We start from the raw sequence: 67500 nt of genomic DNA, 5'->3' as shown, positions 1-67500 counted from the left end.
CTGTTGTTTGACCAGGTCTCCCATGAGCAGTCTGCCGCTGCTCTTCGACCAGAGGGAGGTGGGGGTGGAGCACCTGCGTTCGCGCCTGGATAACGTGCCCCCGGCCAGCTCCCACATCGAGCTGCTCCTGGAGAAACACGGCAACGGGGAGATGGGAGTCAACAGTGAGTTCCACTCTGCCCAGTCAGCAGTACAGGGTTGGACCAAAAGTTCTGAAGTTTTGTAAAAATGGGGACTGCTTCAGAAGTCTTTATTCGTCAGTTTTCTCAATCGCAGTCGCACACACACATGTACAAATACATTCTGGCACATCATCTACTTCCCACTCTATCTCTCTCTCCCTCTCTCTCTCCACCCCCCTCTCCATCTCTCTCTCCATCACTCTCTCTCCCTCATTCCTCCAACCCCTCTTTATCTCTCTCCATCACTCTCTCTTCCTCACTCTCTCCACCCCCCTCTCTCTCTCTATCTCTCTCTCCCTCTCTCTCTCCACCCCCCTCTCCATCTCTCTCTCCATCACTCTCTCTCCCTCATTCCTCCAACCCCCTCTTTATCTCTCTCCATCACTCTCTCTTCCTCACTCTCTCCACCCCCCTCTCTCTCTCTATCTCTCTCTCAATCTCTCTCTCCACCCTCCTCTCTATCTCTCTCTCCATCACTCTCTCTCTCTCCAGTCCCCTCTCTCCCTCTCTATCTCTCTCTCCATCTCTCTCTCCACCCTCCTCTCTATCTCTCTCTCCATCACTCTCTCTCCCTCACTCTCTCCCTATCTATCTCTCTCCCTGTATTCACCCTTCTCTCTCTCTCTTCCTCCCTCCATCTTGTAGTCGTGGATACGCTCCAGTCTCTGCACTCCCTGCAGCAGGAGAACCAGCGGCTGCAGGACCAGATCCTCAGCCTCACGGCCAAGAAGGAGCGCCTGCAGCTGCTCAACGTGGAGTTGGCCGTGCCCTTCGTCCCGCCGGGCGCCCATCCGACCTTCGCCCTCGCCCACTCCCACATCCACGGACACGTTCACCTCCCGACCCTCCAGGCCGCCGCTGCCAGCGCTGCCACCAACCCCGCCGCCACCGCCCAGATCAACGCAAACGCCCATAGCGGCGCCACGGCGACCGTCCCTGCTGGCTTCCTGTCCTGCGCTCACGGTCAGCACCCCAAACCACACCAGCACCCCGGAGCAGGGCGCTCCGCACAGCACAAGTAGGCCCCCCTCCCCCCAGCGGCGAGGGTCGTGTCATATCGTGTCTCCGTGTGTGGGGTGTGTGTCCCTGCAGGAGGGTTTTAACTGCTTTTGTTTTGTTGTTGTTGTTGTTGATGTTGTTGGCGTTGTGGTTGGTTGCTGGGGTAAATAAGAAAAGTGGGGGAAAGGAGACGGTTTGTCACAGGTCTAAGATGTTCTTCCTAAAGGAGTTCAGGCTGATTGATACGTGTCATTCAGCAATGGAACAGCTGTGAAAATTGCATTTTCTTTTTGCATTCAGAGATATGGAAGGACTTTATACTCACAAATCTGCATTCAGTGTTGAATCTTTGTTGATCTCACATTTCAAATCTCAGATATTTTTGACATTGGCCGTGGCTCACATGATTTGGGTCTCTTTCTCGTTCTCAGGATAGTCTCAACCAGTAAAGTCAAATTTAAATTAAAGTCACTCTGAAAAGTCATGTGTCGGCCGAGAAAACAGGAGGAGCACTGATAATGTAATATAAATAGAGCGATGACTTCCTCTACAGCTTCCTGTCGCAGGGTTTTAGATTCCGATGCTGAGGGTGTTGGGGGGGTGGGGGCTGGGGGGGGGCGGGGGTGCAGTAAGACAGTTTTATGCATTCAGGTGTAGGTAATAGGAGACGTGTCAGCATAGAACTCTTACACCCGGAAGGAGTTTTAATCAGTAATGTATTATATCAACGGACTAGAGTCAACAGAAAAGCATCATGTGAGTTTGTGGAAGATCGACCAGTCAAATCGTCAAGGGAACCTCTGCTGTAAACTAAGCAGTGCATCATGGGATTGCAAGGCCTAATAATGTTCAGAGTAAATAGCCATCTCAGCTGTACTTAAGATGTGACCAATGCAGACACACACACACACACACACACACACACACACACACACACACACACACGCACACACACACACACACATGTACACACACACGCACACACACACACACACACATCTACACACACACAAGGCCTAATAATGTTCACTGTAAATGGTCATCTGAGCTGTATTTAAGATGTGACCAATGCAGAGTCAAATTGAGTTTCAGATGCATGTCACTCTCAGAATGCTGTAAGCCTTTGTCACAGCCCTGCGTTAGATGTGCCACCAAGCTGCTACCTTATACACCATTTTGATCACACACACAGACACGCACACACACACATACACGCACACACGCACACACACACACACACACACACACACACACACACAGAGACAGGCACACAGACACACACACACACACACACACACACACACAGAGACAGGCACACAGACATGCACACACACACAAAGCCTTTCAGCTGGAATGCTACCATCTCTCCATTTGTCTGACTAGCTGAGTCTCAGCTAAGTGTCCTGTAGCTTTTCCACTTTCATGTCCAAAAAGTAAACTAAAATAATGTATTGGTAATGTTGCCAGTGTAAGTGGAGAAGTGGCCTTCCTAATAGGAATGTCACATTGGTATTGTTGTTACACAGTTTGTATGAGACCCAGTCGTTCGAATGTAAGATCCCTGATAGACTGCTTGTACTGTAGTTCCATAGGTGTGCGGTCTGTAATGTTTTCCAATGTACAGTAACTGTATGGTATGTTATGTATGTGTGTTTGCTTGCACACGTTGCTGTGGCGCTTGAAAGGGAGATGAAAGAGAGGTTATGTGTGTTTGTATGTGTGGGCGTGTATTGGGGGAGAGGGTGGGTGCATGAGAGTGAGAGGACGCATGAGCGTGTGCTTGAGAGTCCATGAAAGACTTCTGTGTGTGTGCGCATGTGTATATTTCATCTGTGTGTGTTTGTGTGTGTGTGAGAGAGAAAGTGTTTAGGTGTGCCTGTGTGGTTGAGCATGCCCCCCGCCCCCAACCCAAACCCCCCCCCACCCCACCCCCCACCCCACTCTAAGTGCCCTTGTCTGTGCCTCCCTCCCAGACCCCCTGAGCTGCAGTAAGAGCCCCCTCACCAAGAGCAGTTTCCCCAGCGACAACTCCTTCATCACCTCCCCTGAGGTGAGAACACATCCCTCCTCCCCTATACACTTGTACACCTAGATCCGTGTGTGATGTTCCTCAGAATTGCCCTATACCTCCTTTCCTCCATATGTACTCCCTGACTGTAGGTCTTTGGGCCGGGCACGCTGTGCCCTCCTCTCCTCCCTCTGTTGCATTTAAGGCATTGAGTCAAACCATAGTAGAGGCAACAGATGAAAACCTCTGACAGTGAGGGAATTACTATGCGTTTTGGTGTACAGAGCTACAGCGCCCCCTAGCGTCTGTTCTGTCTTCCATTCTATCTGAAGGGTACAGTGCATGTTCAAGGCAGCGTGCACGATGTGATGTAGTCTGTAATGAAATGTTTATAAAATATCATTAGAGCTAGCCTTTGTACCTTTCTGTGACAACTGTGGTTTGTGGTTTATTGTCTTTTAATCCTCGAGCTTGCTCATAGCAGTGCCCTAAGTTGAACTTCTTCCTATTTAACCTCATTCACTTACCAGGGTGTTTCTCCCCTATGCTTTCGTCTCTCTCTCTCTCAGGACCTCCACTCAGGCAGTCCTTCCCGCAGTAGCTCCTCCTTCTCCTTCCAGGGCACCCCGCCCCCTCAGCAGAGCCCCGCCTCCTTCAGCCAGTCCCTGCTGAATGGACTGGGGCGGGGCTTGAGCGAAAGCCTGGCAGGGATTGGTGGAGGCGGGCTGATGGACGGCCTGGCCGGAGGCCCACATCTGGCAGGGGTGAACGGGTTGCTGGGGGCCCTGAATGGGGTGATGGGCTCGGCCCAGGTGCCCCAAGGCCACCTGCCAGCACTGCAGCCCCAGCCCCCACCCCTCAACCCGCAGGCTCTGGCCCAGGGGCTGCAGATGCCCAAGAGCCTCAGCCCGTGAGTAGCACCTGGGTGTACAGTACTAGCATAGAATAGCATAACATAGTAGCATAGTGTAGAAGGTGTTTGTGTGTGGGTCTATATATTTATTACATTTTTTGTGTATTTATTATGATATATACGAAATATTTTGCTGACTGCATACCTGAGTAAATATACTGGTGGTAAATAAATGGTAAAATGTTTGCGATATTTGTGAAATTGTGATAGTTAATAATGTGTTAGAGGTCAAATATTGGAATGATTTTGTTGTGTTTCGTGGCTGCAGGTCCTCCCTCCTCTCTGACCACCAGAAACAGCTTTTGCTTCAGAAACAGCAGCAGCAGCAGCTCCAAGAGATCCTCGTCTTGAAACAATTCACTCCGGTAAAAGATACTATCTCTCTTTTGTCCTTGTTGTCTGTCTCTTTCTCTCTACCATCATAGCCGTCTCACATAAAGTACTTGTTTAGGCAACAGCAATGATTCTTGATATGTCAAATCTATCTGTGTGTGTGTGTGTGTGTGTGTGTGTGTGTCTGTCTGTCCACTGGTGTATGTCTGTGTGTATATGTACTTGCCTGTTTACCCCCCAGGAGCAGCAGGTGGTGGTGTACCAGATTCTCCAGCAGCAGCAGCAGCAGCAGCGGCAGCGTGACCTCCAGCGCCTGTCCCTGGGGGGCTCCGTACCCTCTTCCGCCCCCCTCCTTAGCCCGTCCCCTGGCCTGCTGCCCCAGGCCAACGCCTCCCCCATGCAGGCCAGCCAGGGGAGCGCGCTCTTCGGCCTGCAGGAGAACTCCCTCCACAAGCCAGGCGTACGTAGCCACATCCTCCCCTCTCACAGCTTTAGCTGTAGATAGGCACCTATGACTAGTCGTTAGCTCATGGTGCTATCAAATGCTAAAGGCCGTAGGTCCACTTTTAGTCTTTAGGGTAGCCGGCGCTCCAGTTTAAGCTGTAGATAGACACCTATAACTAGCTGTTAGCTTGTGGTGCTGTCAAATGCTAAAGGCCACTTTCCTGGTTGTAAAAATAGCTGCTGATGAAACAGCACTGAGACTGAATCAGGAAGAGTTAGGATCATGAAAGATCAGACCATCAGACTTAATTAAGAGAACGTAACTGAAACGACTGTGATGGCAAAATAGCTTGTTCTTCCAACTTTCAGAAGGCATAGCAGATGTAGCATTTTATTAGGGCCCGAGCTGCTGAAGGCAGCGAAGCCCTATTGTTTTTTATTTTTATTTTTCTGCTCTCCGTGATGTGTGTGATGTTAATCTTGCCCTACTGGCTTGTTCTTGCTGTAAAGACTGGATTTCATATTCAGCTATCCTAACAAATAGCTTGGAGATCCATGGCTTTACGCAGCAGCAGCCATAACAAAATCCCAAGAGAATATCTCAGCTGGCCTCAGAAGGTATAGTGAAATAAACAGCAAAAAAAAGAAAATCACTGTGCAGTACATCACACACAGCTACATTCCGACCTTCCTTTAAATTTCCTCTACACTATAGTTTCCACGAATGAAACCAGCTGACTCTGAATCAGGTCCGCCACCAGTCCGCTTCCGTGCGGGACTGATGCTTCCATTGAGCCAATTGGGGCCAGACTCACAGGCTCAGTTTCCACACCGGTGGAAAAGGATGGCGTCAGTGTGTGTCCGTAAAGAACCTGCCAGGTGTACATACAGAACCTTTTGTTTGTGCTCCTCATTTAGAGACCCAGGGGAGACCCTTAGATATGCTTCTGGTGACCCAAGTCAAAGGGGAAGGCAAACAGCACCTGCCTCAGTTCTGCAGTCACCTGGGAACTTGTCTTGGGAATGGGGACGGTGTTGTTCAGTCTAAGGCTAGTTAGTTACACGTGGGGTGAGAGAATCCATTATCCTTGGAGCCTCATAAATCATCAGAGAGTAGTGGGTGATGAAAGACTTACAGTATGTAAGGACCCCGGCCTCTGTATGTTTTCTACTCCTTAGGTGTGGTAGAGTTTGTTTGCTACTCAATAAAGGTGTGGTCGAGCAGCTGTGCATCTCACAAGCTTTGTCGTTTCTTTCAGTCGGTGAGAGACAAGGGAGGGGACAAGAACGGATGACATCACTTCCTAACCTAGCTGACGATGTCCGCCCAATGGGAACACGTCCGTCCCATCACCCGTCCCACCCGGTCTCGCCTCACTTCCTTCCTTCTGCCTGGAATAGTCGACTGCTTCTTCCTCTCTCTTCTTCCCGTTCTTCACTCGTCTTTTTCCTCAGTGAATGTATTATGGCACTGACTTCAGGGGTCAGATCTGAAGATAGAGTTGTAGTTAGTTCTATCATTTTCTTTATTATCTGCATTTTTTATAGGCAAAAACACATAGGCAGCTTTTTTTCAGGAGAACAGTGATGGTCTGATCTATATATCTCAGTTTGCACTAATTTGTCTATTTGTCGGTTTGTTTAATATTATTATTGTTGTTGTTATTATTATTACTATTATTATCTTTTTTGAACTAGAGACTCTGGTCATTGATACTGGTGGTGATCCAGCTCAGCTTGTAGTGGACTCTGATTTTCCGAGACCCCAGAGCTCTCGCCCTGTCTTCCAGCCTCACCAAAGCCCCCTGTGGAAGAAGCCTGGACTGTTTAGCGCTTGGCTCTTCGTCTGTTAGTCGTGGTTGTTTGTCGTAGTAGAAAATATTGTGCTTGAGAATGAGAATGATGACTGTGAAGCAGACGCCACTTCCTTCTCCAATCCAGTCTGAGACTGTCTTCCTCCAGGAACCTCATCTCTCTCTCGACTCCACTTCAACCCTTGCGCACACTGGCAGTGGCTTCGTCCTGTGCGATGGTCAGAGTGAGAGAACATTTGAGGATTTGTTTCAAAATATGAAACGTGACAGTGACCGCATCCTGTCACCTTGACACTGTTATGGATTTATCATATGTTATCCAATACTGTGTCAAAAATATGTTTTTTTCTTTCATGTAAACTTGCTAAAGCATACATGTTAGCATGGGCCCCTTACACAACAAACACAAAAACTCCCGGCCTCCCTCAATAGCCTAAAAACAATGCATAAACACATAGATTTTCTCTCGGTTTAAGGTGAAGTCCATGATTCGGCTTCGGTTTTGCAAATGTTGATATTTGCACTCATAAACTGGGATTGTTTATGGTTCGGTCCGAACCACTTCGTTTATTTCCCATGGACAGAGCCTGGACTGTGTACGGACATTGAAAAGACAGCTAGTGGGCTGTGAGAAGCAATTTGCAGAATTGTACAAAAAGTGGATGGGATTAATATCGAGGACCGCACCTTTAATGGTTCTTCTTCAAAAACCAAGCCCCTATTGAGATTCAAATGAAGTACATATTAAAACCTGTGTAAATACAAAAAATAAGCCCCGAGCAAAGTCTCGTTAAAGATCACCCCTATGTACAGCAGTGTATATTGTGCTAATATTCAGCTTTTAGCCAATAAGGAGTACCTTATCCGATAAGGTGTGGTACTAATTAGGAGACTAGGGATTAGGTAGTGATTTATAATAAATGTTTTGCACACTTTTATGAGGTGTTAAATGTTTCTTTTACTGCTATGATTATTCAGTGGTCATTTCATTAGGATGTTGTTTTAAATTGACTGACTGACTATAGTTGTCTTTGAGCAGCTTAGTTGATGCCTTAATGTTTGTGATAAATTCACGTAAAAGTCCAAAGTAATTCATCCTTTTCTTTTCGTTTTGTTTTGCTCATTTGTGTATCGGGTACACTGATAGCAATTTACAGCTTGTAGAGGCTGTGGAATTAAGAGATTTGAGCCTGTCCCATTTCTATGAGACATACATATAGTAGAGAGAAATAAAAGAATGATATTCATATGATTGTACTTGCTAGTGACCTTTTCAACCAAAGTCTTGCGAGTACTTTTGACTTGACACTTTCTATTGTTTTATATATATATATATATTTGCAGCATGCTCCCTTAAAAAAAAGAGACACTTCCAACACTTTTAATTTGAATGTTATTTTGTTTGATGTTCATTGTCGACATTGTGTGTTTGGTCTGGTCCCCCACACACACATACACATAAGCTAGCCACACACATTATATGTGTGACACACAGACATGTATAAAGGCACACTCACACAGGACAGGGTAAATCTATTGTCTAGAAATGAAGTGCTATCTGGTTCCCATTCAGACTTAGTCCTTGTCAGAATGCCGTTCTCTGTTGCCCTGGTGACAAAGGGAATGCTTAAAATAGACAAGAAAATTGGCCTCCTTTCACTCTCAGTAATTTCCAGCAGCATAGTGCTTGAATCACCTCACCAGGTGCTGCGTCTTACTGTTTCACTAATAAATATGTTGTAATCTTATCACATTTCCTGTACAGCTAATTATAGTTTTAGAACATCCAGAAGACCATTTCAAGTTTGTTTTCTGTTACTTTTTGACTGGACACAAAAGATTGATGTGAGTACTCAACCAAGTAGGAAGAGCTATGTGCAATTTACCCACCATCACAAATATGGTGTCATGTGATGGTCCACAGTGCTAGACCCCCTCTAATGTGTGATGTCTTCCTCTACAGTTGGTCTTTCTGAGTCGGCCATTGTTTTTGAAGCAGATGTTTTTGGAAATTGAATCCAAACTTTCCCCATGGTTGCACTAAAAGGGTGTTGATGAGCCGCATTTCTTTTTCATTTTATTTCATTTTTTTGTTCTAGAAGAGAACAGCTATAAGCAATGTGACCGTTGCTGTTCAAGGAGCCCTCTTATGTTCTCCCCCCCCCAAGTGATGGCTCACTTTCTCTCTCTCCCTCTCTCTCTCGCTGTTGCCTTAAAACCTAGCCTAGTGAGAGTAATACTTTGTGTACCTTCATCCAGGCTAGTTTACAGTCCCTTCCGAATGCAGAAATTTAACATATTACCTGATTTTTTCTTTCCTATTCATTCTGTCTTAATGAACACCCACATTACTTCGACTTCTCACTGTTCCCATTGGATGACGGTTGGAGACTGTGAGGTTTTTAATAAGGGATGGGTAAATATCAGAAAACGAAGTCCTATATACCTTCCATAGTTAACTGTTTTTGTTAGTGATGATATTAAGTGCTGACTACGTAAAAACAAAGCATGTTGGGGAAACTGTTTAATGGTTTATGGAATGTTTTGATAAGTACCCACGAGTAAAGAGAATGAAGTAAAACTGGAGGGAAATAAGAGTCCCTCCCATGTTGCACTGGGGCTTCATGGCCCAAAGGATTTTTTGTTATTTGTTTGTTTGTTTGTTTCTCTCTTCTGTTTTTTTATGAGTACAGATTGTAAACAGAAATACACTTTGCAAGCTTTTAGGTTTTGGTAACTAAGATAATACATGTAATGTATGCTGTTTTATGTACCCCTTTGTATTACACATATTTAAAATAGCTGTCTAAATTAAGAAATGAATCCATGTTGGGTCATGATTAGCATTAAATGCTGATAACCATGCCACGATCATGATTAGACTATGCATATGTAACATGTGCATCGATTTCATTTAAAGAAGGCTGAAAAAGGCAAAAAAGGCACTTCATCTAAAGATCTAGGATCTGTTACGTCACTTTTCCTTCTTTAAGGAAATTATTCAAGATGAGTTTGCCAATATTTAGATTTTAAGGATTCCTGTAAAGTATTTTGATATTTTTATGTACAATGAAAACCATTTAGATGACTGAAATTTTACTGTCAATAAATGTATTTTACTGACCTGCCTAGTGTCATTTGTTAAAATGTATTCACTTATTGACATTTTTGCCTAAACTTGGCAGAGAATAGCCCATAGACTTGGTGTTTTAGAAATGTTTGAGGTTTTACTGGTTGTCACTATGTGATAAGTAACCAATAGAATCAATAGCAGATTGAATGAATAGGGTCTGGCCTACTACTGCCATCCTTAATGCTTCCTCATATATCTTTCAGCCTAGGTACCGACTGGACCATACTTTACGAAAGGAAAGGAGGAATGAGATCCCACATTTCCTTGCAGCAATCAATCCCTCTGGGATTCACCAATTTAGCCTACCACAATTGGAATGGAATTGACAGAATTTGGAATTGGTATCGGAATTTCTGCATTGTTAGTGATTGATTCTATTAATGTCATATCACAACAATTCCCATAGCAAATTCAGTTACCTTTAGCTGCAACTATCGCAAAAAAAACGTTGCAAGATCCTGGTAAAATCACAATTTTAAGGAGTTCCAGGAGAACCGCCCACCCCCTTCAAAATCACTACAATTTCAACAGCAATTTTGGAAAATTCGCCTAGCAAATTCGGTTGCTTTTGGCCGCAACAATCACATCAAACCCTCACAAGATCCTGGAGGGACTAGTAAATAACATCCAATGACCTGACTGTGAACTCGATGTGAACTCTTCGGATAGCTCCCACGTTGCAAAAATCTTAGTTAACCGTCTGAACAACATCAAAGTTAGATGACCTGTGTATGTACTAGGGCAAGTGCTCCGTCCAGGGTGAACCTCCCTGGGGCCCCCTGGCGCCGTGCCTCCATGATGCGGCTTAGTCATGGTAGGCTGCATGTTTAGTCAGTAACTTTGTGACCATATTAATTGATTTAAGGTAAAAGTAAAGTATTCTGCACACATTTTGTCCAAAGGAATCAAACCTGAATTGACTGTTTGTTAGGCAACAACTTTGACAAAGTATCCGTACGGGGCGCGGACTGCTAATGTAGCAGTAGTGTCAATCTTATCGCCACATAATTTGTTTCAGCAAGAATAAGGTGTGAGCAAAACATCGGCAGTAGAAAAACGAGGCAAATAATATGGTGAATTCTGATGTAGTTATCAGTCTTTTGTCACTAACTTTGGTCTTGTCTCGTAAAAATAAAGATGCTACCAATATGCTAAAACAGAAAAAAGACACATGGTGTTGCTTGCCTCAAACAGCATGTGTGACTCTAGAGTGCTATTCATGGTCACAGACAACTCTTAACTTACCCTGCGGTTCCTTTTAACATTACAGCCTAAGTTTAAAACCTTGTTAATTTAGTTCTTGTTTAATTGTTTACACCTTCATGGTTCCTCTGGTAACTTCAAGTCACAACACTATGAATAAACTCTGGGTAATTCCCTCAGGCAAGGAAGGATCTTTGACGGCTGTGGTTCGAGGATGCTACGTCATCAAATCCCGCCGTAGGACTATTCCCAAATCTAGGATCCTTCAAATCCTACCAAGGACCAGAGAATTTTCAGTGTGAGTATCATCTGCATTCATAAAGCACCCACAAACCTATGTTCACATACCAGAGACTTTCTGAAAAAAATTAAGGCGGGACCTTTTCAATGAAGAACACCTGCACACTCGCTGGACTGTTCCATTGTTTGTTTGCCGATTGCTAGGAGGGAGTCTTGCCTAGACTCTAAAGGACCCTACCTGGAACTAGTACTAGGAAGGATCTGTCCTACCAAGGAAGCATCCTTGACTTTGAGAAACACCCAAAGTCTGCAGAAATGCAGACTAACGGAAAGTGTGCATAAAAGGCTCACAAGAGTGTTATGTCCTCTCCTTACCACTTTTCTTTGGCCTTCTTTGATGAAGGACAGATGTGAAGGAGAATTCATAAGGACAACAACCAAGGTGCTAATAGAATCCAAATGCACTTACACTTGGCTATGTCATTGTGCGATGGCGGATTAAATTGACAGATCTTTAAATGTTGCTTTAAATGTTTATCTCCTCTCTCTAAAATAATGTTTTAGTATAGTTAAGGAGATCAGAAAGAAGACACTGAAGTACCTCTCCATGACATTTAGGGAATTCGACCAGCTCTTACAATGGCTGGCACTGTATTTCACTCAGTTAGGAACCTTTCTAAACAAAAAAGACTGTCCGACCGCAGTCTGGGCAGGCAATTTCTAATAGGGCTGTGGTCGGAGTTCAGGTATGTGGGTATACGTTCTTTATTATTATTATTCTTTCTTTCTTTTTCTTTTTTTATTGATGCATAGTGTCAATACAGAGACACAGAGAACAGCATACATTATGTTGGTACAGCAGTACATTAAAACATACACAGAGAAACAACAATGACAACACAGGGGGAAAAAATAGAAAAAATACTCACAGAACAAAGAGGAAATCATTAATTATCTTTTAATAACAGTGTTAGCGACACATACAAGTCTATCATTTATGGGTATTAGACCTATACAACTTACTAGAGACGTCATCCCTCCATCCCGTCCAACTCTTTGACAGTGTAGTGACTCAGTGACCATAGACATATATGTCTATCGTAGTGACCTATTTTTAACCCGGATGCAGACATAGTTAGTATCCGGACCAAATGGCCACAATATGGCATAGGCTGTTAGTTATCGTTAGTTGATAAACAAATCTGTTTTTGGCTTCAAGTGTTAGCTTTTTTAGTGGCGTGTTTATAACGAACAATTTTTAAATTTGGGTTTAAGAATCACCTGTCGGCAACATGGGAGGCGGGGATCTTGTAAGTAACGTCAGCGTATTATTTATTTTATGTGGTATGTTTGTTGTAGCCTGCTTACTGTTAGCAACGTAATCCCAACGTTATAGCTACCACCCGAATAAAGGTACAGTATAACTTTAAACTGAATGTCGTTATTAAATGGTTAACCTAATTGAAATCGAAAGAACAAGTTAGTGCGGCAACTGTTATAGATGTATGATAGATGGCTAATAACGTAGCAAAGTGGCTAATCAGATTAGCTAGTTAGCTGCCTCTATTTTTAAGTTGACATGATGGCATCGAGGAAATCTATGCTGCTGAATATCTACTATAGATGGTTTCCAAATAACACACATAACGTGTAACGTATTAAACCTCAAACTTATCTGTAGTCAAAAAGAAAACGCAGCAATGGTGTAAAATGTAAAGCACTAGAGGAAAGGGTCGGTGTTTGTTGACATGTACATATTGAGCATAGCGTATTCTCTCAAGTACATTGATGAATTTCTGTACTACTTTTCTGACGCCGTACAACTAATGCCCCTCTTAGAATTTGAAGAAGAGTTGGCATCCGCAAACATTAAAAAACATCGAGCGTGTTTGGAAAGCTGAACAGAAGTTTGAGCAAGAACGGAAGAAGATCGAAGAACTCCAGAAGGAGCTAAAAGATGAACGAGCTCGTGAAGAGCTTACAAAATTCGCTCAACAAGCTGGTGCTGTCAAGTAAGTAGTCATAAATCTCAATATCTCCATGATGGTTGTTCTTTTTTTCTATTCTATTATTGTATTTATTTGTTGATGCTTTTATCAATCACAGAGCATCACCCTGCTTAACACTGCATTTCTCTGTACTAGGAAAAAAGATGACCGTTTGGACTGGATGTACCAGGGACCAGGGGGTCAGATCTCACGTGACGAGTACCTGCTCGGCCGCCCTGTTGATAAGCAGATCCTTGAGCAGTACGAGGAGCCAGAGACTGGCCCCTGTGCCCAGACTGGCCTGCTACCGGGGTCCATTTTTAACCCCAACACCCCAGCATCCAACCTGGACATGGCTGCGAAGATCAGGGAGGATCCCCTGTTTGAAATTCGGTTAGTAGAATTCTACATTTAAAGTCCTCTGGAGCTTTATTACAGTGTTTCTGGCCTTGCAAAAGTTCAGTTGAATTCATACTGTGATCAGGCCACTTGTTTTGTTTCTGGAACTGGGATGTGAAGATGTGGCCTTGAGAATAATACGTTCTGTCAAGATCATCAGAGAAAATTAACTATGCATCATGTCGTAGCCTGTACCAAACTGTCTAATGGTTAGCTGCAGTGGTAGTGAGTGACGTTGTTGTTGTCCACCTCCATATTTTTAAGTGATTGTAGATGACTTGCTTTTTTCACTTCCAAGATGAGATACTGATGATGATGCACTATCATGTCTTTCAGCAAGCGAGAGGAGGAGAAGAAGCGATCAGTTCTCTCAAATCCAGTGAAAATGAAGAAAATCAAAGAAATGGTAGGTCGAGCAAAGCATGGGTTTTTGTATGGTGATCATTTATTTTGTGTGCTTTTGTTCTCAAGTGTGTGTGTGTGTGTGTGTGTGTGTGTGTGTGTGTGGTATAATTATTCATAACCCAAATGTGAGCTCTAGTGTTGGTCTGTGACGTGCAACAGTTATGGTGTAGTACTGCAAAGCTTCTGTCACAAACTGAATATATATACAGTGGTGGCCAAAATTATTAGAACACTAGACATATTTAAGAGTTTTCAGTTGTTTTTGTTGAATTGGCCATTAAAATACCCTAAAAACTAATGAAATATCTACAAAGTCATCATTATGCTCTATAAACCATAGAATAGAGCCATCATAATGAGATTTAGGTCATTTTCCGTACAAAAACAAGCTAGGCCTATTTCACTGTCAATTTCACACAATCATGTTCCTGCACAGAAGAAGCCAAATTACTTGTGTAATCATTGTCAGGTGTTATTGTGGTTAAATGGATGGTGATGCAAGAGTCTTAGGACACAGCTCGGCGATTTTTTTGAATGTACAAGGCCTATCCTGCTCATTAAGTGATTGGTAACATCAGGGTTTTGTCACTGAGGCCACACCACCAAATGGTATAGATCCAAAGCCTCTAGAAGCAGTCTTGAAGCACATGATGCTCTTTGAACATGGCTAAGGTGAAGAAGGAGCTAACAAATGAGCAACGGGTTCGAATAAAGGCTTTTTTTTATGCTGGCTGGAGTTACTGCCGCATAGCCAAGGACTTGAGATGCAGTCCAAGCACTGTAAAGTACACTTTAGACCACCATGGCACCAGAACCGAAAGGGGAGAGGTTTCAAAAAGAAACTCTCAGACACACAAGTGGAGCATCTCAAAATTCTCAGTCTTCAGGACCGAAGAAAGACTTTACAAGAACTGTGTGACGAGATTAACATCACAATGACTAATGGTGCAACAGTGTCTTCAAGAACTGTCCTTCGGAAACTGGGAGAAGAAGGACTTTTTGGCAGAATAGCAGCAAAGAAACATTACTGAAAGAGAACAATTGAGTGTAACGCCTGAAATTTGCAAAAGAACACAAGAAATGGACAAAGAAAGATTGGTTTAAGTGTTGTGTACTGATGAGTCCAGGTTTTAATAGTTTGGCAACAAGCAAAGCATGTATGTTCCACGAAGTGAGGGGGAGAGATATAAAAATTAGTGTCTCTTGCCAACAGTTAAACAAGGAGGGGGTAGTATTATAGTGTGGGGTGCAATTTAAGCCTCAGGAACAGGTGACTTTGGCTAAATTGATGGCATCATGGATACAAAAGTATACCACAACATTCTGGTGAGGCACAGAGTTCCTTCTTGGAGACATCTTATTGAGCCTGGATTTATTTTCCAAGAGGACAATGACCCTAAACATTATTTTAACTATTGCCGGATCTACTGGCGACAAGGAATCTGCTGGAACATTGATAATGATGGACCGGCCCTATCAAAGTCGGGACTTCAAACCCATCAAGCAAATTCGGAGCAAGTTGGAAAATAAACTCGACAGATCTATTGTAAATTCCAAGGAAAGCCTTTGGCTTGAGTTGCAGAAGGCATGGGATAACATTTGTGTTGAAGTTCTCAAGAAATATATTGACTCTATGCCAGAGAGATGTGCTGCTGTAATTGCTGCAAAAGGTGGACGTACCACTTATTAAAGTTAAAAGTGGTTAAAAACAGTAGGACTCACTTCATCTGATATGTTTTTGTGCTCAGAACAGCCATCTGCATGTTTCATGAACATTATGAAATTAAATCATGTTTTGGAGGCAAAAAAAAGGTAATTATTCTCAGATCTGTCAGGTGTTCTAATAATTTTGGCCACCACTGTATATATATATATATATATATATATATGTATATGTATATATTAACCAATAAATTCAATATTTACCAAATATATATCAGCATGAGTTCAGGCTTCCAAATCTTGAAATCTTGGCTGAAGCTCTGATCAAACTGGTGGCTCTTTTTTTCCCCTCAGCTTCGTCAAAATCTGGACGTGAAAGACAAAAAGAAGAAGAGGAAGAAGGACAAAAAGGACAGGAAGGAGGAGAAGAGAGAGAGGCGGAAAGAGAAGAAACATAAGAGGAGGGACTCTAGTTCCGGCTCTGAAGATGATTACCGTAAGCCACGGTAAGCATGCGAACCTCCCACATAATTTTTCCCTCAGATTGTGTGTTTAAATGAATGGGACACAACTCATTAAGAAATTGCTCCAGTATATCAGAGGAATGTGCAAGACATGCCCCTAAAATATCTGATCTGCATGTGCATTCCAAGACAGACCGCTTTGTGGATATAGCCTAAGTGAATATGGGTTACAGTCTATTTCAGGGGGGTTTATGATGGATATCGAATGATAGAATGATTAAGGACTGTTAACCTCCAACCCCTTTTTTTCACCCAAAGTGAGATAATTATTTTAAACCCTCAGTGCACTTTATCAGTGGATTTGGATACGGTCATACTTTTTATACATTTTCTCTTTTGTTTTGTTGTTGTTGTTGTTGTTGTTGTTGATGTTTTTCTTTCTCTCGCTCTTCCTACTTAGGTCCCATGCCAAAGACAACTCTCCATCCCCACCTACATCTCACCACCATCACAAGCCAGGCTATGGGCTGCTGGTCCGTATTATCCCTTGTTATCTCTCGACACTGTTTTAACCGGATTGTAACCAGCAAAGCTTCTCTTTGTGATTTATATTGTGGAATTGAAACACTTGTTGTTTCTGTACTTCTCTTTGTAGAGCTTAACAGACTAAAAGCAGAAGACGCGACACACATTTCCAGCTCACTTAAACATGACTGAAGAGAATGTTCTAGATCTACCATAATGAGCCTCTATCTTTCTGTATATGGTTTTATCAGCACAACTTCCTACTTCTTTTCACCTCTCCTGTCTGTTCCTCTAGATACCAAACGGCCGTTCCCATCACTCCTCAGCGGCCACTGACCGCTCTGGTAATCATCAGCGAGATCGGAGCCGTTCCCCCCCCTCACACCATTCCCACCGGGACAACCATTCGACCCACGATGCCGACCACCGAGGCCCACCCCGGAGGGCTCCCAGCCCACCCAAACCACGCTACCAACGACCCAAGCACCCAGGCAACCACACCAAGTATGAGCTCCACCACACATGGCCTGTTCTATAAGGACCTTCACAGGGAATTTGAAGTATTTAGATTTAAGTAATAATTAACTATATTTGGATGAAAATGAAAAGGCCACCTCCTTGTCTTAAAAGAGAACTATGGTACTTATAACCTGAGCCCTATTTTACAATCTTTTTAGGTCCAAATCTATGCTAGTTTTTGGTAGATCACTGTAACTGGCATCCGAAACATGGCTATCAAATGTAACTATGGGATACGCATCTGCATCAAAGCAAACCCTACAGACAGTGGCGGCTGGTGACATTTTTTTGAGGGGGGGCTCAGTTCGGCGGCGCGGTTTAAATAGCACTCCACAATGAGAAGAAAACAGGTTTTGAGTAAAACATTTGTTACTGAGGTTAAAGGACTGCATATTTCTGCCTTCACTACATGGCACTGCATGAGATGGTACATATGGATGTGGTCTGCAATGGGAATAGGGACCAATCCGCACTGCACTGGATTACATCAATATGAATGATTGTTACACTATAACAATTACACCTAACCAATATTATTAAGACACATATCATAGTGGACATTACACTAAGCAACATAGGTCTCATTCGTATTGTATTTACAGTATGAGCTGTATGAACTCATCCTTATTACATAAGTCAATATAAGATCACCTATAAGAGAACATGCTATTGGCTACTATTATGCTATTTATTATGCTAATCGCAAATCGCTGCTAATAGCAATGTAAATCCCACTACTAACTTCATGAAACACACTTACTTTTATCAGGTACGCACACAATGCCTCGCATACGAATTGAAACAATGATGATTGGAAAACTAGGCACTCAGTATGTTTAACAACTTAACTATTACTGCCACTGAATTGGCTAGGAATGAAATGTATCGATATATAACTGTTAATCTTAACTGCGGGAGCTACACACGTCACGCCATTACTAACGGAGTCTTTCGTACAATATTTAAAAAAAAACAAAGCTTTATTTCAAGAACACACAGTGCTCAACACTATCCAATAACAACTATCAAAAAACTGTAAGTTGAAAACGCATTACTCACTGAACAGCCCGCTATCCTATCAGCTCCTGTTAGCATTCAGGCTGGAGAAGTAAAGGTCCTCCCGCGATCAGCAACAGTGTCTGTTAAATGTTTTAATCCGAACGTTCCCTGTGTTTTAGTTTCTTCTTATCGACATCTGATCAAAGATTGAAAGGTTTTCCACGAATAGATACAACTGAGTTTTCAGTCGCCATACTCTCAGATTAAAAGTTTCTGATGGCTATGAATATTCCGTAGAGATGTGATCATTAAATCTGATGTGAGGGAATCACAAAAGGTCTCTGATTGGACAGTCCTGTCAGCATGATATATAAGAAACCCTTTCATTGGCTGGGGGCGCAAGTGAGGTGCGCCCATGGCTCGAACTGTCATCCGCCAATGAGAAGCTGTCCTTGCTCAAATGTTCCTGGCCCTTTTTTTGGCTTCCATAGCCTTCCACTTGGCCGGCGCCCACAGGGAGGAGTGGCTTCTCTCTCAGTGATAACGAATGGCAATATATTATATTTGGTCACATTTAAGTGGTCTTTGACAGGGGCTTACGGTCTCCGGCACTCATTTAACGCTTTATAACAGTACATTTCTTATTAAATGATTTGATATATAATGTTTTTTGACAAATGTTTTTTTTTTTTTTTAGACTTGTGTCTGTGTACCCCCTATAACTGTAAAGAGACTTTTTAAAATGACTGCCTCGACAGTCATTAGTTCTTCCGAGCGGAAGTTAATAGGTGTTTCCCTTAGGGATTCTTTTCATGTTGTCATTTTTTTAAGTTTACCTAACCTTTTACATAGTTTACCTACCCTCAGGTGTTATAATGTGATTTTTTTTTGACACCACACACATCTTAGTATACAAATGTGCTGCTACATTGACCAAATACCTCACTAAGTTATGCACATTTGAAAAACCACCATGAAAAATGATCAGCTTCATTAATGAGGTTTGAGAATATGATCATGTAGTTGATACAGAGTCTGAGGGAAGGAACAGTAAATGACCAATATTGGCATGTTTGTTTGTTTTTTTGTTGTTTTGTTTAACTGTTTGTCTTATTTGTTTGTCCTTGCCCAGACATTCCTCTGCAGAGGATCTGGAGAAGAAGAGACGGCAGATGATGGAGTTTGCCCAGCAGAGGGACGAGGAGCGGGAGAGCAACGTGCGCCGCTACAGACAACAGGAGGAGCAGGAGAAGGCGCGGGACAACAAGAAACCGGACCGCCATGCCAGCTTTATCCAGTGAGTGTTTCCAACCAGTGTTGTTCTCGTGCCGTATTAACTCTAAGCTCACCGTGTCCCATTTGTTAAGTCAAGTTGTAATACAAGTACATGTAAGATGTAACGTCCAATGAAAATCAAATAACAAATAAAATCGAGCCAGCTCAATATTTTTTCACAATCAATAGTTTCTTGAAGAAGGCCTTAAATTCCAATGCTGAATAGAAACTAAAACCTTTTTAGAGGAATCATTCAACATACATTTAAAGCCCTAACCACCTCTCCCTCTCTCCCTCCTCTTTATGTGAATGTGTTTAGTGAGATGAAGCTGGAGAGTGCTGCCACCTCTTCTGTGGAGGACCGGGTCAAGAGGAACATCCACTCCCTCCAGAGGACTTCTGCATCCCTGGAGAAGAACTTCATGAGGAGATAAATAGGAGCTGAGAAGCGGGAGAGAGATGGAGGGATAGAGCAATATATAGATAAGAAATGGGGGAAGTAGGAGTATAGACAGAGCGTCAGGGTCTACTGGAAATTATTTCAAACTCCCAGACTTCACAAGGCATCAGTTGGTTGAGTGCATTGGAACATTTTGGGAACAAACAAAAGAATACTGCTGTGGCTACCTTTCTCCTATTTCTTCGTGTTTTGTAAAGGTTCTTATCAAATAGATCAGCACATTATGAGTTTTCTTTTCTGTATATTTTAAATGCGTCATTTGTACAGATTTTCTCTGATCCTTGTGGTTTCCATATATAGTTCTACTGTCTAAAGTAATGCCTATATATACTCAAATTGGTGGATATATTGAATATTTCAGCTGGCTATCAGCCTCTTTGTTTAATTGCAATGCAGTTTCTCCCATCAGGTTTTTACCTTTCATTATTTTGACAGATAAAGAAATCCAAACAAAGCCAATGCCCTTTCTTGAAATTTCTTTTGCGCACAACATCTTAAAAAGCATAGTGTCTATTGTAATTATACCTCAAATTAAACGTGAATTATCGAGGTATGCGACATTGCAGGTCTAGATACCGATCCTCAGCAGAATAAAGTAAAAATCTACATTGACTAAAGGCGCAGAGATTCGCACGCACAGAGACTTAATACTCATTCCAACAGTCTACCTGACAACCCATTGTTACTGAGAAATTCGGTTAATAAAACAATCTTAATATTTTGTCCTTACTATAATTGAAATATTTATATACTTTTTGTAGAACAATGTGTTTGTTTCGTTCGGCACTATTCATGGTTTTCATTGGCTACTGAGCTACTTCGGTTTGCATTTTCCGTCTTTGCTCTCTTCTAAGGGCTCGAATACAGGAAGCACGCGTTATAGTATGTTAACTGAGTTAGTAGTCAATCAGCAGCTGGAAGTCCAAGGAAGTGCATCAATTGATAGTAGCACGACCGTTGAAGATTAACTTGACCATATTGCTGCTCTACCCAGAAAATGAATACCCTAGTTTCGTCAAAATGTTTTCTTACATCTACTTCGATACGACCCTGGATGGTATGCATCACTGCAGCAAGAGTAAGTAGTTGCCTTCAGTTGAAACGTCTTTGTATAGGCTACGGCTTGGTAAACTGGTGGTAATGGTGTGGGTCCTTACTCGTTGAAGTCGCTGGTTATTTTTAAATTGCTGAGCTGAATTGATGTCAGGATAACGCATCTCTCAACAGTTGTTATGTGAGTGTGTGTGTGTGTGTGTGTGGAGGGGGTGACGGGGAGAACGTAGGTGGGCTTTACCTCAAAGTAACAATTTAGCAAACCGGCCATTCCTTATATGTATTTCAACAAACAGGAAATTCCTTTTATGTATTTTTGTCGAAGAACTTAAAATGCTCATTTCGACTGACCGTGGTGGAACGTGACCTTCATCCCACTGAGCCCCTGTAGCACAAATGATTGTTATGACAAGTTGCCCCTGACAAATGACTTCGCCTGTTAGGACACACCCTTTAAAGTAAATATCGTGGGCATAGTAAAAGGATGACTCATTTGATGGTAGCCTTTGGTCTTCATTGATATAATAATCTACCTCGCTTGACCCTTTAGACTAGTGAAGACTAAAACACAATGTTAGGCTTTTCAGGCTGTAATAAAATTGGATAAAACAATTATAATGACATGTGAAATACATTCAAATACCCAACATGGTATGTGTTTTTATGCTATCCAGTGGTTTCAGACACCTCACTCAAGCTCTTTCAATGGATTTAATCTCGTTTGTGCCAGTCGTACAATTGCCTGAAGCCATCTCATGAGTACAATACATTTACCATTGCATTTAAATTTTCTCACCGAAGTTTCCTAATGTGAAAGTATTTATAAAGCATGAACCAAAACCTCTAAAGCCTCAGATAAGTGTTTATTCGGATGGGAAAGAAAGGGGAAGCAGGCCTCTATGTTATATGTTCATGTCTGGTGGGAACATCAGTGTACCTACAATTTGCTGAAACTCTGAGGCTTCATTAGGCCTCTGTGGTCCACGTGTTGAAAATAATGGGCCTGTGTAGACTACTGCTGTGTAAGCTATGCTTTCTGCCCTTGTATTGTGTTTTAGGGAAGGACCTTTTCAGATTCACTAGCACAACAATTTGTTTCGTTTTTTGTAGGCCTATATTTTAATAAAATAATTACAGATTTGTACATGTTTCTTTCTTCAGGGTCTCCATGTGTAGTTCTGCTATATATGACGTATTAACTAAAGTCTTACACTGAAGCACGTTGATTTGTTTGATTGCTGGGTTTTTTCTCCTATCCAGGAAATGTAAAGGAAGCCAATGAAAACTAAACAAAAAGTCATGGTACACATCACTTACCCCAGTGCAGTTTGCATTTGCCGTAAACCTGTCAGTTTGGTTGTGCAGACACCACCTAGAATTGCTCTAGAAGTGATTTGTCATGCACTGTCATGTGTCAGGTTTCATAGACAGTGAACTCGGATTGATAAGCCACCAGTAGGAAAACAGGACTTGGTCCTTATATAGTTATATAGTATACCCATTATAGTGCCTTCTTCTTCACGTGGCCCTCTTTGAAATACATTTGTCATGTTTCACACCCAGCTCTGCAGCCAGAAGTCAAAGCCAGCCGTGGCCTCTAAGCTACCCTACCGCGTGAAGCTGACGGGGGGCAAACGCCACTCCTGGTGTGCATGTGGCCACAGCAAGAAACAGGTGAGTCGAATGCATAACACACATCCACTGCAGTGCTTAAGGTGCTCAATTTTGGCGAAAGTTTATTGATATCTGAACTCAACAGGCAATCAAATACGCCTCACTCTTTAGTGATCCTGAAGCAACATTGTTAATTGGCTGGAATAATATATTGCTATGTCCAAACGACTTTTAGTTTTTTGTTCCCATTTAAAGATATTCATTGAATCTCACAAAAAGTGTATCGGATTATAATAGAGGACTACACCTTTTATATGAAAATATAAGCATTCCTAAACGGACAAAAGTGTCTGCAAAATACCTTAAATACCTTAAATATTTTTTGTAGTGGATTAAAGTTGCTGGAGGTAATCTAACAAAAAAGAACTTTTGCCATATTTGCTACAAATGTCACTGTGTCCTGACAGTAGTACATGAGACAGATAATCGGTGGAAAAAAACAGTTCCTGTTCCCTCGTAATGCCATTTGCAAGAATCCAGTATGACCAAATCTAAATCAGCCATGAAGAGAGTATCTGATAGTGTAATTCACTGCTCGTGCTCGTAGCTTATTTGTGTGTTTTTGTAGTTGTGAGAATGAGAAATGTGAATGAGACGTTGAGTAGATACATTAGCGATGACAGACTCTCTGCGCTCGTCTCCACTCTTGTGGACAGGTGCTCTGGTAGCTTTAGGCAGCAGTCGGGCAGTGAGCGTTCATGTGTTTTGGGGGAGTGGCTTTGGAGGGGTCTGAAAGAAGGGGTGGAATTTTCTCTGTTGTACACTAAATGTTTCTTACTCTTGTTGATTTTCCCAGAATCACCTGCCCTAGCTTCAGAGAAGTAAATAAATGTGAAATGTCTTCTGTCTTGGATACAAGATTCCTTAATAACACTTCTGCTGTCACGAGTTGTGATAGTTGTCCCTCTAATATGTCTGCATGTATTTTCATGAAAACATTTGTATGCTAATTTACAGTTTAACTGCAATGATAAATGTCCTACACCACAGTAGTGGCATCTCTTCATCAGATTATTGTGCCGTCATAGTGGCCTGACTGACCACCTGGAATCGCCTGGTATGTCCTCTGTAAATCATGTCACACTGTTCTATTCCTCTTTCAACACCAGCCTTTCTGTGACGGCGCCCACAAGAAACTTGCTCCCGACCTACCCCCTCTGCGCTTCGCCCCGGAGAAGGACACCACGGCCATGCTCTGTGGCTGCAAGTACACGGCCAACCCGCCCTACTGCGACGGCACCCACTTCAAAGTCATCTTCCGCTCCATCAAAGAGTTCATCCTGCCAAGAAAGACGTCCTGAAGTAAATGCCATGTAGTTTAGTATGTTAATTCAAAACATGGTTGTGATTGAACAGACATATCATTCTTATTTTTATATAATGCATTTATTGAATATAAATTGTATTATTATTATTAATAATATATCAATGGATAGTATAGATGAGTGTATTTATCAGCATTTTCTCAGGATCATCGGCTTTTGTTTGTGAAAGCACCGTTTTCTCCTAGAACACCAAAGAATAGGTCGTTTTGTATCAATACTATTGGGATTTTCCTATAAAAGTATACATTTCACATTTAATGGAAACAGTAAACCAGCAAAGAATTTATAATTGGCACTTACTAGGATACTAGAAATTAACTGGGTGGTGAAATCATGTTTGGAGTGCTACTATGGCTGTCTAGATTGCCTACTCCAAAGGCATACCCAGGAGTCAGGTTTCACTCCCTACATCCACCAAGGGCCTCACAGGGTGGCGTAAGAGCTGATCTGTGGTCAGTACAGCCCTCTGGATCTCCATAATAAGGATCTGTGTTAAGTACACGAGTATTGGGGAAGTGCATGCAAGTTGTCTGATCCGTCCTAACACTGTGTGAACGTCTCCAGTCAGAGACAGGCAGTGGACCGTGACCTACCTCCATGAATGAGCCTGCATTCCTTCACCAGCAACATTTTACTGAATTGATTCGTAAAATTGATAGCATTGTATGTATTACTGCTCAGTCCACTCGTTATGTTATGAGGTTTTTTTTAACTTGAATGCTTCACTTTGCCAAGTGCTTTTATTAGTTAAATCTGTAGGCCGTTAGTGACATGTTTGTGTCTCAGGTTTTCAATACTGTACTGTGTAAGTTGTTTTTAATGATGCAGATGTATAGAGCTTGGAGCCTTCCATTGACTTCAAAGCAGCACTGTGTAAATAGTACTTTTTTCAGCTACCTTTTATGCACAAAGCATCACGATAACGGTCTAATTGTAGGGCATTCAATGGGGAGTGACTGCTCTTGTCACCACAGTGTATTTTCAGTCAATTTCACACATACCATTTTGATACATAAGATTCATACAGCAATATAGACATGTATATACAGTCTGTATACAAAAAGGGATATGGCCGATCTATGCAATTACTGTCAATAAAGCAGGCAGTTGTTTGTCTCGTTTATGCAAGTTCTATTTCAAAGCAGTCAGTCTTGAGCCACTTGCCACTGTTCTAGGGACGGGATGTGGGGTGTTTCTCAAAGTCAAGGAAGGATCCTTGATGACTGCAGAATTTGGAGGCTTTTCACTGAAGCACACCTGTACACTGGACTGTTCCATTTTTTGTTCTCTGAATGCTAGGGGTCTTGCTTAGCCTCTGAACGACCCGATTTTGAAGGACTCCAAGGAAGCATCCTTGACTTTGAGAAACACCCTTGATTTCAGATGGAAGAGGGGTGTTGGGTTTAACAGGAGAAGCATTATAGGTTTATTCCTTGTAAAACTGCTCACTGTCCAGAACCCATGGCAACATTGCCACCTTCTTACATTCATAGTAATCTCATCTGATGCATTCAGTTCAAAGGGATTACTCAACAATGCTGTTGGTCGGTTTTAAAGAAGCAATATGAAGTACTGACACCAAGCCTTTAAAATCAGTACTGCATTGGAGAGCATTGTCTCCCCCCTCCACCTCCTCCCCAGACTGCTCGCACGGGTTGCCAGGTTGAGGACACTGTACCGACATTAAACCTCGACAATGGCAAGCGATGAGTCCTACTCTATAAGTAGAGCAGCTAATGTTTACATTTGCAGTTTCTATTATTTGCACATTATAAACCAGCTCGTATGGATTTTTGAAATAATCTGTCGGTGTTAGCGAGATACATGGCTAGCTATGTAGCCAAAGTTAAGCCTGTTTTCCTGAATCAAGCCCACTGCTCCAAAAAAAGGCTCCACACTGGAGTTATTTACTTTTATCCAGGCCCCGATAACATATTACTACATTTTACAGATATTGTATAAAACATTTCACATCTATTTCGGAGAAGTAGCCTACTGTTCTTCCTAATGCAGAACTCAGTTATGAAGTGCCCTCACCAGTGTCAAGTGAAGCCAGTGGTCAGATGCTGCTGATACAAGAGGCAGAGGGCGGAGAGGACGAACTAGAGATAGTGTAACAGAGAGAGGAGGAAGAGGGAGAGTGTAGGTCCTAGTGGTACAAGAGGGTCCTGGTCCTAGTCCACGAAGCAGAGTACAGAGGAAAAGATCCAGAGGAAGAGCGACAGAGAGAGGAGAGTGTCTCACGCTGGTGAAATTTGACTATCCATTTATTATAACAAAATGAAATATATATATATATATATGAATGTGAGTACTTGAATGTTGAAATTACTCAAAATGCCCATCCTTACTAGTAGCAGTGAGAAATTAGTTCAAATTAGCTAACCTTTTCTTACGCTCAGTGCTTACCTGAAAATGAGCCCACTTGGCATCCTAAAATCCTTTTGGGCTCTTGTCATCTTTCAAATGCATCTCCAAAATTCACCTGTGTTTTTAGAGAAAAGCATATATATTGTGAGTGTTGAGTTACACACAAAATCTTGAGATACATTTAATGCATAGAGGTAGCCAATACTTACTGTTGATAGTCTTCATTGAAAGATCAGTGGATAAAATCGAAGTTGACAGACTGGTTCTAATTATTTCTTAATTATTATTAGCTTATTTTATTTTTACCGTTTTGGAGGAAAGCATGTTTGCTTCACTTGGTAGAATAAATTCTCGGTTTTCATTGGCTACTGGGGAGAATTCGAACGAAGAGCTGTGCCTATCCCCATATAGCCTCTTAGCTCTAGTGCAGGGGCCAGGACTCGTATACCGGAAGCAGTCGCAGCTGCTATGACTTTCAGTGTAATGAATGTAAACATTCAGTCAGCGGTGTCTTAGAAGGTATTTTAGCCTACAAGGGAAACCTAATTTGTTGTAAAGGACAGCAACACGCGATACATTAATCGAAGGAATCTACACATTAAATCTGGGTTTTTAAGTGCGGAATAACAGAAACATCCAAGGAAGTGCACTGATTTGACAGTACGGTCATTTGACGGGCATTGAAGATAACCTGACCATACAGTCTACTAAGACAATGAATGTTCTTGTTCAATCAAAAAGATGTCTCCCTATACGGCCCTGGATGGTATGCCTCACTGCAGCAAGAGTAAGTAAGCTTACCTAGACGCATACAGCTTTATTTGGATTGGTAAACTTGTTCGACTAACTTGAGACTACACTACTGCTCGGTGAGTAGCTGAGTTGTCTGCCTCCCCAAGACTGCATATCTCACATCAGTTTTGCGTGCATGGTTGTGTGTGGTGGGGAGAGTTACAAACTCGAACTAGTTGGTTTGTTGGTTGGTCTTAAACTAGAAACATTACAAACTAAAAGCCTGTTCCTCAATGTATTTATGGCGCAGACCTCAAATACTCCTTTAAAATGATTACTTTAAGAGTTTCTGTGGTAAAAACGTGTCCTTCATCCCACTGAGCCCCTGAGGTACAAGTTATTATTATGCCAGGTCGTCCCAGACAAATTACTTTGCCTGTTTGGTCACACCCTTAAGCACCCTTAATAGCGTGGGCATGGTAAAAGGATGACTTATTCGTCCATAGCCTTTGGTCTTCATTGATATAATAATCTCACTTGCCTGACCTTTAGACTAATATGAACCTGTATTTGCACTCTGATTGCAAGCAGGCTACTTTTAGTCTATGACCTGTACAAGTGTGTATCCTTCTGAATGTTAGACTCCTTTTGGCTATATTAATGTATGAAACGTGTTTGTTTACTATCCTGTGGTCCCAAACTCTCAAAATGAATTTGATCTCAGCTGTGCCAAGTCATTCATTTGCCTGAAAACATCTCCGGTATACATTATTACAAAAATCAGCCTAAAGTCTAGGCTATATCATGGTTACTATCGTGTCCTAATGTGAAGGTATTCATAAAATATTATCCAGACCTGAAAAACCTACATACACCACCTAGAATTGATCAGGAGAAGTGATTTGTCATGCACTGTCATGTGTCAGGTTTCATACACAGTGAAATCTGTGAAGGAAAAGTGTCAGCCTCAGATTGATAAACTAACAATAGGAAAATTAATACATTCTTAAGTCATTAACAGTGTTTTGATATTAATTATATTAAGCTGATTGCCTTTTGTTAACACGTTGCCCTTTTTAAAACACATTTTTTACATGTTCATACCCAGCTCTGCAGCCAGAAGTCAAAGCCAGCCGTGGCCTCTAAGCTGCCCTACCGCGTGAAGCTGACGGGGGGCAAACGCCACTCCTGGTGTGCATGTGGCCACAGCAAGAAGCAGGTGAGTCGATTGCAATTCACTCATCCACTGCAGTGCTAAAGGTGCTCATTCTTGGTGAAAGATCGTTGATATCTCAACAGCCAATGAAATACAACTCACCCTTTAGTGATCCTGAAACAACATTGTTGATTGGTTGGAATCTCTTAGGTATTGTGTTGTCAACATGGTATGACTGGCCGCCTAAGAGGGGCTTTTCTTTTCTGGTATCTCCTTTGTACATCACGTCACATGTGTTCTACTCCTCTCTCAACCCCAGCCTTTCTGTGACGGTGCCCACAAGAAACTTGCCCCCGACCTCCCCCCTCTGCGCTTCGTCCCGGAGAAGGACACCACGGCCATGCTCTGTGGCTGCAAGCGCACGGCCAACCCGCCTTACTGCGACGGCACCCACTTCAAAGTCATCTTCCGCTCAATCAAAGAGTTCATCCTACCAGAAAAGTCCTCCTGAAGAAAATGCCAGTTAGTTTAGTATGTTAATTTAAAAACATGGTGGTGATTGAACATAGCGTTCTTGTTTTTTATATAATCAATTTACTGCATATAAATTGCTCCAATTGATAATAATTCAATGGATAGTATAAATGAGTGTATTTATCAGCATTTGCTCAGGATCATCTGCTTTTGTTTGTGAAAGCATGGTATTCTCTTAGAACACCAAAGAGTGGGCCATGTCTCAGTGCCAATATTAATATTGGGTGTTTTGAATGCCTCAGTTTGACATTAAACTGACATCAACTAGGATACTAGAAATGAACTGGGTGGTGAAATCATGTTTGGAGTGCTACTATGGCTGTCTACATTGCCTACTCCAAAGGCATACCCAGGAGTCAGGTTTCACTCTCTACACCCACCAGGGGCCTCACAGGGTGGCGCAAGAGCTGATCTGTGGTCAGTACAGCCCTCTGGATCTCCATAATAAGGATCTGTGTTAAGTACACGAGTATTGGGGAAGTGCATGCAAGTTGTCTGATCCGTCCTAACACTGTGTGAACGTCTCCAGTCAGAGACAGGCAGTGGACCGTGACCTACCTCCATGAATGAGCTGCATTCCTTCACCAAAAAAACACAAAGAAGCAAAATTCAGGTGTTTTACTGCCTTAAAGAACATACATTGTAACATGCAGTGCTATAAAATAAATACAGAATAATTTTTGTTTGGTACATATAATTGATAGCAATGTACAGTATTACAGTTCAGTCCCCTCATTATGTTGAGGGGGTGTATTTTTTTTTCTTTTTTTAAACTTGAATGCTTCACTTTGTCAAGTGCTTTTGGCCATGTTTGTAACATTATCACTCCGGTTTTAAGTACTGTACAGGTTGTTTTTAAATGGTGTTATTGTAAAGAGCTTTGAGCTGTCTGTTGACTACAAAAAGTACAATTTCACAAATTCAGCTGCCTTTCATGTGCGAAGCATTACGATTACATTCTAATTGTAGTGCATTTATAGTGTTTAAAAAACAACAACCCAGAGTGACTGCTCTCGTCACCACGGAGTATATGGGATAAATAAGAATACATCTTCTCAATGCTCCAAATAAAATAATAACGCATGGCATTTTGAGTAGATACTCTGTCTGCAATGGATGTGGGATTGATGGTATTGTAAATTCACATTTATGAACACTTTTCCCTAACTGTGTGCAGTGAAGACAAGTCAGGGCACTCAAGTCCCGCAATACATGTGCCCTTTTCACACTCATACCATTTTGATACATAAGATTCATTGTATCATACAGCAATATATACATGTATATACAGTCTGTATACAAAAAGGGATTCGGCCGGTCTATGCAATTACTGTCAATAAAGCAGGCAGTTGATTCAGTCTTGTTTATGCAAGTTCTCTTTTAAAGCAGTCAGTCTTGAGCCACTTCCCACCGATCTAAGCCCGGGTCTCAGTTCAGATGGGCAAAGGGTTCGGTCAATTTGTGGTAATTACACATCCGGTAGTTACACATCTCCGGCTGGTCCATGGCTGCAGTTCTTCTGGTTGTTGTTGTTGTTCCTGGCTGAGTTGGCTAGGGGGCGCACCTGAGCGCTGTTGTGAGCAGGACTGGGGTTTGACTGGGCCGGGGTCGGAAGGGACGACTGCCCCGGGGGAGTGGCTGGTGGACTGAGAGGCTTGTCACTCAGCGAGTCGCTCTCGGAGACGCCGTCTGAGTGGGCGAGAGGGAGAGGGGACAGGACGGAAGAGCTGGAGGGACGGTGGCGCTTGCAGGTGGGCTGGACACGGTACTGCAGAGGGAGGGGACCATTCTGTGGGGGGGGGGGGTGGTTAGTATGAGAAAAACACAACACAAAATAACTATAATAAATATAATTCACAGCAACGGTCTCAACACTGACCATGAACCTCAGTCAGAGGGCAACTTGGATTAGGAGGACAATTTAGACAATGGCATCTACAAATGAACACACCTCGTGCAGGCTGACAGAATGTTTAGTACACCATGATTTTGCAGTAATTATTCAGAGGTTGAGAGATGTCTTACTTGTCTCCACGTGTAGATGTAGGCAATGTCCATTAGTGTGTAATAGTCTTTTAGGAGCTCATCTTCATACAAAACTTCAATCTAATAGAGCAGGAGAGGAGAAATACATCAGTGTAAGGCCAAACAGCCCAAACTCTTGCCTGCTACAGACCGTTATGACCGTATTACAGTCTGCCCTGGGAAACAAATTAATTCATCATTCAAACGGCTGCAACGGTGAAAATTATACTGGAAAACAGCAGCAATATAACCCACACGATGACTCGCTTCAGTTAGAGAGGCCACTTAATTAAAGCTAATTTTTTTTAATTGCATTTCAATTACCCATAAACAAGAACTCAAGAAATCCTATTTAGGAGAGATGCCATCAACATTGACTGGATCGTTAAGCTTCGACATGGATGAATACCATTCATTAAGTACAGGCTGTTAAATGCTTTTCAGGGCCTCTCTCTTCACGTGAAGTCTCTTCACAATTCAATATTTTAAACAAGACACTTAATAGGTCACACGCTGATGGTTTGCAACACTGCAGTTCTACCTGCATGTATAATTTCTTTCCTCTACATCAGTGTTCATGACGGAAATAATTAATTAAACCATAGATTAAAAAACACAGTGAGGTACTTCATATGAGCGTTTCACCTGTAAGAAAGGTTGTTAAAAGCATTTGAATCACGTACAAAGCGCACAGACAAACTATGTACTTTAAACTGGATTGTTACCATCTACTACCACAACAGGAACTCATCTTTCCTCATTTCTCCCAACAGTTGCTTAAAGGCCCAACATCACAAACTGCAGACAATCCTTTGCATTTGCACAGCATGGCAGAGGCATTACAGGCATGGACCACCTCACAATCAAGCCCTTGCCTGTTATGATGGGGTGACCCAAGACATTTTTGTAATTGACAACAAAATTAAAAGCTAGCCATAACGGCAGAGTTAGAACAACCCCATAACCCCTGTATAGACCTGGACAAGAGGTGGTATGGATGTAGGGGGTGGAGATGATGAGATTAGTAGCTCATAGGTTACCCTGTAAGTGCTGGGAATATCCATTTTGCTTCTCAGGAACTTGACTAGATGGGTGACCGTCATGGCTGCTGGGCAACGCAGGAAACGTTTGCTGTTGGTCTAAGAGAAAAGGGAAGAGACTAAATGTCAGACCAACCTAAACCATCTATGACAGATTAATAATTAGTTTCATATTTAAACAAGCATGCTGAATAATGGATACAGTGCGTTTTTACTTTGTGTTCAGATAAACTGCTTAATCGTAGTTTCTGCAAGTTCATTGGAAGATTGTGTAGAAGAAATAATATTCTTACCATTTCTCCATCTGAGTCTTTTGTATCTGGTGTTTTGAGGTCATTGCTAAAAAAATGAATGAAAAGACAAATGAACGAATAAACCATGGGAATCCTCATTTACACATTTAAAATACATTTAACACAGCTACAATAACTAATTAAAAGTGTTTTTTTTTACGCTACAACCAAACACAAATGTTTACAACCCAAAATCTGAGTGTAGTCCTCATCTCTGAAGCTGTCTGATCTTCATGGAACCGTACAGACCACAGGCAGTGTAGCAGTGATTATCTGGCTAGCCATTTAGAGCTCATTTCAACACTTTTCATACCCGCTTTTCCCATGGAACTGTATGGAGAGGCTGATTATCTCATCCTCTGCGATGATGCTCCTCTCCTGTTCCCTTACTCCCCCACGCTCCCCATTCAGGGTGTCTAATCCTGGGACACACACACAAAACACATACACACACACACACACAAACAAAACACATGGGATGGCTTGAATGACAGCCATGGCTTAAGATGAAAAGACTCCAACAAGTTAACAAGTTCACATTCCTGTTTGCCAGCACTGGTTTTGAAACATAAATAATGTAGGAACAATCAAGATCTGTCAGACTCCATTGTTGTCTTGCGAGTGAACACATGTTTCCTTCATGAGGAATGTCTTGGAAGACACAATTTAATGGTCAAAGACGTATGTTTCTTTTTAACATTTGCATGAGCTGAAATCTATCCTGACACAGCGTAGTCTCGTGGGGCTAGATCTGACTGGAACTTTGGTCATGAGTATAAAAGTTTTAAAGCCACTCGTTCACAGAGTGGCACTGAATGTTGAAAATTGATGGGAAAAGGGCCCACTTATATCTTCACAATAGCGCTAGTCACCATCACTGTTCAAATCGGCACTGCATTGTGATTTTAAACCTTTATAATCAGGTCAATGCCTATGAAGACCAAGTTTAAACTCATTCGACCCACGAATCATTCCCACTCCAACTTCCCACAAATTCCTACATGTGTACTGTCTGTTTTGTATGTCTATATTGGTCAGGCTTCAATAGACTCGATATAGGATGACACTGAACTTTTCACCAGAATATGATAGAGTGGGGTGTGTGCTAACCATTTGCAGCTGGGTGTCCTGCATAGAAGTCTCGCCTTCTTTTCATCTCATCTGCAGTGAAAAGAGAGAGAGAAAGAGAGAGAGAGAGAAATTGGAGATGTGTAAGAGACAGGTTTACGCACGTGCGTCTGATGATGAATGGCAACTCGTCTGTCTTTACTTAAACACATCTACATCAAAGGTAAGCTTTGCAGGGAAAACAAAATGCAATTGCCTATCTGTAAACACAAGACTGGCACAACATGAAATGTAATTAAGCTAATTTCCCATCTCTAATCATTTGAGAAACATCCATGTCAGTGAGTTCTCCTTCAACATCAGCACCTATTTTAAACAACTTGACAAGTTCGCAATCCCCACAGGTGTGCACATATACACACATGTGTAGGATGTATCCACAAGATAATGGGGCTCAAAAAGAAACAAACGTATAGCCTCACCTTTAAATAGACCTGGAACAAGCTTGTAGACTATGTCCTGGAGGGCTTGATCTGGCCTGCATAGAGCCATACATATCCACACATGTTAAAAATATGTAGGTTACCAATACTATACTGACACAATATGGTGAACAGCTAACGCAGGGAAAGATGAACTGAGCATGACACCAATTAACCAATTTAGCCTGCCTGTTCATAACTCCCCTGAGAGAATGACAGAAAGATTTCTTTGTCCTACACAGTGCAGCATTGAGTGCAACCGAAATCTTATGATGTGGTCCATAGGTTCACACCACAGAAACGCACATGCTAACGATACACTAATTACAAAGCATTCATATGAATATCAACGTAGACAGGAATTTGTTACGCCCACATGCAATACATAAATTCAAAGGAAGATCCTGGTATTATCACCAACCTTATGCTGAGCTGTGTGGGTGTTTTCTGTCCTTGCCCTTCGCACTGTGGACAGTAGTTGTTCCTCTCCAGGAAAGAAACAATACAACTCTTGCAGTCTGCACAAAGAGCATAACTTGAGTCATACATCGTATTGGTCCTTAACGCTGTTTACAATCAAGTCCTTACACTGGAGCACTTAAAATATAACCACGAGTCTCCATCCGTTTTGTGACATTTAGCTATGAAGCGTTATGCATAGCCTACACTGACCTCACGGGAGAAAATAGTGTATTAACACTGGATATAATCTGAAAAACACCAGTGAGCTAAAGATCTGTGTTGGTACGAATGTAAACACTGAAAGTGATCCACTGAAAATCATAACAATGCAGCCGACCAAGTGTGTCAGTTTGGGTCAAACAGACTTACAGGAGTGCAGGCATTCTACAATGGTGGTGGCATCGATGAAATATCCCACACAGAGTGGACAAATGAGGTTTGGATTTAAATCCGTAATTTTGATTCTTTTGGTTTTATGCATGTTATCCTGCCGGTAGAATCTGGAATGGGCGAAAAAAGGTGTCATATTAGAAATAACATACAATGGACATGAGGATAACACAGAGACAATGTAGCCATACAGTCTAGATAAAGTATCCACAACCACGATTGCTCCTTTATATTACATGTTGGAGTTTAAAAAATTTACGGAAAAATTAACATGTTTTGTTTTCCCATTAAGACTGACAAAAACTGTATGTCATTTAACCATCAATACAGGAGGCTAAGCTGACGCGTTAGCTAGGTAGCTAACCAACATACGGAGAGAGGACAACCGTTCTACGTTTTAATTTCACAAACGCAAAAGATTGCGAAATCAGGTTTGCGTTAGCACTGTCACGACACAACAGCTATATGAAACAAAAGAGAGATGTGATGGAATAACTGAATCCAACGCGGCCATCTTAAACTTCACTAGCTGGCTAGTCGTATTGGTTCCTAAAAGAGAGAAAGTAGCTGGACCCTATGAGCAAGCCCACGGATTTTGTATTTGTGCAGGATTATGTCTAACCCGCAACAAATAACGAAAACGCATAACCACAACCTCCTACCTGCTTTGGCATGAAAAATGCACTTTCTTGAGACAAATGAGCCTGAAGCATGGGGCTATCCTTTGTGATTATTTCTGCAGCGGCGCCAGAATACACTGTTCTTTCTTACGCTCATCTACAAGACGACCTGCCCAGTCTAGTCACGTGGTATTGTTTCCATCGTCACGACATCCCCTTTACCATGTCCATAGACGTATGTAAATAATAAAGATGGAGACAGTTTACCTTATAGAAATGGGATTGAATATGTTTCACTATAAAAATGGATTTGTAGCTTACTTGAAAACGTCAAAGTGAATAATTATTTTAAACAAAGAAGGCCATTCGCCACAAATTCTAAACAAATGCTGCAAATACTGGTTAAAAGTTTTTAATTTCTTGTCTCGGATTATACAGTCAAATGGAATAAATCTATCAGATTTAATTTTGATTACTTTCCCTAAACCCAAAATGTGACCCCACCCTCCTTGGTAGGTGATTGATTTGGCGCATCTGAAGCCGGGTGTGAATAATGCACGCAATGAGCAACAGACACGGCAGTTCTACTGTCCACCAGTTGTAGGTGCGCTTCAGCGCAGAATGTACCGTAGACGCCATCTTGGGGAGATCCCGGAGCTGGTGACAACTATATGAAGCTCATCAAAATGAGATTATTAAACTTATAATAAAACCTTTTCTTTTTTGTTTTGTTTGGGACTGCACCGGAGAATAGGTGTTTTGTTCTGTGGTGGCTTATTTGCGTGCGAAGACTCAACCGTGGCTGAAGTCAAGCCTGCCTGTAACGTTGGTTAGATGGCCGGCTAGCTAACTACGCTAGCTATCTATGCCAGCTGGTCTGTGCGCCGCTCCGGACTGATCCGTGGCCTGCAGCAGAGAAAGGGTGGTGACGGCGCAAAATGCAATCCCGTTATTTTTCTTCGGAAACCATCTATTTCTCCAAGAAATTGCTGTTGGGACAACGTGCATATCCGATAATGCACTTATAGATAGCCAAGTACCTGTCATCTTCAATTTTGCTGTACATTTCGTGTACCTACAGATTAGCTGGCTAGCTTGCTAGCTTCCTTGCTGTCTGCGTTGCCTAATATTCACTTGAAGAGACATGTCATCCAATTGTACAAGCACAGGGCCGGTGAGCGCCAGCAAAACGAAGACGAAAAAGAAACATTTTATTGGACAGAAAGTAAAACTGTTTCGTGCAAGCGAGCCTATTCTCAGCGTTCTAATGTGGGGTGTCAACCATACGGTAAATAACGACCGCTAACTTGCATCTTTCATTCCTACATTCATTCTTGCTAACGTTTGCTAGTCAGGGACTAGACAGCTAGATACTAGTTGGCAGCTAATTGTAAGCTAATGTTACTAATGAATATAATGTTGAAATTGCAAACATTAGACGTAATATGGATATCTTAACAGCATTCATGAAACGTAATTCTGTTATTACATTACGTAGCTACTGTGTTGAGAAACTTTTGAGGTTCGATATGTGTGCTTACACTAGCTCACGTTGAAGTCAGTGTCTTTGAACTGAGCCATCACTTCTGAACTAATAGCACACACAAGTTACACGTCAGTGCTTCGAAACAGCCACTTCTCGAATAAGAAGCTAGCGGCTTAGGTGTCAGCCTAGACGGATATATAAATACTTTTGGTTGGCAAGGGCATTGGAAATGTCTTGCAAGCGCGACTTGCACGACTTAACGCCTGGCATTTCATTGCTACGGTCTCCGGCTACATCAGAAGTAGTGGTGTGTCGCATGCCTTCCTGGGTTGTGTTGGAAGGGGTGTGACCCGATTTGTTTATTGTCTACTGTTGATAATGCTCTGCACTGATTTTAGCGCTGTTTTTGGCTGTTTGCAATACGTTATTCTACGTAATTCATACATTACATGATACTACATTTGAGCGTATGTAAAACTACACCAGCAACCTTAGGTGTGCAAGATGTGCATTTATTTAGTGATTGCAGAATGCTCGTTATAAGGGACCGTATAGAAAGCGCTCGGTGGAGCGGTGGGAGCCTAGACTAAACATTTAGTACCCCGTGCACGACTCAAGCAGTGTACTCCCTTCTGGTCTAACTCTGATAATAGTTGCACAACCGGGTTGGCCAGGCACTACAACCAGCGCCTGGAATGCTAAACTACTTTTGAATACACAATGCTGTGATTGGCACTTAACAAACCTTGCTGTCAAAATGTAAGATGGTTCTGCAGGCAAAAGTCAATATGAGAGAGATACTAACACCCTGTCATGTCTACAATTAGGCTGTTTTACTGTTTTAATAACTGACAGGACCTGAGGGCATCACCATTCACCTAATAATGAAACAGCTCACTCACTTTATGTATTGCTCACTTCTGAAGTAATTTGTTTTGCCCCTGAGTGTCTCGCTAATCATCCGACAGGAAACCCTTAAAATGAATGAGCTGGTTCCATCTCTTTAAATGCTATGTCATTAACAAAATATATTAAAATCACATAAGCATTCTTCTTTCTCTTGTTCCAGGAATTGAATAGGACTGGGCTATATTAAAATTACATCTTCTTTCCAATGTCCCCTAGAAGCAAAATGGACAGAATTAGAAGTAGGCCACATTTATTTCAGACTTATGCATGCTTTGATAGAAAGCATTGCCTATGAATAGCCTATTTTCATTATAACTTCCACAACATGATGAAGGGTTCCCAGTCAGTCAAACTAGGAAGACTTGTGCTAAGATCCTGAACAGACTCTTGTTCTGACCTGCTCCATAAATCAAATGGAAGCAGATGAAGGGGCGCTTCAGCACTTCTCCATTTGAGTTACGTAGATCAGACAGCCTGCTCAGCTGCAGCCTAAATAATGGCTTCCATAATTATTGTTGCCACTGCCTGCCACTCGGCCTCAGCTCAGGCATTTAAAATCAAACAGGAAAAGCTGAGCCCGGTGCTGTCACGCCGTCGTTGATCACCCTCTAAATAACTTTGTCAAAAAAAGTCATCTTGAAGCTTGCAAAGGGTAGGAAGCATTTGTATTTGAAGATATATTTTTTTTCGTGTTTGTTTCTATTCTGTCTCAAACTCATCAGTAGGGAGGGAAATTTGTTCTGCCAGTTTGAAATTTGTAAGGTGTGGTACTACAGTCTGATGCTTGGGCTGGTGTTACTAACATCTCTGTTTGAAGTGGATCTTTTTGTAGCTATGGTTTCCTCTAAGCTGGAGCTGATACACAGGTCATACATTGGGTCTTTCTCATGTTTATTTATTCTTCCCTGAATCTCTGCCCACTCTCCTAGCAAACACAATTAAAGTTTTTATCTCAAATGTAATGACTGGTTAGGAAAATAACGGCTTCTAAAAATGGACCTGGCTTCATTGTAGTCAGGTTCACACTGAGCACAATGTGCCTACATGCAGTCAACCATTGAAAGTGTGTGTGTTTGTGTCTGTATTATCCACTGAATCAATTCACCCATTTCTCCATCTCTGCGCCTGTGTTGCAGATCAACGAGCTGAGTAACGTGCCTGTCCCAGTCATGCTAATGCCTGACGATTTTAAAGCCTACAGTAAGATCAAAGTGGACAACCATCTATTTAACAAGTATGTTGAAAGATACAAGTCACTCACATGTACACTTATGTAGACATGTCCTCTGGACCATAAGAACCCTGTCTAAAGAAACGGCGTGGATCTGAATATCTATTTATCTTCGCCACATTTCTTTCTCCTGCAGGGAAAACCTGCCTAGCCGCTTCAAGTTCAAGGAATACTGCCCCATGGTGTTCCGTAATCTGAGGGAACGCTTCGGCATCGATGACCAAGACTACCAGGTGAGATGAGATGTGTCTGGTGTTTTTGTGAGACGCATTGGGTATGATCTCGAGGGCCTTTCAGGAATTCAAGCCACTCACTCACTACTGGATCTTGGCCAGGCTTTTTTTTAACCAGTGATTTATTACCTCAACAAAGCAGTGAGTGCAGCAGTGATTTAGCTCCTCACCTCTAGCTCTGCCTCATTTTACATCTGTTATTCATCTTGTCATCCATCCATCCACTCACTTCTTCTTTTTCTCTCTCCTGTCCTTCCTTCTGCCTTTTTTTCTCACTCGACTGCCTCTGATTTCCCTCTCTCTCTCTGATTGGTGCAGAACTCGTTGACGAGGAGTGCTCCCCTCAACAGTGACTCACAGGGCCGCTTCGGAAACCGCTTCCTGTCCACATACGACCGCCACTTTGTCATCAAGACCGTCTCCAGCGAGGACATTGCCGAGATGCACAACATACTTAAGAAGTACCACCAGGTGAGAGACAATCGATGACTGCCTCTGCTTAGTAGCCTATCAATTGCATTTAGAGGAGAGACTCTATAAAAATGATTACTGCAAATATAGGAAGATATATTTACAATAGGCATTTATAATAACGTTTATATAATCATATCTAAACAATTCAGGAACCTCCCTCCAAACACATTATTCAGATGGGTTGTGTGGATTCAGCATATCTTTCTGACCCGTGTATGCGACAATATAATTATAATAATATATAAGTATATTTATATTATGAATATGTAAAAAATTCAGGCAATATGCGTGTCAATATGTGTGGTATTTTCCTCACTGGTTCTCGTCTCTTCTGGATGCTCACAGTTTATCGTGGAGTGCCACGGCAGCACGTTGCTCCCGCAGTTCTTAGGGATGTACCGGCTAACGGTCGACGGCGTCGAGACGTACATGGTGGTGACGCGCAACGTCTTCAGTCACCGGCTCACCGTGCATCGCAAATACGACCTGAAGGTACGTCGAAAGCCCAGCCACCGACAACACCACAGGGGGCCGACACGGGGCAATACACTTCACTCTTGTTTAACACTTTTTATTGGTGTTTTTTGGGTAATCAATACAATTATACCAAATACACGTCACTCTTACGCGTGCACCTACACTTAATGCCTCAGAATTGGTGTCACACAAATGTTCTGTTTCATCCAAACGTGTAGTGAATTAGTTATCTACTAGATGTTATTTGACTTCTTCGATTTTCTGATCGACTCCACAAAGACCCATTTTATGGCTAAGCAGTAATGAGTTTGTTTGACCTAGCATATTTCTTTTATTTTTTTCATCTTTTGTAACAATGCATCATATTGCTGTCATACCCTTCAGAGATTACATTGCTTCTGTCGGCATTGGTGTTGACTTGTGTTTTTTTTTTTAACTCTAATCCTTTCTAATTCTTGGGGTAGTTGTGTCAAATGAGTAAGATACATTCAGGAGTTAATTTATAGAGAGTGTGGTAGTTGGACATCATTTAATGGTAACCACTGACTTTGTAGGATGAGATGCTCTTGTAGGTGTTGGTGTTGCACTACATGTATTCTGCCACCCTGATCCTTTGTCGCTACATTATTAAAAAATACTTGCCTGTCAGCTAAATTGTGTCCTTGACCCCTTGTATGTTTTAGGGGTCTACAGTGTCCAGGGAAGCCAGCGACAAGGAAAAAGTAAGCTTTTACTCCAGCAATCCTGCATACCAGAACATGCACAGAAACTGTCAGCCAAAATTGGTCAAACTGAAAATCCTATTGATAAGTTGTATTTGATTGTTGTGTCTGACCTTTCATGTGAAGTCTAATAATTGTCTTACTATATCTTTACCTAAAAATTTGAGATATGATACGTAATTATACGTAAAGTATTTTAATTGATTTCACTTTATTCAATGAACCGATTTCTTCTCAGGCAAAGGACCTTCCAACTTTCAAAGACAACGACTTTCTGAACGAAGGCCAGAAGCTCCAGATTGGAGATGACAACAAGAAGTTATTCCTAGACAAGTTAAAACGTGACGTAGAGGTAGGTTTACTCATATTCGTCCTCCATCTCTCTGTGCATCTTTGACTCTGTTTTTATCTCTTTCATGTTTAAAAACAAGTATATTCATACACCTCTGCACCCTTCTCCTCCTCCTACTCCTTGTTTTTCTGTGTACTGACTTATTTTTTCCCTTTCATTTAAGTCAAGCATATTCATACCCACTACATCTTTGTGTTCTTCTCATTGTGTATCCTAACCCACTGACTCTCTCTCTCTCTCTCTCTCTCTCTCTCTCTCTCTCCCTAGTTCCTAGCCACGTTGAAGATCATGGACTACAGCCTGCTGGTGGGCATCCATGATGTGGACCGGGCAGAGCAGGAGGAGATGGACGTGGAGGGCACTGGTGACGACGATGACTACGATGCCGACGGCGGGCCCATGACCGGCTCGTTCGGCACCCCGCCCGACAGCCCAGGAAACCTGCTCAACTTCGCCGGCTTCTTCGGGCCCGGCGAGTTCGACCCGTCAGTGGACGTGTACGCCATCAGGAGTCATGATGGTGAGCAGAGAACAGGGGACAGGCCGGCTGCAGGAAGTGTTCACAGGGGCATAAACTCACTCACTCACTCACACACACACTCACTCACTCACTCACTCACTCACTCACTCACACACTCACTCACTCACTCACTCACTCGCTCACTCACTCACTCACACACACACACACTCACTCACTCACTCACTCACTCACTCACTCACTCACTCACTCACTCACTCACTCACTCACTCACTCACTCACTCACTCACTCACTCACTCACTCACTCACTCACTCACTCACTCACTCATTCACACACTCACACACTCATTCACACACTCACTCACTCACTCACTCACTCACTCACACACACTCACACACACTCACTCACTCACTCACTTACACACACACTCACTCACTCACACACTCAGTTTGGAAAGACTGTCCAGCACCTGTCCAAAAGAACATACCTCAGTTTCTCCTCTCTCTCGTGCCAGGTGTCGTGAAGAAAGAAGTGTACTTCATGGCCATCATTGACATCCTCACCCACTATGATGCGAAGAAGAAAGCTGCACATGCTGCCAAAACTGTGAAACATGGGGTGAGTTGCACCGCACTGCGCCGCATTCATTACCCAGAGAGATTTCCAGGTGTTTCCGTTGGCAACTGCAGTAGATTAACCAACTCAGAGAGTGCAAAAGAAGTCCACGGTTGCCATAGGGTAAATCCAGTAGTGGCCTTTTAGGGGGGTCCAGCAGTGCCCCGTTCATTTTTTCATTAGTGAATGTCAAATGCAAATTAATACAATAACTGCCGACAGTAGCACAGATTGCCAACAATTTCTCCCCATTACTTTACAAAGCCAGTTTGAAGGGGCTTTGCTGAGATAGTCATAGCCACCGCACGCAAACTTGGACTCTTGGCAGGTTAGCAAGGCAAAAGTTATGACTGGGAAAGAATATAAATAGCAAAGAGCCATAAAAGCACTGTGAAATATCAGTTCATGGCCTGATTACTCCACATGATTTGCTTGCAAAGTGAATGTCTACACCCAATCAAAAAGGAACTGGAGGAAGAACATATTCATAGAGCAGTCTAGAATGGACAGCTTGATAGCCAACAATGTGTTGATACATGTGAAACATGTATGAAGAAGTAATTCAACAGACTGGGTCTACAATGAGTCATTTTGTTTGGCAATCGATTCAATTTGATTAAAAAAGATTAAAGATGCGATTCTTATCCAGTTTCTCCATTAGGAGCATGGAAGTGACAGGTGTAATTTGATTGGCTGTTGAGCTCAAATATCAACAACCTCTAAGCACTTATCAGCCTATTGAATGGCTTGATAAGGTCCATAATATTAGACGCCTGTGGGATAGGGCTGGCCACACAAAGTAGGAAGTTATGAATATGGTAGCGTGGTGCTTGTGACCAATCCTGTCTTTAGTGTTTCTATATATGTGTTAGAGTGAAGGCATATTCTTGAAGAGCTCTCAAACCTGACACTGGCATTAGTGGCACCATGATTCACCAGCTGACCTCACCTGACCTCTTCTGTCGTGCCACCCCACTGAGCTGTAAATCTCCGTCTCCCGCAGGCTGGCGCTGAGATCTCCACCGTGAACCCGGAACAGTACTCCAAACGGTTCTATGAGTTCATGTCCAACATCCTCTACTAGACGTCCTTCCCTCCAACACTACACTCACCCACCCAGAGACCTGCAGTTGACTTACTTACAGTACTTTTGTAGACCTCCACTCTCTCTCTCTCTCTCTCTATCCCTCTCTCTTCTCCCCTTCTGTCTCTGTCTTTCTCTCTCTCTCTGTATCTCTGCTCTGTGTTTATATTTCTGCGTCTTTCTCTCTCATCTTGCCCCCGAACCCCTTTCATTTCGGTCTCCTAGAGGCATATAGCACATAGACACAGGAGCAAGGCTGTTACCGCCACAACCCCCACCCCTTCTTGAAAACACCACAAGGGATAACAGGTGAGGGGCAGTTGACCGCTGGACTGACTCTAATAGCAAAGCTTCAACTCCACCCCACCCCACCGCAAAAAAGCCGAGACTGTCGTACTTTCACCCAGCGACTCTGCAACCTCTTTGTCAGGTACAAGGGATGGATGGGAAACTGTGCAGAATGACATTTCAAGAAAAGAAAAGAAAAAAGAAAAAAAAAACAAGTGACTCCATTGCCCCTGCCCTATCTCCCACACAACATGCCCTCCCCCTCTCTTTCCTTGTCTCCAGACATGTTTTACTTTTGACGCCAGCACCTTCTCACTAATGCCTTGAAAGTGGGTCTAGGCTTCAAGTATCCTGTTATTATCAGCAACCTTTTTATTTTATTTTGGTGTCTGTCCATGCGCTCATTCTATTTTGGATGTTTTTTTTTTTGTTTTCTTAAATATAATACCCCAACACACTCTTAAAATAGCACTCTGAGGACAAAAAAAGGAAGATACAGCACACGAGACGAGACGGGTCAAATCTTGTGACCGTTTGCCGCAAAAAAAACTACTTGCAGTGGAACAACAGTGGTATACAACCCTACTCGAGCCTCGAGTTCAAATGGATGAAAACCCAAAGGTGATCTTGAAAATGTGCAAGGGAAAAATCATTGAATTGCAGTGGCAAAAATGCATGTCTGTCAAACAGAGCCGACATCTCATGTCTCCGTCAACACCAAAACCACTAATCTCATTTAATGGACGTAAGTGTTTGAATGTTATGTTGCCATATTTGTTTGAAGTCAATTGTGTCTGTCAACTTGATCGGTTAACAAAAATGGATTAAGAAACTACACCAGAAAAAAAAGGAATTCGAAAAGCAAATATACCAGTTTTATTACCATGAGAATCATTTTTATATCTTGTTTACATTAATGTAGCATTTTTGTGTTTGTATACAGTATTGTTTTGTTACCAACATATGTTAGAAAAGGAAGTTACTTGAAAACTGATCCAGTGCATATTAAAGGGAGTTTTATTCTTTTTTTTTTTTCACGTTTGTTTTATAAAGAGTTGGTTTTACTGAAATTGTTGGTAACTAGACAAATGATGTTGTGATATGTTGCCTAAAGAGAAAAAAAAAATCAACTGTCAGTGTGAAGCACGAGGAAAGGGTGTGTCAGAAATTGAAGTTGTCTTAAAAACTCCTAACTAATGATTAATATGCCAGCACTAGAAATGGACTCACCATCAACTCTCCAAACCCACACAAGAGATCTCAGTAAATGGTGAATTCTGAGCAAATTTTGTTGGGTCTTGTCTTATTATCAGTTTATCAGTGTCCGCTCATGTTGCGAAGGGGCACTCCATACAAACTAGTAGGCCTTACAATCATGAACGGGCTGGTATGTTTACACGTACAAGTCACCTGTCGCTTGCCTCATCTCCACCTTCTGTTTTCCCCCCCTCACATACTTCTGATATTTACTATAGGACTTCGAGCTACAGAGTTAGTTTTGCTATAGCAAAATGCTAATAACTTCTCATAAGTATTCAGTGAACGTCCTTACCTGCACAGCAGATATTCGTCAGAAATGAAGGTATAGTAGACCTCCCTCCCAACACACACCCCAGATGTTTTCTCTACTTAAGACTACTCATCACTGCTTGTTTGATATATTTATTTGGGGCTCTGCATCATTGTCAGGTACAGCTGATTTTTAATGATTGTAATCTTTTTGTACAGATTTTTTGGATCCAGTAGCCATTCCCAGGTTAAACATGAATAAACTAGGTACACATAGCTGCTTGCACAGTAGCCCCATTAGCAGTGGAAAGTAATCCTCTGCCAGAGTTGGACCATTGATCTTGCATGCAAATATCCTGCAAGGGAGCACCAAATCACCTCCTAATCAATGTGTACTGTGGTTTCATGCAGCAGTGCGCACAGAAGTTGAATTGAGGACAAAACCCGACCCAAAAGGCTGAGATTACAAAGCCTGCTCATTATATTTGCCATAGGTTACCGCCAGAATTGGGGACGGAATACATGGAACGGCGTTATGTAATTAGGATACAAAAAAGGGTAACTGTATTCCGGTAGGTTTTTTTTTTAAAAGACGTAATTAGATACAGATACTTTTAGCAAAAAAAATGGATTATTAACAGGATTACAAATATATTTTAAAATGCAAAACATTATTATCCTCTACATGCGCACTCTACAACACGTCACGAGAAGACAACAGAGACAACTACAAGTCCATTTGATGACCTCGAGTTAAAAAAAATGCTTTCCCTGGATGGAAATATCGACGCTATTTTGTCCTCGAAGCTGAAAGTGGGAAGAACATAACAGTGCAGTGCACCTCATGGCTCCCCGCGGTGAAAATACTGTCGTTGTCCAAGGACTCCACATCAAAATGCATGAAGGATTTACAGGCAAGACCAACACGTCTAACGTCTACACACAGACATCCAGTTAGCTAAAGTAAAAGTAGCCTGGATTTGCATAATTACATAAAGCAGATTTGTCTTTAAAATAAACTGCAGAGGGTTTAATTGTCATTTTATTTTCTAAGGTTACTTTGTGCTGTTGACTTACAGAATACGCTTAAGTGAAAGCCATTTTATGATGATGCGAGGCGTGACACGGAGTGAAGGGTTTAAGTAGAGAGGTGACAGGTGTGCGTGATTAGTACTCCGGTGATGGTGAATGAGCTGGAGGTGCATGAGTGGAAGACGAAGGGGGCGTGGCAGGGGCAGAGTTCAGCGCTGGCATGACATGCACACATCAAACCACAACCACACGGCCCTCATGCCCATTTTCATTCAGGCCAACAAACTAAACTAGTTCACATTTCCGCCATGCAGGCCCACGCTATATTGCAAAGGGGATTGGGCAAAAAGTGTATAATTATGCAAGGCATTGGTTTGTAAAAACTGTTGACAGTGAGAGAGTGTTCAACTACGGCTAAGCAAAGTAGGTGACGACCGGTTTATTTTTATTTTCAATATTTCATAATTTCTTCTATGTTGTCGCAAATGATGTGTGATTCACTAGTAAAGAATTTTGCATTTGGTGAAATGCTGCATTTGGGCCCAAACAGGATATCCTGACATTCCAATCAAAATACAGTGGCGCATAAAAATAGCTTTACATATGTAGTATTGAGTTCAGATTGTTGTCTAACACATAGCTATGATAACATAGTACATTTTGATATTTGTAGCATACTAAGTGTATTTCCTCAGTAACAAGTAGGATGCCCACACCAGATGTTATTTATATAGGACTTCTGCAAAAATGCAGGATGTCACTGGTGTGTGCCCTTTATGGAGGGGTTTGTGGAAAGCACAACCACTTCATGAAATGCATGAATTCAATTGAGTCTCAGTTTATGACTCTAGCACTACATGTCTTTGTCTTCAAGGTTGGACCAATGTTTTTTGGCATTGACAAAATCCAAAAGTATCGGATAGTAATCAAGATACATTACTTTAATGTTGTGATACTTGGAATAGGTTACTGAATACAATTATTAACAGGTAATCAGTAATTGTATTGGAATACATTTTTAAAGTTATCCTCCCAACCCTGGTTACTGCAATGCTATAAACAGAGATCCTTCACACTTCTGCCTCAGCATACTGAGACAGCCGGATCTTAAAGGCTAAATCTCCTACAGTGGATATTATCAATCCTGCTCCTGAAACCCTGCATGTTTTTCATCTTTCCCAGCCCTGTCTGCATACCAGAATAGCACTCAATTAGCTGTACATATGTGATTTAAGTCAGTCAAGAGCGTTATAATTCGACACCTTGCAGTCAGGTGTGGCTGGTTCAATTTCCGTGCAAGAGGGGGTCCTGGAACAGACCTTCGTCCTACAGCATTCAAAATGTTTGGAAATGGCTAATTGTCACATAATTGAGTAGGCAAAAAGAGATCAGTGGGAGTTAGCTACTATTAGTAAACTTGTTGTAAAAGTGTTATTTCACTTTAAGTCCGAAATGTATTTCTCTTCTTCAGTTCTAGACAAACGACGAGGCCACAGTCAGAGACACTACAGATTTCATTTAATGAACAGGGCGACTCCAATAAGAAAAAAATAACAATATGAGCAGTTCTTTTGTCATAGAAAAAGTGAGGTTGTGGTGAATGAAAAACTGGTTGCAGCAGTTGAGAGGTCTAGTCCATCCTGGCCTTGAGGGTGCGTGTGGTGATCTTGTCCTTCTCACTGAGGAGAAAAAGACACAAAACACATTAGTTGTAAAGCAGGCACATGCCCAGAGAGACTGCAGATGGTGCTTATGAGTGCTTATTTTGCAGGATATTTTTTTTCTATCCATTTCTAATTTGACTTGTTAATTAAAATATGATTTAGTTTATTGACAACAAACATTTTCCATTAACAGTGTGCTGTAACTATACCAGAATTAAGCAATAAGCCCCAAGAGGCCGTGGTTTGCGCTGATTTTAGAACAGGTAAGGGGAGTTGTTAGGCACGACGCGAAGCTTATTGCTTTTCTAAAACTGTTACTACAAATATTTGATATGGTTTCATAAATAAATACAATACAATTTAAGAAACAATAGTTTAAATATAAACCGTCATTCTTCCGCCACTAAAAAAATATAGTTCCTAAATAAATCGGTGCCACGCAACCCTTGAAGCAACTCAACAGCCAGATGGAACACTGGGTATGAAATGCGCTATATGAATATGCTTCGCAGTAATAAGGAATGTTATCATAGAATGTTATGAGGTCAAATTGTAAGGTAATGCTGGATTTTACAACGGCTTTTAGCCAATCACAATCAAGGATTTGAACAATCAGTTTTAGAAAACTGCATTAGAGTTCTTATTCTTTGTGACCTCACAAGCCTCCCCCTTTGACTTCCTGAGCGAGCGCAGTTCATGCACACATATCGAGCTGAGCTGCCTTTAGCGGTGACAGCCAGGTAACGACACTGTGCCCTAAGCCTCAGCATTGCTTGTCAAGGCTCTGGGAAATAATCCACTATTTAGCCTGCAATGGGCCAAGTAGCCCCATTTAGACTATAGCTGACCATGACCCTTAACAACAAACAAGCTAGTCTTGTCAATGAAAACAAAGAATTATGCCAGTTCCTCTGTCAGGCCACTTATAATCGTATAACAGGGAAATACAAACAAGGATAACATGGTTAATAATCTATTCAATCATATTTTGGATATCAGAAACGTTAGCGGTCACCATTTCTTGTGGTGCACTGATAAGAACTGTAGCTACAGGCTGATAGTCTATGCTCTGACTTGTCAAGGAAATGGTCAGCACGATCCACACCTTCATTGATAGACTATGGGATATTGTTGAAGGTGTGCAAGGCTATAGCTCATAGGTCTACTTACAACAATGGATAGATGGACAGAAATAACCGTTGCTTGAGCATCTACCTCCCAACTAACACACAGGTTACTCACACTTAGCGTTTGACTCAAAGCAGATGAATTGTTTAGTATTTACGTAGAATTCACAATTCAATTCAATGTTTTTAAAGGAAAAACTGACTTAAAACATATGAGCATGTTCAACTTGCACACATCATCTTTCGATCTGATGTAATGTTTAATGTACTGATGTTTAATGCGGGGGGGGGGGGGGGGCGTTGCAGGAGGAACACAGTGTGGTAGTGAGGAGGAGATAAAGTACTCACATGACTTGCACAACAACCCCCATGCCTGAAACGGCATCTCTGTCCACAGCATTCAACATGGCCTGGGAGATGGTCTCAAACAGGTCCTCTGGCCCCTGTGGACGCACAGGAGAAACAGATAGATTAGCAAGACGCACTGCAAGGGAGTACAGACTTAAAGTTAAGTTCAATAAGTGCACAAGCCCAGATCGCAGCGAAGATACTCAGACACATCATTTTGATCAAGCACCTTCAAAGGCAACATCGAACGCAGAGTTCTGGTAAGGATTTTCAAGTAGTCCGGTAGTTGGCATAGGCACTAATGTGATGCTGCATCAACTTAATACAAACAGACTCCCAGACGAACCTGAGGAGAACTACTCTTGAAAAACTGCCGCCATGAATTAGACATTTGAGTTGTCAGAGGCTCGGCCACTCATGTTAAGTTTTAGGTCCAGGGTGCTTCCTCTAAGGCGATTCACTTACCAGGTCGGCCTCCCAGAGAGACTCGCACATGCCGTACATTTGCTCTGAACATGTGCCGCTCACGACAAAGTCTTCCGTCACCATGGGGCAGCCGATGAGATCCAACGAGCAGATGAAAGGCTCGAAGGTCTTGGGGTCCAGTCCAGCGATGACGGGCTCAATGTAGTAGGGCCCAAACCTAAGGGTGAGTGCTCTCATTTTAGTCAGCAATTACAAAAGCAGGTGTATCAAGACTTCCATCAACTTATATCTCTAAATATTTACATATATCACTCATCTGTTGACTCTGATCTATTGTTGCAAGCCAATTAAATGTCCAGTTTCTGAGCATCAAAACTTTTTATGGACAAACTTATGACATATGAATACATATTTACAGCAGTAGAAAGAAAAAACCTCCATGTTTGGAAAATTAGACTTTGCGTATAATCATTGCAGTGACAGGCACAGAAGACTACAGTGTAATGGAGGTGAACTCAGCGGTCAGATGTGTCAATCTGTCTGTTGCTTCTGCAACCAACTGATTAACTAACATGTCCAGTTATTCCACAGATGAAGCAGTACACATCCAGTCTGAGCTTAGTCACCAAGTGCGTGTAAGAGCAAGTGTAATATTTGAACTGTGCTGAAAAACTTCATACAGATTTCTTCAAAAAGAACATCAGAATTACAAGGACAGATGACAAAAGTATTACATCCTGTGATCATTAACGTGATGACTGATAAAGTAATGTTAAAGCATTATAAATGACTTTTACTACAGCCATGTCAATACAGGCATGTGGAATAAAACCATAACTACACACCTCCTTTCATAGAGCAGATTGGACACCATGCTCATGAATGTCTTGGGCTTGATCTGGCGACCTTCTTTCAGCTCGTAGAGGTTCAGACGGAACTTGAGTCTTTGTGCTCTGTAGAAAGAAGGGGAGCGCACAGGCAAAAATAAGATCAACATGAAACGATAAGAGTTAACGTCAAACAACAGTAGGAAAAAAAAAAAAACACTGCAATATACGACAAAAGCACCTTGGTTGAATTAAAATGGCATTTCTAGAGGTGACGACTGAATAACATGACTATGATATAAATCATTTTAGAAAGCATGTATTAAAAGTTTGTAAATTCAAACGTACACTGTCTGTACGTCTGTAGCCAGTCCCGCCAGTCCGATGTAGAGTCTATCTCCCATAGGGAAGACCTTCTGGAAGTCCGTGGTGACCATCTGAGCCTGGACCCCAAACCGCCGATCTGCTGCTATGGCCACACACTCTTTGCCCCGCATGGCCATGACGGCCCCTCCGTTATAGGACATAATAGACTACAAGTACATAAGGAATATTATTATTTGTCAACATCTTAACACCCACCATAGCCAAAAGATACAAACGAGACTATGCCTAAGAATATTTGGCAATTTGGTTAACAATGACAGCTAAAGGTACAGTAAAAACAAGGATTTGAGTAACCGTAAACGATTGTTGCAATCGCGGAAATGGATTTTCAAAGAATAACGTTATCCTACATAAGTTTTTAGATACTGTCACTGAATAAGAGTAGCACCGTATTCTCCAAAGCATCACTTTCGATTTAGCTAGCTTCTGCAGCCGGTGATGTAGCCACAGCTATTGCTAGCAGCGCAAAGCAGATGCCAGGGACTGCTAATTTGCTAGCTAGACACCTTGCTAACACTTAAATGATCAGTAGTTAGCCTGACTTCATTTTGACAAATTGCTTCAGTTCAATAGATTCATATCAGATTAGGACAGCCCTTTACTTTGCCAAATCAAAAAGCAGTGGATAAGTTGCCAGTTGTGGTTTAAGTTACTAACACAGATGTTTATAAAGCTGACATCATTTTGCTAGCTAACTGCTAGCTAACTTGCTAACTAATGTTAACAGGATAATCAACTGTGATTCATCTATTGTTGAATCGCTTACTACACAGACATTAGACATCTAAAATAACATAAAGGTAATCTACTTACCATCTTGAATTATAGACGTTTTTGCTTTATGTGACGAAATTATACTGCCCTTTTTATGCACGGTCAGCTTCAGTTAACGTTTCAAGTAAAGCAAGCCCACAGTGACTACACGATTTCTGTGTGAATCAACCTTTACAGCAGTTGTCTTCTTTGCTTTGTCGCTGATTGGCTATCCATGGAACTCCAAAGTAAAACCCTTCTTTCATTGGCCAAAGAGGCAACAATGGATTGCGTTTAGAAAGCAAGGGTGGTTGAGGAGTGAGTGGACCACCCCCTAGTGGTGAAATTGTATATTGTTAAAACTGGGAATTAGCCCACTGGGCCCATGGAGGGTTTATGTTCAGTTGCATTATATTTTCTAACACAACTTCTGAGGGGGAAACATTCTATCACTTCTGGCTGTGTTTGTGGAAATTCTAAACCAACATCCAACATGTTGTGGGATTGTAATTGTAAATTGTAACTCTTATCTAAATTGTAATTCATTATTCATCAGAGGAAAACTTTAATCAGAATGTTTCAGGTCTAGACCTGGTTATTGTGATGTCATTGATGATTACATCAAAGTCTGACCTCATTGTAAATTCTATGAGGTGTCAGTTGTCCATTTGAGATCACTCTTTCTTGATTTGTAGAATGAGTTGTCGCAGGAGCATGTGACGTTCTACCTGAAAATAAGGTATATATAACAATTATTTCAGCGTTTGATCCACTCTCATGTTTATTGATTTAACTGCAGCTATATGACAGGTCTGTTTTTAGATTCTTGAGTTGTGTTTTCAATTAAATATTAACTGAATTGAAAAGCCATGACCTGTTAACAACTGCATGTAGACATTAACATGTTAAGTGTCTTAAGCACTCAAGCCCCACTCAAGACAGTAGGCTAGTCATGCTGCTCTAGATTACAAATGTAATTGTGACTTGTAACTACTCCCATTATTAGGGTCCCACTAAAAGGTAATTTTGACTGTGTGGAGGCTAGTCACAATTTTAGAACACAATAGCCCATTTTGTACCATCTACAGTCACAGAGTTTGTCAGACAGACAAACTTTGATTGTTGTCAACAAGAGTATACATAGCAATATATAACAATACATCTTCAACAAAGATAGCGTATACATTGTGAATATCAAAAGCTTCCTTAGTTAAATGATGAGATTCACATACATAATTCACATAAATGAGATTCACATACACAATGCACATACACAAACAAAAAAGATTACATTGTTACAAGTTGTAGATTTAACATATAATGTTGGGGGGGGGGGGGGGGGGGGGGGGGGGGGTTCTATGTTTGTTTGATTGCTGTTGATGAATTCAATATTCAGTGTTTTGTCTTGTAGTAACTTTAGCAGTCCAGTGGGAGGACTACTGCCATGGAGCACATTGGCACGTCTGGTGCAGGTTGGCTGATTCCTGATATTATATGACAGCATCATGTATCTGAACTTAAACCATTTTAATTGCTAGAAAGTGAAATTGTACAGAAGATTACAATTATGATATATGCCCTACAGTATGTAGTCCTTGGTATACTGCATCCTATGCATTTTATGTGTGGGGCTTACATACAGGAGTTTCCGCTCACCCCACTCAGTCATTCACTTCCAATTGTCTTGAACAGCTTCTGCTCCTGAAGCGCACTCTCCTGTCCAACGTTCTGAGGAGGGAGGTCTTCACGTGGCTTCCACCTCTGAGATGCCTGAGGAGCTTTCACCACTCACTGACTATCTGAGCGATCTTACAGACAAGTACGTCCTTTCCTTTTTGTACCATAGAGAGTCTCTTAATTCTACAGAGGCATTGCAACATTGTCATTGTGTGTGTGAACAAAACATGGTGTACAATGAATAACACTGTCTTGATCTTTCCAAAGGGAATGGGTGGACTTCTGTCGGGCAACAGCCGATCCAGTAAGTTGTCTGTAATAATCTGTCATCATCATTCAGTCTGTTGTATGAAAGGGTGGCTTTTTCTGTTTTCTGTGTCAATTCAATTTGAGACTTCATGTCTTTATATCTTTAAATGATCAACAGGTGTCAAAGGAGCAGTTTTTCAAATTGTGCGTGAACCTAGTGCAGCATGTGACCACAAGCTCAGTGACTGTGGTTGTTCCCGCCCTCATGAAACTGTTAAGAGAGGACCCACAGCAGTTCCTGCCCAGCCCAGCGAGAGAGGCAGAGGCGTCAGGCCCATCTCTCAGATGCACTGAAGAGGAACAGTACATTGCAGTGCTCAGTAATGCCGTTCTGAGGAAGGCTGTCTCTAAAGTGAACAGCGGCAAGACTCAAGATGCAAGTTCTTCAGACTCTCCCCATTCCTCAGAAGAAAGGTGTCTTAATTTACACAATAAGATGACTGATGGCCATTCAATAGCTTGACATTTAGGGTGAAAAAAAGTGTGTTGCTGTAAATGTCCAAAGGCATGAATATCTTGGTTTGAATGTTGTCATGACATAAAGTTTCAGTCTGTTTTTCTTTTTATTATTTTTCTTTTATTATCTTACTTAGGTCCCAGATCTCATCACTGAATCAATTTGGGATCACAGAGGAAGGACTCCAACGCAGTGTCCAGGAGACCTTAAAGGAACTGAATGTGGTCGGCTGCCAAGCTGACACTGAAGAGTTGACCAATGCCATTGTAAGAGAAGCAGTGATGTGGGTAAACACTAGCCTGGCCGAGTTCAACAAGACAGTTCCAAATGAATCAGAAAACCCAGCTCCTCGTGATCCTTTCAGCACTGAAGAGTTAGTCGAGAAGATCCGTATGAAGCTGGATAGTCAAAAAGGTGCACAGGGTGCTATGCAACAACTTCTTTGCTGGACGAGATGCAAGGCAAAATGTTCCTCTGAGGACGATTTAGTTCTGTCCTCAACTGTGGTTGACTCAATGACAGTTGTCATCAGCACAATCGAGTCAGGCTTGGATGAACAATCTTCGGTGTACAAACCTGCCAAATGTCTGCTGTCCACTGTCATGCAAGCTGTGAAAACCCTTGCGTGCCAAAGTTCTTCCCTGTCTGATGTTTTTCTTTCTGACACAGATCTCTATGGAGGCAGTGTTGAGTCTATAACACAAGCAGGAAGTCAGACTCAAGCAGTTCAACCAGGAATGCAAGCGCTTTACTCTGGTGATTTCCTTCTGAAGGCCAGCAAGGCTGTGAGCAGTGTACTGGTCATTAAAATGAAGCAGTTTCACTCTGCTCATTCAAGTGCTACGTATCTCTGTGCAACTGATACCCAAGCTTCTGTTGCTACCTCAATTAGCGAAACAGATCATTCACCTGAAGTGTATCTGCAACCTGTTGAGGAGACTGCCTTCATGGTGGTTGAGACGTTTGTGGAGAAGATTATGGCCATCGCACTGTCTGAATGTGTGGATGAAAATGAGGGAACAATCGTCGACTCTCCACTTGATGGTGCCCATAGTATCAAGAAGATGAGGCCTGATGTTGAGAAGAACCCAGCATGGTTGGCAGCGAAACAAATCTTTGGCAAAGTCCATAAAACCCTGGAGGCCTTCTTCAAACAGATGCCCTCTAAGCTGTCCCAAACCATTGATGTGCCCAGAAGTGACGAAACCCCACAACAAAATGATGATGATTCAAAACCAGATGATGATTCTACTCCGGACTTTACACAAAAAACAAGCAGCAGTAGTGAGGAACTACCTCAGAGCAGGACAGTTAGCCATTCGCAACTCCAACAGGTACAGAGTGAAGGGACACAGCCTAGTGAGATTGCTCAACCCGAGCTTGATACCTGCACAAGCAATGTACTAAGAGAAGTGATAGCTTCCTACCAGCAGCAGCAGGCAGCCCAGCCAGAGGACACATCACTCTCTTCGACAGCCATCAATGGTTTTGTACAGAATGTAATTTCCCATCTGAGTGATATGACCTCCTTCCAAGTTGCCAGTGACGATGATTTGATGATATGCTCCCCTCAACAGTCACTGGGTGTTGCCAGGGCAGGGTCTAAAGACTCTCTCTCCGTTGCAAGTGTTCAAATTCTGTCAAGTACGGCTTTTCAGAGGAATGCTTTTGATGCGGTTGTGGATGTGCTTGTGACGTCAGTCAAGAGCAACAGCAGTTTCCAGTCTTTTGGGTTCAGGGACAGCACAGAAAACCGTGGCATGCCAAAGCATGACGTTTGCTCTTTCCTACCTCTGGAGGCAGAGATTAAAAATGCAGATGCTGCTGCCTCAGAAATTGTTGACCAGTTTGCAAGAGACATGCAAATGTGCATTGAGTCACTCCAGTCCCTGAGCATTTCAAACAAAAGTGACTTGGGTTCCCCAGAGGGGGAAGGCAAGTGCTGTGAAATGGAATCAGGAAGTCTCAAGAGCGCGCAGGGCATCCCCAAGAAAGAATTTACCTCTGCTGCCTTGAAAATGTATAAAAGTGTGCAGGATAAGGTGAGAGAGTTCTTCCCCCGGTTGTCTTTTAAAAGGAAACAACAGTATGAACATTTGGACGAAATACCTTCAAAGGATAACATATTTGACCTATCAAAAGCCATCCCTGCCCACTCTGACCCTCAGAGTGAGAGTGAAGATCTGCCAGTGGCAACTGACCTTCAAGATTGCACCAACGAAGTAATGGGAGAGCTTTTGATGGCTGTTAAAGAACAAATAGCAGAAGACCAGACATCATGCTCTGAAGGAAAGATATCACCAGCAGGGAGTTACCTGGCAGCGAACATTATGCTGGAGATCGAAAACAACTTGTGTCTGAGCACATCTGGTCATTCTTTGAGGAGTTCAGCTGAGAAGTCAGGTTCCGCTGAATTTGTCCGTATAACTGAAATAAATAAGAATCTTTCAAGTGAGGAAATTCAAACAAAAGCAGTGAATCAAGTGAGCCAGGTTTTACTTAATTCGGCCAAAAGCAGTGGAACACTCTCCACCCTGTCACCAGAGTCAACTGCATATGGTCTTGTTAGGACAGTTGTTGAAGGAATTCAGACCCTGTTACAGTCCACAGAATATGATGCAATGGACACTGATAGCAAATGGAACAGCAAGGGAGGTCCAGCTGTTTCACTGGAGAAGTCCCAGGTTGAAGAGGAGGCTTCTAAGGTCAAAATATGGTCAGCCACCAAAGAGATGTTTGGAAACCTACAGGGGAAGGTGAAAGAGTTTTTCACCAAGTCCCAGCTACATGGGTCAAAGGTCGAAGACAACGCATGTGCAGAAGAGACCAACAACAATGTGATTATCGGCACTGAGAAAGATGTTCCAGAATTTGGACCACAGGAACATGATTCTGAGGATCTCCAGCAGTTTCATGACACAGTAAATGCAGTGTTCCAAAGTTTGGGAGAAGTGGATGTACAGCAAGCTGCTTCAGCTTCTTCCTCTGCACCAAAGAGGAAACTTTCACCTTTGAATCAAGAGACATTGCCTGGGGTATTGCCTGTCCTTTCTGAGATACCTTCTGAAACCCCTTTCACTAACATTGACTCGCATGAAGCAGATGACGTGGATGACTCAGATGACGCTGCTGAAGATGAATCTGCAGCTGGCATCACTCGGGACACCATGGTTGACGTTGTGAAAGCCATACTCGAAAAGGTGGATCTCGGGGATCCTTCTTCGTCACATGCCCAGGGTCTTACATCAGTTGCACAAGGCCTAGAGAGATCCATGTCCAGCAGCAGTGTCAACTCATCCTCTCAAGACCTCATTGATCAGATCTATGGTATTTTCATGAGGAGCACCAACACGACCACTGAACGGTGTGCTTCAGACACTGTGCTTTTGAATCAGGGGCAGAGGAAAGAATCAGGGATACCGGTTGCCTCCGAAATCCTTCATATTTACATTGAGGAGAGTGTCAAACACCTTTTTCTTTCCTGTTTCAAACTTCCTTCTCCTTGGAGTGTGAACAAGGATGGCTCCCTGCAACCTGCCCAAACTTCAAACACTTGCCCAGGCAGCCTGACTGACATGACATCAAACTCTGAAGACAAAATGGCCGCCACTAAGTCTCCATCGCAAATACTGAGTGACACAGTATGCCTTGTCAGTACAATGATGGTGAAGGAATTGATAAACAGTCTGCCTGTGGCACGGAGTTCAAACCATAACCTGGAGGGAGGTGAGGAAACATCTCAATCCTCCATCGAGGACCAGAGTACTCTCTCCACCAGTGCTGCTATAACTTCAGGTAAATTGGCTCGCGGGTCACTTAAATGTCTGAATGAAATGCTTTTGTAACATAATCATTCAAACATAAAACCTGGTGTAATGATGTTTTTTTTTCTCTCTTGGGAAAGGTTTTCTCTGAACCTAAGCTTTTATTTTCGTACTTTCAGGCAACATGTCTACAGCCAGTGATTCTCCACTTGCATAATGAGTATTCGTCTTTCCCCTCAGAGACGAGCAGAAATGGCCAGAAGCCTAAGAAAGGCTCTCTTTTCATCAGAATATTTCCTGCTCGGACCAGGAAGACCTCGTAACTAAATCTTGGTGAAAATAAACTGCTAAGCATCCATTTCATAGCCATTCCATTCTCTATCCTTTCACTTATGTATTTGTACCTTATTTATACCTTATGTATAAACCTCACCAGAGCAACATAGGCTTATTAAGATGCTTATGAAAATGGTAACTGGTTAATATTTATGCATTGCGCAACAACAATTTAGCCATGTCTTTGAAAATGCTTAATAATGGTAATAATTATTATTTTCTGAAACTCATACATAGCCAAAAACCACATGCATGTGATGTTCAGTTTTTCTGAGGTAAAGCTTTATTATCTCAGAAACATTTTTATAATAATCTACTTACAATCAGTCTTTAAACCATAAATTAAATTATCATAAACAACTTGAAATAATTCTGTAAGTACCACTTAAATTTCCAAAAACTAAATAAAAATCCAGTGTAAAATGCATCTAAACAAATTCATAAACAAGTAGTTCACTCAAATACACTTAAAACAAACAGCAGTATTTCCAGTGTCTAAGTAATAATAATTATGTAAGAGACTGTCCCCATCCCAATAGTTCTCATTTTAATTCCTCATTAATTGCTACAGTAAAAAAAACAATAGAGTTTTAATTCCAAACAAACTGGGTGGAAATTTCTAAACACGTCAATCCTTTTTGTTTATATACGTGTGTTTACATATGCGTCACTCACCCCGGCGCACACAATTGAACAAAACCAACATACAAAAAAATTAAAAACATACAACATGGTGAATCAGAATAGCAGCTGTCTCCTTGGTGGATCTGGCCGACCAGCAGTCTGGTACTGTGTCTCTAAGGTAAAATATGTGAATACAGACCAGCAGTCTGGTACTGTGTCTCTAAGAGAAAAATATGTGAATACAGACCAGCAGTCTGGCACTGTGTCTCTAAGGTAAAATATGTGAATACTGTGCAAAGCTAATTCATGTAAGTGCCATGCATACTTTTATCTTACTAAGCACTAGTCAATGCAAGTGTCAACTATTCTTAAAACAAAATGAATAATATCCTAAGTGGGTGATATTTTTCTCTCAATGTGCTTTTCTTATCATGCATTTATTTGACTTACTGTCAATGTGGGCAACACATACTACGTCCGCTATCATGTGGAACATATCTAAGGTTCCACATTGAACTGATGTAATGCAATTAACAGTAATGCTTCTTATTGCATAGATACATTGTGCAGTGTGACAAGAATGACCTGTTACACAATCTGTTTCATTTTAGGCTATTTGTAAAATTAAAAACGACCTAAAATAGTGATTTTTGGGGAGATATGTGAACTCAAGGTGAACTGTTCGGTTATCATGCTCTGAAAAACTGAATGAATAAATCCGATTCATGTTACCACACCAAATTTCACAAGGCCCACTGAATTTAGTGTGACATGGGTAGTATTTAAAATGGTGAAGAAAAATCAGTGGAATGGTGATGCTTCTTCAATTCAACTGTTACCACATGGTAGGTCATGAAAGATTCTTAAATGGCTTATAACTATTTTATACCATGTCATAAAATGATGCTAGTTGAACCCCATCTTTATGTACGAATGCATAAGAGACTATTCCAGACCCTCATACAGATGTATTGCTCTCTCCTTTGTACATCGCTTAAAGTATAAAAGTGTCTGCTAAACAACTAAATGTAATGTAATGTTAAGTATAATCAGTGTTGTGCCTTTCACTGTTCAGTCATAGTATTGACAAGATCATGACAAGATCATGAAACAAAATGCAAAAACATCGAAAACATGTAAAATTGCCAACTCTTCTATTGTACACAATGACAGCCAGAGTCTTAGTGATCTTAATTTGAAATCCTTCAAGTCTGGTGCAGTGGAATAATAAATAATATCAAGTCCATATTACAATGATAGGCGCTTTAATAACTTGAACTTGATTAATCTAGAGTCAGGTCAAGTTATCTCCGTAATATTACAAGCCACATCGCTCATGGGAGAGAAAAAAGACCCCTAACTCTTTTTGAACACAGTGTCTATGTTACTTCCAAAAGGGGAAATTCATTCTCTGAGTGGGCAGTGGTACCTGTTGTAATTTACCATAATTTGCAGTAGTTTTTGGTGTGTTGTGTTTTTGTGATTGAATTGAAACAAAAGTGATTTCCACTCCAACATGTAGACACTGCAGTGATTACAACATTAAAGAAATACAATTGCAACACCCCAAGGACAAAGGAGTTGCTATGGTAGTCACATAATCTTGTACAGCATTAAGCATTGTCCATTCTTGAGTGACCATTGATATCTCATTTATAACCCAATGCTCTGTTTTTCGAAAAAAGAGAAAAAAAATAAACACATTCAGTGTCTTCTGCCTTAAGTCAGTAGCCGACTAAATAGGAGGGTACAGAAAGACTACCTTTTAAAGACACTTTGGGCTGCTTTGTGCTACTGGTCCCTCAACAAGTGTTGGTTACTTTCCAGACTCTTAAACAGTTCTGCATTGACTGCCAAAGAGCCATAGTCATGTCCAGGTGAGGGGATGTCAGTTAGCTTAGCTTGCTTGCGTCTGGCTCACTCTTGGGCTTGCAAGGGGCCTCTGCGCTTTCCGCCACGACAGCCCCGTGCGGAGAGGGTGGGAGGCCCAGAGCCGATTCGTATGGCTTCCCCCCTCCCAGAGAACCCCCGTCTCCGTTTGCTCTCTCCTCCCTGGCACCGCTGCCACCGGCACCAGCGGGTGAGTCGTGCGTTCGCATGTGCTTGGTGAGGTGGTCGCTGCGCATGAAGACGCGTGTGCAGACGGCGCAGCTGAACTTCTTGGCGCCCGTGTGCGACTGCATGTGCTTCTGCAGCTCGTCGGCGCGCGTGAAACGCTTGCCGCAGAAGAGCCAGTTGCAGACGAACGGCCGGTCGCCGCTGTGCCAGCGCAGATGCGCCTTCAGGTGGGACGTCTTAGCGTAGGCCTTTCCGCAGCCCGGGATGTGGCAGTTGTGCAGGTGCTTCCGCAGACGCGAGTCCTCGCCGCTGCCAATCTGGCCCAGTTGCTCAGCATGCACGCAGTTTGGGCACCGGCACACAGCCTGACCGGACGCCCGTGAGCCCGATCGGCGTTGGGACTTTGGTCGTGGCACAGAAGTGGCGCCCTCTTGTGGCTCCTCCATTGTGTACACCTGCTGCTGCTGTTGCTGTTGCTGTTGTTGCTGTTGGTGCTGCTGCTGTTGTTGGAGGAGCTCTTGAGCGCCCAGGGGCTCCATCTTGAAGCCGTCCTGAGGGAAGAGGTGGTGGTGAGGGGTCAGACCGAGCTGTGCAGGGGGTAAGCTGCACAGCTGGGCCTCGGAGCAGTACGGACCCAGCGCAGACTGGAGGCCCATGGAGCCCCCCTGGCTCATCCCCGCCAGACCCACCCCATGGGCAGCCGGCAGGTCCATCCAACTCCCGGTCCCTGGGTGGAGGTCCCACCATGGGCTCACGTTCATGTCATCGCTGCTGCCACCAGGGGGAGCTGTCCTTGGCCACGGCTCATACGGATGTGCCATGGAGAATACTAACTGTTGATGTGCCCCAGGAAAAACAGATGAGAGACAGAGAGCGAAAGAGAGATGGATGGATGGCAAATTCTCTTCAGGAAGCAGTTTGGATCAGCACATCGTTGGAGAGAATTAGAAAAGGCTGGTCATCACAAGCAATCTAGGGGAGTAAAGAAAAAAGAAAAAGAATATTAATGTGTGTTGACATAGATTAAAACTACGCCTGGAATGGCACAAAGTTCACAATAAGCTGAATTAATTCCCGTAGCAAAGATCTTAGCTGAGTTGCCATATTCCTCCTGCTTTAGGAATGAATAATTTTGCTGATCTGCAATCAGATGTCTCATCTCGATCGCTAGTCTGTGTCCATTGAAGTTTATTACACTATAATACTGTTACTCATGAAGGTGAAACACCTTACACACCACAGGTCAACAAACACTAGCTGAAATACACACACACACACACACACACACACACACACACACACACACACACCCCACAAGCTGAATCCTCTGATGCTTGAGTAGATGCACACACATACAAGCAAATATAAATGCAATGCACACACATACACAGAAACAAACACACACACACACACAAACACAACTCCCATGGGCGAGCTCATTCTCACGCCGTGTGGTCATAAAGACAGGGCAGACGTGTTTGGGCACGAGCCCCCACAACATCACGCCCCCCATCCCCGCCAGTAACCCCTCTAGCTGACAACGCATCCGCTGCCAGGTACTTCCCACGGATGACAGACACAGAAGAGAGAGAAAGAGCGAGGGAGGGAGAAAAGGAGAGAGAGGGATAGAGAAAGAGTGAGAGAGCAGGAGAGAGACTGACAGGGAGTAAGAAGAGTGAGTGAAAGAGATGGAGAGAAAGAAGAGTGAGTGAAAGAGAGCGACAGAGATAGACAGGAAGAGACAAATAACCTAATCGTCGCGTACCCCTCTGACAACTGGAGGCCCTTGCCAGACCGGGTGCCTGTGGGATGAGCTGCAGCTGGGTGGGAGGAGAAGAGGAAGAAAGGGGGAGGGAAAGCAGAGCGGAGGGAGAGAGAGAAGTGTTGACAAGAGCAGCCCCGTGCCGAAGGTGGCAGAGAGGAAGACGGCGCAAGGGGAGGTATGGCTTCAGGCCAAGCGCTATTTGTACGTCTGTTGCCTTTTTTTTTTTTTTTTTTTTTAAGACACGGCCCTGGGCAGACAGCAGAACCAGTTTTTTTTTATGAATCACACATGATTTACAACAACATGGCCCCAGGGGCGTGCCGGGGAGCGGAGTGGTGGTGGTGGTGGTGGAGGAGGGGGGGGCGGAGGAGACCGGTAGAGCGAACAGCCACCCCTCCCACTTGCCTGCGACTGACGGCAGGAAGTGTTGATGGTTGCAGACGGCAACTTTTCAAAAGCATGAGAACAGAATGCCAACCAAAACACGAGGCGCAATTAGATTATCCGTATAATTACACGCGCCTATCCGGCGAGAGCTTCCTATGAGCAGGACAGCACAATAGATGGTATCAGTGACTCGTTACTCTGTTTACTTGGGCTTAACACCGTGGGTTCCGTTTTGACAACAGAAGAATCTTACTATCTTACGTTTATCACACCAGGAAGTGTTAATTCCCATTCAACTCTATCATATTATATTGTAGCCTACATGTGATAAGCATCTATTTGGATGGATATGCATCTTTTTGCTAGTGTTTTTGATAAAGTGATTAGTGGTAATATATGTTTTAGGCAATATATGTTTTAGAGCCTTTTTCAACATACTGTGATTTAAGGCCTGGGGTTTGGCTTGTAGGGCAACCACGGAGTTGGCTGCAAGTCTTTCATCTCATTTCTGATCATATCGTGGCCTCTTACCAGAGTATTTGAAACATCCATTTCAGCTGTTCTTCTCGAAGGCTGTATCAGCGCTGTACTTCAACAGTAGGCACGACAGCATACCATATGTGGTTTAACGCTAAATAAGACACGCACCTTTCAGATCTCTGCTTATGTCGAAAGCAGCAAAGGAATGGGCCCACTGACGAAATCGGGAAAGTTTTCAGACGCTCACCGAAAAAGCGGTGGAATCGTTACAAAATCGTAAAGTGATTAGTTTGGAATTCCATAATTAGAAGTCTGGAGTTAAAGGTCAAACTGATTTATTTCACATCGCCCTGGAGCCACTGTGTCACTGCCCTGTAATTTCTGGGGAATTTGAAGTCAGACACCCACAAACACACACACACACACACACACACACACACACACACACACATACATGGGCCTCCTGCAACAACTCCCCACCTCCCATAAACAAACAGTCTACTTCCATTCATAAAAAAAGCAAAGTATGGGGGTTGGGGGGGTGGGGGGGCAAAGGCTCCACAGGGTAACAGCTGGTACACAGGTCCACAACACCCGGAGGGAAGAGAGGAGGAGGAGGAACAGAAGGAGAGGAGAGGACAGAAGAGGAGGAAGAGCCCCCGGACAATGACATGGCCCCCCTGTCATAAAAGCTGCCTGACGGAGGGCATCCTCGGCCTCTCATTTACGAGGCTCTGTAATGGGAAGCAACAGACAGATAGAGCATGGAACCCTGGGAAAAGTCTGATATGTTTTGGAGATGGAATGTGGGCCCAGGTTGCGCAAGAGACCCTATTTGCACGATGAGGGCCACTCTGCTGTAATGAATGGGGAGGCATTGAAAAGTGCAGAGGGGGGACACTGGTGCACCTTAACGTCTCGTGTCATTTCTAAAGAGCTGACGATTTTCAGGGCTACCCTGAGTAAAACCATAAACTATGCAGGGTGGTGCATTTGATATGTTAATCTGACAAACACGCTTGTCGTGTTACACATTTGTGGTACTCTTCTGCATATCCTGAATGTAAATAGTGACAGACCATAAATAACATTGAACTACTCTGACCTCTCAACCAGGATACTGTGATCTCTCTCTCTCTCTCTCTCTCTCTCTCTCTCTCTCTCTCTCTCTCTCTCTCTCTCTCTCTCTCTCTCTCTCTCTCTCTCTCTATCCCTCTCTCTTTCTCTCGCCTCTCTCACTCTCGCTCTCGCTCTCCCTCACGAACACACACTCACAGACACACACAAACACACACATACACACACACACACACACACTCACAACTCTCTCTCTCTACCTCTCTCTATACTTTTGTGTCTTGCTGACAAAAATCTGACCAAAATCCCTAACACCCTCTGAAAAGACAAATTCCTGCTACTCTCATTTAAATTTACATTTAGTCATTTAGCAGACGCCTTTGTCCAAAGCGATGTAGAAGGGAGAGAACATTCAAGCTAAGAGCAATACAAATGTGGTGTAACAATAAATACTACTTTAAATAAGAAATAGAAAAACGACATAGAAAGAAAAATAAGTGCAGGAATGTAACTGCTGTAAGTGCAAGTTAAGCACTAGTCAAGATGCCAGTTAGGAAGGGAGGTGCCTTACTGAAGAGTTGGGTCTTCAAAAGATTCTTGAAGGTAGAGAGGGATACCCCTGCTCTGGTAGTAGGCAGGTCAGTCCACCAACGTACAACTACTCTCAACAGCACCCGCCATACATTAGAAAACTACAATGCCCATGTATGCCAAAACACTGACATTCTGCCAGACATCTGTGGGCCAGTGCACCAATGAAACAAAATAAAACAGATTTGACTTGCCCTCTGTCTGATTCATTACTTGCCCTGTCCTTTTTCATTACATAATGGTAAGTGCTAGCAGACAAGTCCAGGGCCGAATTTCTTTCCTGGTACAGCCCTGAATACTGGCTTGAATAAGAGTGTCAACTTAAACTGAATCCTCTGAAAGTGAACTTGAGCTCAAAAGTATGTGAGTGATTTGTCATTGTGCTGTTGTTGGTATCTTGAGTGAAGACGTAGTACAGCACCCCAACTGTCTAGTGTAAAGATGTGGAGATTCATTTTCAACTTAATTGTTTAAAGCTATTCCATTCTGTCTACTTATGTGACACAATCTGCCCAAAGATAGCCAAAAGCAAATGCATTGGATTTACGTAAACAAAAAGATCTACTAAAATGTCAGTTCAACCCTGTGAGCCTTCAGAGTTCTTTGAGCGAACTTATGTGAACTGAAGGTGTGTAGGCCAATTTTTAGCAATCAGCACGCAGGTCCAGTGGTGGTGTTGACATGAGTACAGGGATTCATAAACAAACTTGTATGCAATTCGTGAGCCAAGCCTCTCAAAAATATAACCAAATTAATATCCAGTAGTCTAACTTTGTGTTTGGTAAGTTTTGGCATTTGAGGCCACAAGTTTACAGTTAACATCCTCACAAATGTACGAGTCGTGGAGATGATACAACTGTGATGCAATAGCCAACTTCTTAATGTGATCAGTGTATTGACAAAGTTCTCTAAAATTGACGACACATCAAAATAGCTGATGCAAAGACTCTACACTGAGCGCGGCCCATTCTCAGACTGTCAAGAAGTCTGTGAGGATGCGCCGACATCCTTGGTAATGAACTAATCAAATTCATATCTACATTCCACCGTGTTCAAGGTGTGTGGATATATATTTACCTGTTTCACGCGAGGATTTCGGGGAGGTATTGCTTTCCAGCACAATTTGGCATTCGCATGAGAAATAACTGTAGAAAGAGTCCCTTTCCAAAAGACAAAAAAAGTACTCGTCCACTTAGATCAAGATGAAATTCACATCCCCTTCAGTGTCAAACATTCTCTGCAAGACAACGTTTCCAGACGACGCGACCTGTCCTTCGGCGTAGAACAGAGACATTCAACCCGACGAAGTTTATGATAGAGCTTTGTAACCGCGGCGCCTCCAAAGCCCCACCTATTCTTGAGATCACTCTTTGCTTTGATGATGCGATAGCGAGGCTCAGGTTGTTCACCAAGGAAGTTGAGCACCTTTTGGAACAGTAGTAAACTCAAAACTCGTGAAACTGACATAAAAAAAAATCCTAGACGCAGACAGTGAGGCAAAACAAGACCCTCGAGCAAGTAATTAACATGTAGCCTAATTTATTGATCGCCAAGATGAATAAATGCCATGAAAACAGCTTTGTTTGATTTCATTTTATAAAACCTATTTGACCATCATCTCCCAGATTTTTGGACAATCATGGTTCGATAAAATTGGTTCCATTTAAGAGCCTCCCATGTTCTGATTCTTGAACTTTAGTTAAGTGTTGAATTGTATGTTTTTAAGAATGAATTGACTTGTTAAAGAGTAATTTGAATTCATTTGGATGGTTTGCCTATCTTGTCTGGGCATTTTCCTCCTTCTGAGAATCAGTTGGGAAGCATGGGGTCAAAGGTTACAATATGCCTCTATGATGGGTCCCTTGTCTTTTGAACCTGCCTAAGTAAAGAGTCCAGGTGAAGGCAGGACACCTGCAGATCCCAGAGTCTGGTTAAGCAAAGAGAAACATGAAAGGAGACAATTAAATACAGTTAAAAATAATACAACTAAATTAAGCAGGAAACAAAACCAGATATTTTGTTTTGGATTAAGCAGAATATGTAAGTCAAACTTATTTATTTGCAGATTTGTTAATATGAGTTGACCCACAAGAGAACATGCTCTTTCCTACTGTGATTAATCAATGACTCAATTTAAATACTAATTCAGTGGTTTTTAGTAGTGGGTAACAGTAATACTCTGCCATGTTTTATAAATGCATTTTGCTTTATTTAAGTGCTTAAAAATGTTTTAAACATTGCCAATGAGTAAATTGTTTGCTGAATCAGTAATTTCTTTAGGAGAGTATTCTTGAACTGTCCATAGCTGTTGCTTTGTTTGAAGTCTTGTCACAAATATGCCACATTGGTCAAGAGAACAACA

The 67500-nt window shown here is 42.3% G+C and overlaps 7 protein-coding genes and 1 long non-coding RNA gene across 8 annotated transcripts in view; 4 read left to right on the top strand and 4 right to left on the bottom strand.

The window, feature by feature from the left end:
* Positions 1 to 9677, top strand: part of LOC308369150 (protein AF-17-like) — a 27819-nt gene extending 18142 nt beyond the window's left edge. The window contains exons 17-23 of the mRNA XM_080843495.1: positions 16 to 164; positions 828 to 1145; positions 3155 to 3231; positions 3759 to 4099; positions 4371 to 4467; positions 4677 to 4895; positions 6139 to 9677. Coding sequence (XP_080699621.1) covers positions 16 to 164; positions 828 to 1145; positions 3155 to 3231; positions 3759 to 4099; positions 4371 to 4467; positions 4677 to 4895; positions 6139 to 6174 — 1237 coding nt within the window. The 3' untranslated portion in view covers positions 6175 to 9677. The remainder of the gene's footprint in view (positions 1 to 15; positions 165 to 827; positions 1146 to 3154; positions 3232 to 3758; positions 4100 to 4370; positions 4468 to 4676; positions 4896 to 6138) is intronic.
* A 2777-nt stretch (positions 9678 to 12454) lies between these two features.
* On the top strand, positions 12455 to 20424 carry cwc25 (CWC25 spliceosome associated protein homolog). Its single transcript, XM_080855479.1, has 9 exons — positions 12455 to 12579; positions 13109 to 13281; positions 13414 to 13650; positions 13993 to 14062; positions 16078 to 16229; positions 16648 to 16720; positions 17008 to 17216; positions 19363 to 19527; positions 19825 to 20424. Exons 1-9 carry the CDS (start codon positions 12562 to 12564, stop codon positions 19937 to 19939), a joined length of 1212 nt encoding a protein of 403 aa, XP_080711605.1. The 5' UTR covers positions 12455 to 12561; the 3' UTR covers positions 19940 to 20424.
* A 6511-nt stretch (positions 20425 to 26935) lies between these two features.
* Positions 26936 to 28817, top strand: LOC308362470 (uncharacterized protein). Its single transcript, XM_080835141.1, has 3 exons — positions 26936 to 27174; positions 28228 to 28338; positions 28595 to 28817. The coding sequence occupies exons 1-3, from the start codon at positions 27103 to 27105 to the stop codon at positions 28784 to 28786; spliced, it is 375 nt and encodes a 124-aa protein (XP_080691267.1). The 5' UTR covers positions 26936 to 27102; the 3' UTR covers positions 28787 to 28817.
* A 1448-nt stretch (positions 28818 to 30265) lies between these two features.
* On the bottom strand, positions 30266 to 35342 carry LOC308362462 (polycomb group RING finger protein 2-like). Its single transcript, XM_080835129.1, has 10 exons — positions 35232 to 35342; positions 34549 to 34679; positions 34139 to 34235; positions 33718 to 33773; positions 33278 to 33328; positions 32481 to 32589; positions 32168 to 32213; positions 31875 to 31973; positions 30835 to 30915; positions 30266 to 30598 (listed from the first exon to the last, which is right to left on the bottom strand). Exons 2-10 carry the CDS (start codon positions 34658 to 34660, stop codon positions 30293 to 30295), a joined length of 957 nt encoding a protein of 318 aa, XP_080691255.1. The 5' UTR covers positions 34661 to 34679; positions 35232 to 35342; the 3' UTR covers positions 30266 to 30292.
* Positions 35343 to 35834: 492 nt separating this feature from the next.
* On the top strand, positions 35835 to 44784 carry LOC308365743 (phosphatidylinositol 5-phosphate 4-kinase type-2 beta-like). The gene is made up of 10 exons (XM_080839305.1): positions 35835 to 36477; positions 38721 to 38818; positions 38952 to 39048; positions 39367 to 39519; positions 39868 to 40014; positions 40683 to 40721; positions 40960 to 41073; positions 41341 to 41593; positions 42068 to 42171; positions 43172 to 44784. Exons 1-10 carry the CDS (start codon positions 36334 to 36336, stop codon positions 43250 to 43252), a joined length of 1230 nt encoding a protein of 409 aa, XP_080695431.1. The 5' UTR covers positions 35835 to 36333; the 3' UTR covers positions 43253 to 44784.
* Positions 44785 to 47582: 2798 nt separating this feature from the next.
* Positions 47583 to 51792, bottom strand: psmb3 (proteasome 20S subunit beta 3). The gene is made up of 6 exons (XM_080855552.1): positions 51674 to 51792; positions 50822 to 51006; positions 50492 to 50599; positions 49686 to 49863; positions 49221 to 49315; positions 47583 to 47760 (listed from the first exon to the last, which is right to left on the bottom strand). The coding sequence occupies exons 1-6, from the start codon at positions 51674 to 51676 to the stop codon at positions 47712 to 47714; spliced, it is 618 nt and encodes a 205-aa protein (XP_080711678.1). The 5' UTR covers positions 51677 to 51792; the 3' UTR covers positions 47583 to 47711.
* An 8880-nt stretch (positions 51793 to 60672) lies between these two features.
* On the bottom strand, positions 60673 to 61659 carry sp6 (Sp6 transcription factor; the record flags this gene model as incomplete). Its single annotated transcript, XM_080835373.1, has 1 exon — positions 60673 to 61659. One exon carries the CDS (start codon positions 61657 to 61659, stop codon positions 60673 to 60675), a length of 987 nt encoding a protein of 328 aa, XP_080691499.1.
* Positions 61660 to 66951: 5292 nt separating this feature from the next.
* The window catches only part of LOC308374622, a 5152-nt gene continuing 4603 nt past the window's right edge, over positions 66952 to 67500 (bottom strand). Inside the window, exon 3 of the long non-coding RNA XR_013968878.1 lies at positions 66952 to 67065. This is a non-coding gene — a long non-coding RNA (uncharacterized lncRNA). The remainder of the gene's footprint in view (positions 67066 to 67500) is intronic.

This window comes from Sprattus sprattus (genome assembly GCF_963457725.1).
Source record: "Sprattus sprattus genome assembly, chromosome: 1".
Taxonomy (NCBI): Eukaryota; Metazoa; Chordata; class Actinopteri; order Clupeiformes; family Clupeidae; genus Sprattus; species Sprattus sprattus.
The sequence above is the reverse complement of the archived record's forward strand: the minus strand, read 5'-3'. Positions and strand labels throughout refer to the sequence as shown.

What these genes read in the sequence shown, in the direction of transcription:
- cwc25 (XM_080855479.1), top strand. An exon ending in AGCCAGGCTATGGGCTGCTG is followed by an intron (nt 16,721 to 17,007) that starts GTCCGTATTATC and finishes CTGTTCCTCTAG; the next exon opens with ATACCAAACGGCCGTTCCCA. An exon ending in CGCCATGCCAGCTTTATCCA is followed by an intron (nt 19,528 to 19,824) that starts GTGAGTGTTTCC and finishes GAATGTGTTTAG; the next exon opens with TGAGATGAAGCTGGAGAGTG.
- LOC308362470 (XM_080835141.1), top strand. Translation starts at nt 27,103, where the DNA reads ATGAATGTTCTTGTTCAATCAAAAAGATGTCTCCCTATACGGCCCTGG. An exon ending in TATGCCTCACTGCAGCAAGA is followed by an intron (nt 27,175 to 28,227) that starts GTAAGTAAGCTT and finishes GTTCATACCCAG; the next exon opens with CTCTGCAGCCAGAAGTCAAA. An exon ending in GTGGCCACAGCAAGAAGCAG is followed by an intron (nt 28,339 to 28,594) that starts GTGAGTCGATTG and finishes TCTCAACCCCAG; the next exon opens with CCTTTCTGTGACGGTGCCCA.
- LOC308362462 (XM_080835129.1), bottom strand. Translation starts at nt 34,660, where the DNA reads ATGCATAAAACCAAAAGAATCAAAATTACGGATTTAAATCCAAACCTC. An exon ending in CCCACACAGCTCAGCATAAG is followed by an intron (nt 33,774 to 34,138) that starts GTTGGTGATAAT and finishes GGCTCTATGCAG; the next exon opens with GCCAGATCAAGCCCTCCAGG. An exon ending in ATATTCCCAGCACTTACAGG is followed by an intron (nt 30,916 to 31,874) that starts GTAACCTATGAG and finishes CTGCTCTATTAG; the next exon opens with ATTGAAGTTTTGTATGAAGA.
- LOC308365743 (XM_080839305.1), top strand. Translation starts at nt 36,334, where the DNA reads ATGTCATCCAATTGTACAAGCACAGGGCCGGTGAGCGCCAGCAAAACG. An exon ending in GACAACCATCTATTTAACAA is followed by an intron (nt 38,819 to 38,951) that starts GTATGTTGAAAG and finishes TTTCTCCTGCAG; the next exon opens with GGAAAACCTGCCTAGCCGCT. An exon ending in AGTTAAAACGTGACGTAGAG is followed by an intron (nt 41,074 to 41,340) that starts GTAGGTTTACTC and finishes CTCTCTCCCTAG; the next exon opens with TTCCTAGCCACGTTGAAGAT.
- psmb3 (XM_080855552.1), bottom strand. An exon ending in AATCTGCTCTATGAAAGGAG is followed by an intron (nt 49,864 to 50,491) that starts GTGTGTAGTTAT and finishes ACTCACCCTTAG; the next exon opens with GTTTGGGCCCTACTACATTG. An exon ending in GGGGTTGTTGTGCAAGTCAT is followed by an intron (nt 47,761 to 49,220) that starts GTGAGTACTTTA and finishes TTTTCTCCTCAG; the next exon opens with TGAGAAGGACAAGATCACCA.